The sequence below is a fragment of the Rhinolophus sinicus genome, linkage group LG12, assembly GCF_036562045.2.
Source record: "Rhinolophus sinicus isolate RSC01 linkage group LG12, ASM3656204v1, whole genome shotgun sequence".
NCBI lineage: Eukaryota > Metazoa > Chordata > Mammalia > Chiroptera > Rhinolophidae > Rhinolophus > Rhinolophus sinicus.
Genome location: NC_133761.1, coordinates 11,415,067 through 11,487,155, shown reverse-complemented (window position 1 = coordinate 11,487,155; position 72,089 = coordinate 11,415,067). Strand labels below are relative to the sequence as shown.

The window sequence follows — 72,089 nt, the reverse complement described above, 5'->3', positions numbered from 1 at the left end:
GATGCCATGCAGAGCACACAGTCAGTGCTCACGAAATATTAGCTCCGGGGATCAAACATATGGTGATGGGAAGAGAATTAATTCAGGGTGGTGAACACACGATGTGATATATAGATGATGTATTACAGAGTTGTACACCTGTAACCTATGTAACTGGGCTAACAATTGTCACTCCAATACACTTGAATTAAAAAAAAAAAGTTAGCTCCAAATCACTTCCCCCCATACCCATCCCAATGTGGAACAGGAGGGAGGGTGCTCTTCCTTCTCCCGGCCCTGCCCACCAGTGGAAGAGGCATTTGAGAACCTAAAGGTTTGTTGTACAAATAAGTAGGAATCTAGGGCAAAGAAACACTGCCTAGGCTTAGAGCGACATTATGGTTGAGATCTGATAGTCACTCACAAGCAACCGAGCCTACGTGGTTCCAACCACTTTTGACCACACCGGGCTCTCAGACAACTGTAGCGGCGAGGCGGAAGCTTCCGTTGGAATAGGAGAGGGAAATGTACACGGGCAGCTGCAAAATGTTCTGAGTCACGTCTGTGAAACACAACACCAGCCAAGGCAGGGAAACCCCGCTGCATTTTCATAAGTTACTGAGGTTTTCCCCCACTTTGGTTGCTTACAGTTAAGTGGGCTTGTTTCTTTTCTAGGTTGCAGGCCACGGATGGCAGTTGATGCATTTGGAAGCTACTAGCCAAAAAAGATTCATGGCCTGAAATATCCCTTGGTTTCCAGATAGTGGTTTATGTATTCGTGGGTGTGTTTGGGGATGGGGGGGTCTATTCTCTCTTCCATTATTCATGTCTATAACCCAAGCCCCTAACACTGTGCCTGACATACAGGCGGGGCTTAGTGGATGTTTGAAGTTGAGTGAGGGGAGGAGGAAGTCACTCACTAAATAGGTCAATGCACATAGAGCAAATTCTGACCAATAGTGTTGATAGCCTATTGATAACGGAGAATTTCCAGGCTGTCCAGAGGCTTGCTTTGTCATTTACTGATTTATACTTTGACACTTACTGACTTACCAAGGGGGAACCTATCAGGGCCTCTTGATCCTATTTTACAGTTAGGATAGTGGGTGGTGTTTGCCCACGCAGAATGGCCATATCCCTGCACGCTTGTCTTGTGTGTGTAACTGGTGAGTGTTCAGGGCTAGCCTGTTCAGCTTGGGGAAAGGAGCACAAAGCCACTGCTGCCGAGTCCTTCTGTAAGGTCATAGCATTCAGGTTAGGGATCATGACATTATTCCCTGACTCCCCTGTCACCTCTCATTCAGCAGAACTTCTATCTGCTGGAACACAGTGGAACACAGGCTCAGAGAAGGTTGCATCTGGAAGGGGCAAGTGGAAGTTTATCCACTGGGCCTTCTGACCATGAGCATCCAAATTATCTGGGATGTTGATTCATTTTACACATGAGGAAAATGGACCCAGACAAGTTAAGTGACTTCCCCAAGGTCACACAGCTAGTTTGCAACAGAAGGTGGTACACTGTGGTATCATTAGACCTGTAGTCTGTTTTATATGCTGTCACAGAGCTACTTGGTCTTGTGAGCTACTCTCAACGTGAGAAAATAGAAGTATTTGTTTTCATGTTAGGAGGAAAAGCAGTTTTTATTTATATGTCTGTGTCAGTAACCAGACATGGCCTTCTCAAGAAAGGTACCAATAGCCTATATATTACTTTTGTGCAAATTAGAGAAGCGCCCTTTCTTCCAGAAGGATGTTGGCCTGTCTTATGTGACCAGAGCACAGGTTGGATTTCAGCCCAGACTTTCTCTCTTGGTCAAATGGCCTTAGGGAGTTTCCAACCTGCACAACTGCGCAGGGCAGCCCTGCTCGCAAGGATGAGGAACTTATCTGGTACTTTGGTTTGTGTCTGGCACAGAGCTGGGCTCATAAGTGTTAAAAAATAAAGGGACTGAATTGCATGAGGCTACCTGGTTAGTCAGTAGTAGAGCTGGAACCTCTGATTTGAAGTGTGGCTTCAGGCTGGAGACCACAAACTTTAACCTGGTATGCTGTTCCTACTCCAGCTCTTGGGGAACTGACCAGTATAACTTAGTTCTCCAGAAGTAAAGCATTTTGGGGTGACCCCTGAAAACCAACGTTCAAGGTCAAGGCTGGATTTGTAGTGCCCCCTCCCCAGATATGAGCACTAGGTAGTGTAGTTGGAAATGGTGTGATACCCCCAACTTCTTCAAGAATTCAAATTCCAGCCTCTGTGTTTGGTGTTTGGCAGAAGTTACCTGAGAGCTTTCAGACACAGAGCAAAGCCTCCACCGTCACTCCATTCCTGCCTCCACCACCTTGAAAGGTGTAAAGGTTCCTGAGCGGCCTCACCTGGCCCATAATCATGGTAGTGACACTTTGGCCTCTTAATAAATGTCTGATTCTTAGCCTTTTTAGTACACTGCTCAATACAGAGACGTGCAACACTGTTATTACAGGGAGGCGGCCTGTTGCCCCTCAGGCTGCCCCTGAAGCAGACCTTTCCATTACCCAGGGATGGGGCATTCTCAGCTTCAGCTATAATAGCAGCAGCCAATGTCTAGTGAGCTCCTCTCAGGGGCCAGGCCTTGAGCTTGGGGCTTTGCTGGGTCATCCCATTTCATCCCCACAGTCACCCTGTGAGTAGGTGGCATTATACCCATTTCACAGATGAGGAAACAGAGTCAGAGGAGTTAAGAAACTTGCTCAAGCTCACATAGCTAGTAAGCGGTGAAGCCAGGGCTGAAATTCACACCCCAGGCTGTCTGATTGCCAAGCCCGTGTTACCAACCGTTACATTTACCAACAGTCACAACTGTTACCAACTGCTACATTTCCCTTAGTCTTGCTGAATGGCATGCCGTGGTACTAGATGCTGGGCACAAAGACATGGGCACAACTCTGTCTTCTCTGTGCTTGTGTTTGCTTTGCTCTATTTATTGAGTGCTAAGCAGCTTTTGTGGATTCACATGCATTCTCTTGTATAATTCTCAAAGCAAACCAGTAAGTACCATTGGCACACTTCCCATGTGAGAAGGTCAAGTCACTCACTCAAGAAGAAAGTGGGATTCCAAGTCCAGGCCTACATGACTCCAAAGCTTATTCTCACCCAAAAGCACAGTATTTCTCAAAGTATGGTCCATGGACCTGTCTCATCGGAATCCGGTGGTACATGTAGAAATGCAGATTCCTGGGCCACAGGGTGCTGAAGCAGAACCTCTGACACTGGGGCCAGGAAATTTGTTTTCCTGCCAAGACCCCAAATGAACATTTTCATTTAAAATGCACTTCCATATCTAGTAAGTGCTGGTCGCATGGGCACGTTCACTTTCGGAAATTCATGAAGTGGTACACTTCTGATTTATCACTCTTCTATATGGCTGTTATAATTTAATAAAAAGTTTACTCAAAAAAATCCCTTTGCATATAGGACATAGTGTCTTTACTATGAGCCCTTGGCTTCCTTTGCTAGTCTGTCTCACACACCCTATCACACACCGTCACGCTGTTAAATTTCCAACATTAATTCGCATGGGACCCCACAGTGCACTGGGCCTGAAAAATCAGGCTATGAGGATGTCCCAGAATCACCCCTTCCCTGCCTGATGCTGTCGCGTAAAGGTGAACTACCGGCAGTTCTCATTTTCTTCTCTCCAGATAATTCCTCCAAAATAGATCACCCAAGTGCCTCACTCTGTAAACTTCCATCATGTTCTTTCAACCCTGAAACCCAAATCTGTACAAAACGGTTCCTTGGGGTCCTGCTTTTGGCTAATTATCCAAGTTTCCACCACCAGGTCATGGGGTGGTCCCGGGGACTTCGGTTTTTGGGCTTATTCCGTCAATGAATCACTTTTTGACTAACTCTGTCCACCGTTGGTTTTTTTTCCCCCTTTAACACTTGGTGAGGGTTTTTCTCCTCTTCTGCCTTCCTTTTCTTCTGCAACCTCCATAACGCCCCACATTGGAAATATCCTTACTCTTCAACCTCCATTATGGTTTCATTTTTTCTTTCACTTATTTACAGACATGTATCGAGCGCCCATATGCACCAGGAGCTCCACTAGGGATAAGAATTTAGAAAATAAATAGGACGTGACCCCTTTCTTCCTGGAGTGTAGAGTAGATTTCAAAGTCAATTTTGGCAAATATGTGGCAAAATTCTGGAGCTACTTCCTTTACTAGTCATGTTGGCGGTGGTGAGGATACTAAGAAGAGGAGGAAGAGAAGGAGACGGTGTTTTTGAGCCTTTCTCCATGGCAAGCCCTCTACTGATCATTTTCGATGTCTTACTTAATTCCCTCAGCAACCCCAGGAGGTAGGTACGACTATTATCTTCATTTTACAGATGAGGAAATACAGGCCCAGAGAAGTTGAGTAATTTTCTCAAGGTCACACAGTTTATAAAGACTGAATCCTAGAGGTGCTCTGAAGGCTGACTCCCAGAGACAGGTCTCTTTAATATTCTTCTTGAGTCCTCAAAACTGTCACATGAGAAGCATCAGAAGTGCAAGGAAAATGGACTGAAAGAGATAAGACGAAAGAGAAATGAGCTACAAGGGCCTGCTGAGGACAGAATTTGACTCTGGTTGGCTCCGGAATAAGAGAATCTGAGATGTACGTTGGCTGTCGAAGTGAGGTCCTAGCTTTCCCCCCAAATAATAGAAACACAGAATCTCAGATTTGAGAGGGATACTGAGGTGGTATAACCCACACCTCATTAGATGCCAAATCCTTTGACAACTTTGTCACCAAGTGCTCGTCCAGTCTGTCTGGAATACGTCCAGGGATGGAGACCTCACTACCTTTTGAGATAGCTTATTCCGTTTATTATAAACTGATGTAATGGATATATTGGTTTTGCCTGCCCAGCATCCCTTCCTCCTTCTTTTGGTAACAGCATCTCAAATTTCCTTTGGGCAACTGCGTACACCCATTTCAAGTGATTCTATGAGAGGCTGTCAGTCAGCAAGAGCGTGGGTATATGACCCCAAGTTAGGCCAATCAAACTGTCCTCTCATGGGAATCTGAGTCTGACACAGGACAGGGAACGGATGGAACCAAGTCACAGCAAACAGAGACCACGCATGAAGGCCCCAAGCATCTCTGGATGCCTGGCCCCCTCTACCTTCCCTTCAATTATGCGTGCAATCCTTCTGCTAAATCCTTTTTCTTTGTGTGTTATGTTTATTAGCCTGTTAGATTTTGATGCTTGCAACCAAAATACCTTAGCTGATAAACTCCCCATGTTTTCTTTCCGTTCTGTTGCATTATTAAATGTATTTCTTCATCATAAATGTCATTCTCACACACGGTGGTTTAAAAACATTTTCAAACGGTATACAAGGGTAGTTTCAAGTGGTGCGTCTCCCTGGTTCCACTCCCTGGAGGTAACCTCTGCTGATCGTTTCTTGTGTTCCCTCCCGAAAGCTCTGTTTAATTTATTAACAACGCTGACTGTTAGACATTTCTTCCTTAGACAGAACAGAAATCTGTCAGCCTGTGGCTTTCATTCATTTGTGCAAATTCTGGGTTTTGAGAAACACCAAACAGATTGTACTGACAGCTTATCAAGTAGTCGACAATCCTCATGCCACATGCTCTGAGTCGCCTCTCCTAGAACCAGACACTCTTAGTTTCTTTAGCCACATCCCCCATCGGGCACAGTCAGGAGGCCCCTCACCATCCTGGCCCCTTTCCTTTGATGACACACTAATTTGCTATACTTTTCCAGAATTGGGGCGCCCAGAATTGAGTACGCTATTCCACAGTGATTTGATTCAGTAGAGCAGAACTCTTGGTGTTATTCTCGGCCTTCTGGCTCTCCTGTTAAATGCAGCCCCAGTAACTTCTGTCGGCAGCCTTATTATCCCATTGGCCTTATTGTCCACTAACGCGCGCGCGCGCACACACACACACACACACACACACACACACACACACACACACATCTCATACGCACACGAGTGAAATCACATCTTGTTTCTGAATTTCTACTATTTGTTTTTTGAACCCAAGTGCTGGAACCAATACATCTCCATACTAAATCTCTCTAGTGTGTAGATGCATGTTAAAATTTTAGGCCGTTACTCAATGAAGTATTATCAGGAAGCTCATGTCCCTGAGAGTGTCTCTTCTGAAAGGATATCTCACTTGTGTAAGCTGACCCTCTGCACATGGAAATACAGCACCAATATCAGTCTCAGGCTCAAAAGCCTGAGGTTTTTGCATGCCTTGTGGCTCACCAATTCTACTTCTAGGATATGCTTTGAAACATTGTTCAGAAAATAACCCCAAATTGCAAAGGGCCTAAATATCCCACAAGTAAGGACTTGGTTAAATAAATCAAAGTACAATCATATGATGGAATATCACGTGGTTATGAACAACCAGGCTAGAGAGGAATCATTAATAACATGAGAAGCCATGACGTCGTATTAAGTTTATAAAAAGATGACAAAACACACGTAATACAATCCCACTTTTCTATGTATCTAAATGCATAGTACGAAGATTGATAAAATGTACACAAAATCGTTACAGAGGTTATCTCTGGATAAAGGGGTTCTGACTGATTTTTATTTTCTACTTTTTTGTCTTACCTGTATTTTTAGGGATGTTTCTTTTATGAGCATTACTTTTATAGCAAATGATTTTTAAAAGTAAGGAAGAAATAGGGCATTGACACCTAAAAGAATGATCCAGAGTACAAAATTGGAATAAAAAAAAAAAAATTAGGTTTAAAAATATTATGTTATCTGGAAGCTCTTGTGGGTTTTTAATCTGTTCGTCCATACCCAAGTCAAATTCGTGTGGGTATCAGTTAATTCACAAAATAGGACATGTCATGGACCTCCTGAGTCCTTCAGAAACACTGGAAGTGACAGATGCTTAGATACATAAACCAAGGATGGTCTGCCTCAGAGATCTCAAATGCAAATGCCTCCAGGTTCAGTCAAATTCCATAAATGAGCAAAGCGGGCAGAGGGTAAGAACTGCAGTGAATGAAACAGGACATGCTACTGAGCTCTGGCCAATTAGTGCCATGTGGGAATGCACGTCGCATGTTGCCAGATATTCTAATTTTTCAAGAAAAGTATATATACATATATACTTTTTGGTCTTTTTTAAGTGAAGTTTTTTTAATTAAAAAAAATTTTTTTTTAATTTATTGGGGTGACAATTGTTAGTAAAATTACATAGATTTCAGGTGTACAATTCTGTATTACATCATCTATAAATCCCATTGTGTGTTCACCACCCAGAGTCAGTTCTCCTTCCATCACCATATATTTGATCCCCTTTACCCTCATCTCCCACCCCCACCCCCTTTACCCTCTGGTAAAGTTTTTTTAATTTTTAAAGGTTGAGAACCAATTCAAATTTTAGAACCATGGTGTAGGCCAACCACCATGCTGTGAGCTATATTGGATTCCCGGCTGTTTGGACCAGTTTGTGACCTTGGATCCATGGTATTTGAAGGTTGTTTGGCGGGAAGCCTTGAAAAGGAGGAAAATATGCAGAACTGGACGTGCCTTTGAAGTGGTGAGCAAGAAGCAGAATCGGGATTGACAATTAGGGAATGATCCTGGAAGAAGGAAAGCCAGAGAGAAGGAGGGAGTTGCAAAAGAACCGTGAGTTACGCAGAATGGCTACATGGAGTTGTTCAGTGACTCTGAATTGTGTTCCAAGTTCCCAGAAGAAGACGACGACCACCAAGAAGGACTTTAGATTTCCCCTTTGGATGCCTCTGACAACGTAGCTCATTTGCTGAATACATATACACAGGCATATATGTATATATTCAATGTATAATAATATATCATCACATATATTGTCTATTCAAGTTTATAATGATTAAATACATTTTAAAGCACTATAAAAGGAATGAATAAAGGAATTTTATAGTGGAAAAATAAGTCTTACACTGTTGCGTCCAGCGCAACACGGGCAATGAGAGAACGAGAAGGGGTGGCGAAGGGTTAAGAAAGAAACAGAAATCAAGAAAGTTTTGAAACAGGGGCCAAGGGTCTCCCAGCCTCAAAGGACTGAGAGCCCTGAATCGGGCCACCTTGTGGCTTTTATTGATACACATACAAGGAAGTAGCATTGTTTTTTCTAGGGTCTGTGAGTCTCATACATCATACCAGAAAACTGGTTCAAACCAATCACCCTTGCTTGTCAAAAGTCCCATGATATATAAATAATTGTTTATACCTCCCCAGGGGACAAAACCTTTATGTTGAAAACTTACTGAGATGAAGAACTGATGTTATCACATCAAGAATCACTTCCCAAGCAGGTTGTGGGAAGGAATACAGCCACAGAGGCAGAAGCTCTCCTTAGACGGGGGAAGGTGGGGGGCTGTGCCCACCTCTATCAACCCCGTGAATTCTCCTGGTGGTCCCCACATGACTGTGCCTGTCTTAGGACGTTCCTTTCTTGAGGAATCTTACCCGTCATTGGCTAGCCAGCCATCCTTTGGGGCCAAACAAGGAGATAGCATAAAGGTGAAGCAATGTCCCTGAAAGGAATAGTCTCACAGACTCTTTCTTTTTAGGGGTAGGTATGAGGGACAGACCAGCATGTTGCTGTGTAACAACATTACACTGCAATCGTTTTCTTTGTATACCCCATCTATAGTTTTAATCTAAGCGATGGTCTTATTGTATATGCATTTGCCAATATACATTTACCGATGTTGTTGAAAGGCTGGAGTCTGTTGTCAGCAGGCATACGTTAATATACTCTGCTCTTTCAAGCTGTGTGACCTTGAGAAGGTACTTAACCTTCACGGATCTCTCTTAGTATCTCTCATTTGTAAAATGAGAGCATCTTGAAGATTCTATCAGGAATGAGCAGAGAAAGATCTTGTTAAACCCAAGGCTTTACTACACTCGGGGCTGCAGATGAGGCTGTGGTATACAGTCCAAAGCAATTGTTCTGGTCCCAGCATTTAAGGGCCTGTCCAACAGTTACTCTTACGGATTGGATAATGGCGTTAACATGCTCTAAGAAGGAAGAACACGAGGTAAAGGTGTTGGTTTCCCTCCGAACTTGGTTTTCCTTAGATGGGATTTAGAGACCTGACTTGTCAAACCTTTCTCAGAAATGTCTCTCAAATGCTGCCTCTTCACCTCTTTCACCACAACCTCAGCCTTCTCACTAAGCCTTCTTGCTGGTCTCCCGGCCTTTAGTCTGTGCGCTGTCGGCAGAGCTGTCTCCCTAAAATAACACTGAACATCCCATTGCCCTGATGAAAACCAGTGGACTGCCCGGTGCCTGCAGGGTCAAGGCAAACTCCTTGGCCTGACACTCGCCTGTCCTCTTTCCTTGGACTCTTGCCCCCGACAGACTGTGTCCCAGCCATAGGGAACTTCTCATCACTGGGCCGGCATACCACACCCTTTCATGACATCACACATTTTCAAATGCTGCTACCTCTGCAGAAATGGTTTATTCTCATTTTGGAAACTCCCTAATCCACTGCTTAAGTACTGAGGATTCAATAGTATACATACGAGAGAAGTTTTTTGTTTTTTTTTTCTGTCCACACACAGCCTTCATATGGTATGGTGCCTGACATATGGTAGCAAGAAGGTACTCAGTGAAAAGTGATGGGTGAATGAATAAATGAATGGATAGATGGAATAAGTGAATGAACCAATGAGTGAATAAATGAGTGGATCAATAAATAGATGGTTGGAAGGATGAATGAAGGAGTGCATGAAGAAGTGAATAGATGCATAAATGAATAGATATATGAATGTAGGCCATTAACGCATAGAGGTTTAACAAAGCCAGATTCAGGGAGCAGAGAAGAAAACAGGAGCAGAAGAGGAGCGGCAAGTTAAAGTTAGGGGCGTATTGCTGCCACTCCCTCTGCGGCCCTGCGGCTGCTCTGAGAGGGCTAGTGTCGCCCTCTACTCTTTCTGCCCCCCCTCAACTTTCCTTTTCCCCAGCTGCCTTTGCCCTTGGCAGTTCTGGGGAGAAGCTGACTCTATGCCTGGACACATCCTGCTCTCCCCTCCACCATGTTCTCAGCACAGGCACAGCGGGGAGCAAGGAGGATGCTGGGAAGATGAGTTCTGGGGTCTCACACTGACAAAAAGAAGAAAGGCAATGCATTGGTTTTTTTTTCTGTTCCTATTTTGAAAATCTTGTAACAGTCCCAAGGGAGCAAAGGAAGCTTGGGATGTTATCCAGCTGGGTCCCTGGAAGTGTTTTCTTCCCTGATGGCCAAGTCCTCACCACGGGAGGCTCCAGGCCCGTGTGCATTTCCACACCTCCCTGCGTTTGCTGTTTAAACTTGTCCCCATTCCCTATCGGGCAGTCATATATTATAGTATCTCGTTTCATATTTACAACCTATGCAATAAGGACTCTTCTCATTATATAGGTGGAGCAGCGGTGGTTCAAAGAGGTTAAGGAAGTAGCCAAAGATCTTACAGTGATCTGTACAAAGTGAAGCTGGGATTCACATTCAGTTTTGTTTGGTTCCAAAGTTCATATTCTTAAGCAGTATATTACAGCTATTAAGATTTCTTCAAAGGTGTATCCTAGGATCCCAGCAGGAAACAGATGGCACACTCGATAGCAGTTATTGTGGTGCGTTTGATAAGGGATCAATTCAAGTGCGTGGGCGGAGCTAAGGGAAAACCAAGGAAGCTAGAGAAGCTCTGGAGCCACCAGGGGCAGGGAACTGTTGCCACCTTTGGGTCAGAAGGGCTCAGGGGAAGGAAACTTTCCTGAACTGGAGAGAAGGAGTCACCTGAGTGGGATGGTGCCCCTTGTTAGAGGAACCTAGACTAGGCCAACCCAAGGCCTGAAAGGCTGGGAGCTGGGGAATGAATACCTGAACCTCTGTCTTCTGACCCTTCACCCTTCTCCTGCTGAAGCCGCCCATTGTCCAAATCCCACCTTAGTCCTAGGGCCCGAGGACCTCTTGATGTGACCCAGAAAAGTCAGCCTCCTGGAGCACAGAGCAGAATGGAGAGGGGTGGAGACAAGGTCTTGACGGGAAAATGAGTAATAGCTAGCACAGCAATGAATCCTAATTCCCTGTCTTTAGGAAGCCTTTTTGGATCCTACCCAAGTCAGAATAAAACACTTTGAACTCCCAGAAGAGCTGGTCCTTGCCCCTCTATTCCTTACCAAGTTCCTCGTTTTCTCTTTGAAGTGGCTGTGTGGATGTGTGATGCCTGTCTAGCTCCCTACTAGACCGAGTGCTTTGAAGGCATCGTCACCCTATGTCATCGTCACGCCACACTTCTCCCTCTCCCCATGCTTAACACAGAGCTTGGCACGCTGCAGACCTCCAGAATTATCAGCTGAATTTGTTTGAATGCCAGTATCGCACGGAGGATTTTCTCTGGAGAGCAGAGATTGTTCAGGTCATGTTTGTTGTGCTGTGGTAATAGGTTTGCATTGCATGCTTCCTGCTTTTGCAAATTTTTATAGCATCGCCAGTCAGAGCTTAGAGTCACAAGTACTTAACTAGAAGTTAAATACCAACCCCTTGTAGAATGCTGCGGGGCCTCTATCTCCAAGCTTCCATACTCTTTGTTTACTTACTAAAGTCAGAGAGTTTGGACTGCTTTTCTACTTGGTACCTTGACTCTCCTTCAATAAAACTAGAAACATCAGGGAATAGATTGTGTATAAAGTGATAACGATGGGTGGAGCACTAGACCAGGTGCCAGAACATTCTTCCGCTGCCTACTGTTTGGCAAGTGACCAAACCTCTTTGAAGCTCAGTTTTCTCATCTACAAAATGGATGCAATATAGTAATAATTAAATAAGAATATGCATGCAGGAGTTCTAAAGCGAATGAAAGGGATTATGATCGTTAAAACAGAGCAACATGGTGGATTTCCAGTGACCCTTAAATAATCTTCTAGTGTGATTTTTGGAGATATCACAAGTAAAAGACTATAAAGAAAGGAAGAAGGCTTAGAGATAGGATATCAGATAGCAAGTGTAGCTCGTAATTTTCGTCTAGTGAACATCTAAATAATCCCACTATTTTTTGTTATAAGTAGATTTATCTAATGCCAAACAAATGGAATTTGTATTTGTAAAAGTATTAATAACAAAAAGTTGGCATATCTCAAAAATAAATACTAGACTGGGGTTTTAGAAGTAAAATTCAATCATTGTGTTCTATATCAGGATGGGCAAGCTTTTTCTATAAAGGGCCAGACAGTGAATATTTTACTCTTTATGGACTATACAGTTTCTACTCTATTACTGTATGAAAGTAGCTATACACAATCCATCAGTAAATGGGTATAGCTGTGTTCCAATACAATTTTATTTCCCAAAACAGGTGGCAGTCTAGATTTGACCTGTGGCTGTAGTTTACCAATCCCTGTTCTAGATGAACCCAGTTTTCCTATGCCAATGTGAGCAAGAGAAATACCTACTGTCTCCTCTAGCGTTATGCTAGATTATAAGAGAAGGAATTGATATTTATTAAATACTTACTAGATACCAGGCCCTATAGTAAGCGTATGCACAGATAATCTCATTTAACCCTATGAAGGAAGTACTAGTGTTATCTGCATTTCACGTTTGAGGGAATGTAAGTGATTGCGCTGGGCTCCAAACATAGGCCTGGCTCATTCCAAAACTCTAACTCTGTCCACCTCGTGTTACATTTCAGGGAGGTTGAGCCTTTTAGCATTATGTTTATTCCATTAATATTTAATGTAATTATTGATATGTTTGGAGTGAATTCTACTGGTTAATTCCTGTTTTCCTTAGCCAGACCCAGGGTGATAAAGCTGTATTTCTCCCTTCTAAGCCGGAAGTGTGCTACGTCTGAGTCACCAGAGGCAAGATAGAACATAAACTTCTGCCATTTTTCACCTGAAGTTCTAGTATTTTCTCAAGAATAAACACTACTCAATTTTTCTGCCTTTGGTCAACTTCCAGTGTCCTGAAATGGTTGTTTTTGATAATTTTTAATTTTTAATTTATAAATGCATATTTTTGTAGAGGGGCCTTGCTCTCTTCTTCATTTTGAGATCATTGGAAGTCCTTTCCCTCTTTATCTTCAATAACGCTTTTGCACCTAAGATCTACTTTACACAGCTCCAGATTTCTTTTGGTTAGTGTTCACGCGGTCTGTTTTCTCCAATCCATTTCCTTTTCATCTTTCGGTGTTCTTATATACCTCTCACAGCAGCCTGAAGTAGGGTTTTGTTTTTCTTTTTATCCAATCTGACAATTTTTCAGTTTTGATTGGCATATTTCATCCATTGTCACTTAAAATAGTTACTGAGGTGTTCGTGGTTAAATCTACATGCTATCATTTGTTTTCTGTTTGTCAGATCTGTTTTTAGTTTTTTTTCCTCTCCTTGCTTTTTGTATGACTTTATGTTTTTCTCTCTATACTAGCTTGTTAGTCATCTATGTCTTTACCATTCTTTTAGTGGTTATCCTTGATATTTCATTGTGCATTCTTGACTTATTACTATCAATGTAAAGTACACTTTCGTATATTCTTACCACCTCCCTGAAAATGCTAGGACCTGGGAGCCCTTGAAATCCACTTCCCTCTTCTGTCTTTGTGTTCATGACACATAAGGTTATTACCTCTGGCTGGCAATTGGGGGGATATATTTTTTTATCTGTATATTTGCTGTTTCAACAAGAAGCATATTGTTTTGTCACAACTTTTTTTCCAAGAAGACAAAAGGAAGAAGGACATTTGCCGTGGAGATCCATTAGGCCAAAGCACTTCCTTCCTCCCTGTTCAGCCTCTCTGCACAGACAGACTCATGACTGCCCACTGGCCAACAGGGTGAATCAGAATGTGGGCTGGGCTGTGAGTGAACGGGAAGCTCCTGGGGCCTGTGAGGACTGTGCAGTTAGGCAGGTGAGGAGACAACGCAGCCCAGCTGGGGCTTGCTTATTCGCGTGTCTGTTCCAAGCGTTCATCACTATGGGTCACTTTACTCAGGACAATCAGTAATCTGGTTGTGGACGTGACAGGACATTGTGCAATGATTAGGCAAATCCAGAGCCTTCCTTTCTCAAAGCCATTGGCTGCTGCCAGCAAGGCGAGGCACATATGAAAGAGGGAATGAGGCACAAATCCACAGTGACCTCCTCCACGCTGCCGTCTGAGCCCTTGCGTTGGTCCAAGTCACGGGTTAGTCCAAGCTCAGTGCTCCAGACATTCCCTCCTGGCCCCTGCAGTCCTGAGTCCCGCCCCAACAAAACCCAACTGTCCTGGGGTCTCATTCATGCAAATCTCCACTCCAAACTAGGTGATAAGGTTTGAATAAGTGAAAACATTGCTTTCTATGGCTCTAATGCTTTTGAAGTACTTCCATCCAGACTATCTTTTTTTTTTTTTTTTTTTAAGATTATCTTTTTTGAGTTCCACAAGAGACTATAGAAATTACCAGAAGGGAACACTCTTTTTTTCCTACTATCAACCTTATTAAAGCAACTGCATTTGAACCAATTCTCTATTTTCCTTCTGTTATCATAGAGGAAGAACTATTTCTCTTTTATGAGGCACCTTCTTTCACACGAGCTATGGATTCTCTCTTTGCTTACCTTCTCAAGGAAGGTAAGGCTTACCTTGTCTACTGCATTAATACTCATTCTTCTCTCCTACATCTCCCACCTCCCCTTCCGCTGGGTCCTTTTTCTCAGTGTTCAGATATAGTATAATATCTCTAATGTCTAAAAAACAAGCCTCAGCAAGCCCATCAAAAGTCAGAGATTGTCAGATTGGACTAAAGAAACAAACTAACAAGATGCAACTATATGCTGTCCATAGGAGACAAACTTTAAGTTCAAAGACAAAAATAAGTTGAAGGTAAATGGATGGAAAAAGATGGATCATGCAAATATAACCATAAAAGGGCTGAAATGGTGATCCTAATATCAGACGAAATAGACTTTAAAACGAAAAAGGTTTCTAAAACTAAAGAGGGACACTTCATAATGATAAAAGGATTGGTGCTCAGAAAATATTTATTGAATAAATGAATAGAGGTGATAGGACAGACTTTATAATGCTCCTTTCACAGGCGAGAAAATGGAGGCCCACAGAAGCATGACAGGTATTGAGGCGGGAATGGATCCTTGTTTGATCCAGGTCTTGGACTTGGGTTTTCTATCTTTTCCCTCTCCACCAGGACTGCCTCTTCAGCAACTTCTTAGTGACAGTGGCAATCATTACTGTGCACTAGGCATTATGTGCTTTTCGTATATTAACCCACTTAATCTTCATAGCGCCTGTGACTGTGGACTCTAGAAAGGGACTGAGGATGGAATAAAAATGACAGACATGACTCAAATGCAAGGCAGAATAAACTAAGGTAGAAACTAACATTTCCTGAACCTTCTACTATGTGCCAGGAACAGTGGACACTTTACAAGATCTCATTTAATTTTCTTATTTTTATGGAGAGGACTCAGAGACTCAGCTTTCTTAATAATTTGCCCAAGACGCACATGTAGCAAGTAGGCAAACCAACAGACCAGAGTTTGAATGACTCTTGGCCCTAACTGCTGCCTCCAAAATATAAAGAAGTCCAAAAGAACGAAAAGTCACTAGAGTTTTAGGGGATAAGCAAAAGCATGGTTGAAAAAGAGGTGGCCTTGGGAACCACGATGGAAGGAAGGGACGATGCACAAGGGGGCCAAGCAGAGAGGGCCTTATATTGGAGGGAACACCCAATGTCAGCAGAGGAAAGAGGCGGGACTTGGGTGGTGTGTTTCAAGAATGGCACATAGTCCATTGAATGGAGGATGTGATATGTTCATATGAGGGAAACATGCTTGAGAAGGTGGGTTGGGTTCTACCGAGGAGGACTTTTTCGTGTTGGGTGATGGGGAGATGAAGGTGTGGGTAGGTCCATGATGTAACCAGAGCTGCATTTGGGAAGATGAACTTTCTGAGCTTCAGGCTGACTCATTGCTGATGTCTCTCCTGTTGTTCTGGCCCCCAAGCTGCTTTTTCTCAGCTTCTCCTTCTCCCAAGCAGTGAAAGGAAGAAACCTCCAAGTAGGAAAACCAACACTATTGAATGTGTATCCCCACTGCTCCCTCCATTAAGAGTCTCTGCCTTGAATCTTCCCTTAAAGTCAACAAAGAAACATCCTTCCCCAGGGACAATGGCAAATGATGGTATACAGTTTTTGTTTAGACCCACGAGTAATAGAGAAAACTAAGTAAAATTAAACAAGTCAGCACCAATTCATAATGATTTCAAAAACTGATAATCCTCAGGGCTTGTGAGGATGGGCTGAGGTGGACACGAACACGCAGTGCTTGGAACAGTGTGAATTTATGAATACCGTCCACGACTTCTGCTTGTACGAATTCATGCCAAGGAAATCGTCTAAGATTTATGCCCAGAGAAGCTCACTACAAAATTATTGAGAATAGTTAAAAATTTGAAACAATTCTGATGCCCGATCTTTGAAGAAAGGTTAAGGAAAATAAGGGGCAGCCATATGATATAATATTAAACAATATAATAATGACCATAATAAAATTTAACTCAAAAACAGTTTCGATTATATACGTAATACTTGAAAACCGGAATCTCTTTCTCTTTTCAAATTGAGCATTGCAGGTAAAGCTAACATCCTCTTTTCCTGCATTAGTCTCTGTCTTCTCCCTCTGTCTCTCCCCAGAGATAACCACTATTTTTGAGTTTGAACTGTGTCCATTCAGAGCTTTACAAACGTACTTTCCACACGTGTGTGGAATATACACCTTATTTTGGATTGTGTTTTTTTCTGGTATCAGATTATATGTGTTATTCTGCAACTTGCTTTCCTCCTTTCTGATGTGTTTTTTAATTATGTGGGAAAATATTTGTGGCATACCAAGTGAGAAAAGCAAGAGATGGGATTATACAAACAGCATGATCTCAATATCTCAAATACAAACAACTGATCTCATGCTTAGAAAAGAGACTAAAAGAGAATATGCCAAAAATATTGGCAATCTAGCCTTGGGGGGATTTAGAGAGATTGTGCTTTTCTCCTTTATATTTTTCTGTTTATTTGTGGGTTTTTTTGTTTTTTGTTTTTTTTTGGATTTAGCACATATTAATTTTATAATCAGAATAAAGTTATGTAAATGTGTATAATGGATCAAAAATATCCCTTTACTGGTGAAATACCAGCCTTCCCCTTTCCTCCACCCCCACAGGAGTATTTTTCCACTTTATTTTCAAGAAGAGGAGGGACTCTCTTTTTACCCCCATTTCTCTCCATGTGTCTCAGAAGTGGTGATAGAGATTTGTCAGTATTTTATCTAAAACAGCTTTAGCATCTTTGCTGCAAGAATTTCAAATAACCATGCTCTTCCACACCAGATAGAACATTCCAAACTACAAATCACCACACTGGATGCTACTGTGTCAATAGTGCGTAGAATTGAACCAACCTCCTAAGTAGTTTCCCAAAACAGTTGTCTGGTCTCAAGTCCAGGCAAACAGTCTTGTATTCTGAAGCCCACAGATGCACATGTCTAAATGTCTCCCACCTTCTTTCTGACATTCCTCCATTGGTGATCTCCTCAGGGTCCTAGACCCAGCCGTACTTGCATTCCTCGTGTCCAGGACAGTGTGCAGCTCACAGTAGGCACTCAGGGAATGTTTGTAGACAGCATAAAAAGAGGGAGACAATGAGGAAAGCTGAGAGAAGACAAAGGATGTCACTGCCATTCCCAAGAGGCTCCTAGGAAGAGGTGCATTTTCAGTTTGACGTGCCATTTGTTAAGATGGGCAAAAGCAAGGTGTTGAGGGCACTACCCAGGCCTTCAAAAGGAACAGGGATTCATCCATTCACTCACTCACTCATCACTCAGCAAATATAATAGCTATAAAGTGCCTACTACAGTAGTTCCGCCTTGTTCATGGGGGTACGTTCCAACACCCGCAGTGGATGACTGAAACTGCCGATAGTACCAAATCCTATATAGATTGTGTGTTTTTTCTATACATACATACCTAAGATAAAGTTTAATTTATAAATTAGGCAGAGCAAGAGATTAACAATAACTAAGAGTGAACCAGAACTGCTATATATACTGGAATAAAAGTTATATGAACGTGATCTCTCTCTCAAAATATTTTACTGGACTGAACTCACCCTTACTCTTCTTGTAAATGAGACAACGTCTTCATGAGGAGATGAAATGACGGGAGTGAGACACTATTAAGTAAAATAATGGTGACTTGCAAACAAGCACTGTGATATTGAGACAGTTGATCTGATACCTGAGACAGCTACTCAGTGACTAATGGGCGGGCGGGCAGTGTACAAAGTGTGGAGACGTGGGACAAGGGATGATTCACGTCCCGGGCGAGATGGCGCAAGAGTTCATCGCACAACTCTGAACAGCCCACAACTTAAAACTTACAAGTTGTTTATTTCTTGAATTTTTCATTTAATATTTTTGGACTGCAGTGGACCCGGTTAACTGAAACTGTGGAATATGAAACCGTGGATACGGGGGGAGACTACTGTATGTGTCCCTTGCTGTGCCAGGGCTGGGGTAGAGCTGAGAGGAAGAAGGCAGGCTCCTCTGGGCAGTGGAGGGAAGGGGCAAATTTGGGGAGACAGAAAAGAAGAAAGGAAACAGTAAATGACATAGTAGATAGAAAGATGTGGAGAAAAACCAAACCAGGAGATGTGAGAGAGCTGGGGGTGGGGAGCCAGGAGGGCGGTATAGAAGGGGCGGTCCGCCACTCAGCTTTGTTTTAGAACAAATTAGGAATCCCAATATCCCATTCTGCCTCCATCTGCCTTAGTCAACCTCGATTGTATCGTGTCAAGTTTATTCATTTCTATATTCATTCAGTCACTCCAGAGTTAATTGAATTCTGTCTGTTGCCAGACACTGTGCTTGGCACTGAGGCTACAAGAATGAAAAGGGCTCCTGGGCTAACAGAGAGGCAAGGTGACTCCCTGTGACACAGCAGTATGATCAGAACGATGAAGAACTCAGGCAAAGTGTGACGGACGATGGGGGTGCAGGGTTGGGAGGTGGGAGTAAGTCTGCAGCGAAGGTTTTCATGGGAGGAGATGTGGGCCTTGAAGCAGAAGCATTCACAGTATAACAGGGTGAAAGAAAGAGAGGTCCAGGAATTGCATTCCTTCCTGAAGGAATTAGAAAGAGGTGCAGGGCCCAGAGAGGGGGCAGCCTCCCCTTCATGACTGCCCCCTAGGCTGAGGATGGCTGCCCCTAGGGGCTACTGTCACCCATGAATCTTTCATGATCTCAGACAAGGATCACAGCAAAGTGGAGTGATCACTCGGAACCGCAGCTGGGCCTCAGGCCAAGGGGTCACTACGGGTCAAGCAGGGCTTCTTTGGGAGGGGGTAGAAAGGGTCCTACCCAGTTGCTTTTGGCAAAAGGCAGGGGTCGGTCATGTTGGCGGCATATCAAAAATTAATTAAAATAGTTAAACAGACATGAACATTGACAGCCTTTGGGCAACAAGCCCTTCTTTCTTCCAGCTCTGCTTGGTTCCCAGAACTGGGATGGGTGTCTGTGTGGAGTGGGTTAGGAGGTAGGAGAGGTATATACGCCAGCCCGCCAGCCTGGTTTCTGTAGAAAGTGAGGGATTGGTGGAGGAGCATGGCTTCTTCTCCTGTGGGTTTGGATGGATTCTTGTTCTGCTCGCTGCCTGGGGCATCACTCCCAGTCCCCAGGTTGGTCCTTCAGCTCTTCCCTACAGAAGACTGATTTGTGTCTCCCTGCACTTTGAAGTGACTTCCTGGGCCTGACTCTGCTTTGGAGCAATTTCCTTTGGCATTTGATAAACTCAGCAGAGGAAAATTGTTCTCATGTGTTCAAGGAATTTGGGCTCCCAAGAGGACTTATAACAACCTACTGTCTTTTGGTTGCTTTGTCTTCTCTTTAAACATGCTGTAAAATCATTGCAGTTTTGTTTTTTTATTATAAGGGAGTATATGTTTATTTGTGTTTTAAAATAGAAGAGATAGATAACTGAAATGAAAAAAAAGGAAACACCTGTACAGATAACTAAAATGAAGAAAAAGGAAACACTCAGATCTTGGGTTCTAAATGCCATTATCCACTAAAAGCAAGCAGTTCCCCTCCTTGGAGCAATGGCCGATTTCCAGACAGGGGCAGAGAAGGTACAAGATAAGCCTTGGAACATCTTGCTTTGTCAGAAAAGAAGGCCAGAAAGAAGTGCTTAAACAAACAAAAAGATTATGGAACATGTCAAAAAGGCACAAGAGCCAGCTTTAATGGGCTCTTACTGGCGAAACCTAGGATAATTTTGAGCATCAAGATAAATATGGGCAAGAATGAATAGTAACCCATTCAATAATATGAGATTCTATAGTCCATTTTGATAATAAGTCAATAAGTAAGGGAGAAGCTCTTTCTTACAATTAATAAATGTAGAAGGAATGATTACATTACAAAAAATCACCATTTTATAATTATATAGCAAAAACTGATTCAGGCAAGATTCATCAATGGATTCTAAATGGGAGTTGGGAAGATGTCAGATAAGGAATAGGAAATTTACATAGTCTGGAAGTATCTTTTCACAAATTATTTATTAGTAACAAAAGAAGAAATAGAATCCATACTATGGAAAAGGCACGAATGATAACTAAGTGATAAAAGTTAATATCACCACACACAGACAAACAGACATCATCTGTCTCTAAATATGTCTTGTAAAGGACACAACATCACTCAGGCAATATTCCAGACCAAACTGTATAACTTGAATCAAATTATGACGAAACATCAAACAACCTAAAATGAGGGGCAATCTTTAAAATAACAGGCCTGTATTGTTAAAAACTGTCAATGTCAATGTCATGAAAGACAAAGAAAGGCTGACGAACTGTTCCAGATAAAGAAGACAAAAAAAAATAAAAAAGGTGACAACCAAATGCAATGCACGGCCCTGAACTGGATTCTGGACAAGGAGAAAATAAATTCCTATAATAGACATAATGAGAACAATTGATGAAGTTGACATACGGACAGTGGCTTAGATAAAAGTATTGTATCAATATTACATTTCTGGCATTTGTTAATAGTTCTCTGGCTACGGAAGAAGATATCCTTGTTCTTAAATGCATATCGAAATACTAAACGGTAAGGGACATGATGTATGTAACCTATTTTCAAAGGTTTTATAAAAGATAATTATGTGAACACAAATATAGGTGGATAATGAGCGAGAGAACAAGAGAGAGAGAAATACATAAGAAGGGTAGATGAGAGTTCTTCGTTCTATTTTTGCAACTTTTCTGTAAGTTAGAAATCATTTCAAAACAGTAGTTAAAAAAAAACTGATACCATTGGAATTAACTATTTCAAAGGTAATGAATACTCAGCTGTGAAAAAAGAATAACTGTATTCTTATCAATGTCAGGCAATCCTCGCGTATACCATGGCTGCTATCAATCCAGAATTGTTTTTCAAACAGAAATCAGACTGAAGCCAAGTTTTGTTAGGAAAGCAAACGTGTCACAACGTGGCTTCTCTCCATACACATACTTTATAATTAATCATAATTATTAACAGCATTTATCATTATTTTGTATTATTCTATTGCATAAAAGTGCCTTCATTTATTTAATCAGTAGCTACCAAAGGTAGGTTGCTTTCAGCTTTTCCAATTATGACTACTAACATATCTCATCAAATCAAAAGACACATTGCTTATAAGATACCTCACCATTACTTTATGTACCATAAAAAAAAAAAAAAGAAAAATGCCTCCCAATTTCTGAGAGGTTGGGAAACGTGCATGTAGGATTTGTGAAATACATACATTTTCTTTAGTGCCTAGGAAAGCTGTGGTCTGACAGCTCAGATTCCGGTCAGAAATGGAGGCTGCCCCCAGGCCCTGTGTGATTGGGCAAGTTGTTTAATCTTCCAAGATGATTCATAAAGTTCTTTGGGATTTTTCAGAATCTAAGAGTCATTATTAAAATGAAGACAATAATACCTTTCCTGCCCAACTTGTTTTTCACTTTTACTCACGTTTACTAAACACCAATGTTCTGTGTCAGTGTGTGAGGAGTTTGCAGTTTAATGGGAAGAACAAATAATTGTTCTGCCTGTGGAAATCAGGCACGGCTAAGGGGAGAACCGGGATTGGGGGAGAGGGGAGAGAGGGAGAGGGAGAGAAACTTGATCTTGTGGGATTTATTCATTGGGCAAATACTTATTCATCTTCTACTATGCCTGAGACTGTGCCAGGTGCTGGGGGTGAGTAGGGATTTTTAAGGTGTGCTTGAGGAAGGGGCACACCAGGTAGAGAGAACAGTGGGATGGGTGGGTGATGCAAAAGGATGGAAGCATAAGTGTTTGGTGTATTTGGGAAACAGGGAGTGATCTACAGAATGTGGGGAGTTGTTGAAGATGAGATATTATTGGGATAATATTATGGGATATTATTAACCCCATTTAGTTGATGAGGAAACTGAGGCTCAGAGAGGCTATGCAAAGTTCTAGGGTCGCTCAGCTAAAGTGCTGTGTTGGCTTCCTCTGTGTGAGGATCTGGCACTCCACTCTCTCCTCAGAGATAAGTACTTTAAGAGAAGGAGGCACCATCTTTTATCCTAAGTGCCGAGCACAATGAGGTCCCATCGTGGATTTTCTATAGTGTTTGTTGAGTGAATAAATGAGTGAACCACCCAGAATGAATGACAGATCCTTTCTTGTAGCCCACAGGGATGGGTGAGTCTAGCCTCTCAGAACTGGTCACATCATTTCTGTCCAGAACTAGATGTTTCCTACAGGCCTACACTCCCCAGTCCCCGGTCCTGCCTTGCCTGGGATTATGCAAGGAGGGGCATCACTGGTCTGACCACTCTGAATTAGAACGCCTGCCAGGCCCCTGAAAAGGAAGTCTGAATTGGAAAGATAGGCGGTGCCTCCTAGGACTTCAGGGTAAGCACAGACAGGCCTGTTCTGGGAACCACCCCCTCCTGCTGAGATTTCCCTGGAGCTGTGGCTCTGGGAGCTGGTCTAACCACGTAGGCAAATCTTGTTGCCAAGGAAATCTGCTTAATGGGAAGGATGAGGAAGGGCTTTATGAGCCATAATTGGCTGCAAATGTAATAGGGACTACCATTTGGTATTGCTAGTAACCTTGCAGAAAGAGAGTTCTAACAGGGGATTCAATAATCACATCATCTGTGCCCTGCGTCCATCTCACAGATGAGGACAATGAAGCCCAGAGATGGGAAGTGACTGGCCAAAGTCACCCAGGGTGAGGAGACACAGGAGGAATAGTACACTGGTAAAAAAAGCTTGGGTGCCAGGACAGCCAAAATTGGGGAAAACTCAGCTTCACCAATTACTAGCTGGGAGGAGCTTGGACAATTGAACTAACTTCTCTAAGCTTTCGATTCTTCATCTCTAACATGGGGATAAGGATCATTGTTTTAAGGGTTGTTGTCAGGAAAGAGCCCTACATGTACCTGGAATGTAGAAGATGATGAATACATGTTAGCTCGTATTATGGCATCGTCATTATTATCATTATAATTATTATTACTGCATATTGGTTGAGCAAGGACTAGGACACAGGATCCCCCAACTCCCATTTTATCTTTTACAATCACTGGATTCCTCGAGTTCAGCAAGATATCAGACCATCTAAGCTTACCCTCATTTCATTCATTCATCACCTATTGAATGAACGCCTTTTATATGTTAGTCAAAATGCTAGTTCCAGAGTGGGATAAGCAGGAGGCATAACAATGAACCAAACATAGTCTCTCAGTTACAGTGAGTATGGCCTGGGGGGCTCAGAGGTGGGGGGCCAGGGGAGAACAGAGAGGAACTATTCGTGTATACAAGAAGCAAATAATCTTAGAAGGTGGAATTAATTCTGGAAGTCATTTTTGGAGATCGATGAACTATTTAGAAACCTGGATCTATCTGAGCCAGTCCAGGATCTCCAGGGACCACAAAACGTCTCAACAAGGACAAAACCTTCATACACACTCGTGCACGGACACACACACACACACACACACACACACACCCCAGCTCTAATGGCTGGAAGTCTTGGCCAGCCTGCTTCATCCTCCAACCCAAGGACTGACAGACCCAAATGGTCCTATGTGGGGAATTCAGAGAACCCAAGACCATGCTCTTCCTGGGACTCAGCTCCACACCATCACCAATTCTCCTTTTCCAAACAGAAACATGCTTCATGCTTTACTGTACAGAGTAGCACATGTCCATGGAAGAATCAGATCAAGACAACATCTTGTCTCTGCCCTTGTAAGAAGTGAGATAATGTGTGTGCAAGGACTGGAGGTAAGGTTTTAAACGAGGGCTCTGGGCAGGTGGCCAGCAGCGGCCAGCATCAAAATCAGGCAGTACCAAAGTCAGGGAGATCTCTAAAAATAAACGTGCAGTGTGTTTTCCAACAGCAGCCATGAAAAACGACTTAAAAATCAAGAGAGATGGAGAGAAAAGAGTCGTGGGTGGCTGTCACCCAAGCACGTCCATAGATTCCACGTAATTTCGTCTTTACCACAATCATATTTTACAGCTGAAGACACCTAAACTCAGAAAGGGTAAGAAAACTGCCCCAGATAATTGATGATGGAAGCAACACTTAAATCAATACCTAGAAATCAACGCATGTGAGAAAAGTGAAATGGGTGCCTGGGCGGATTCTTAAGACCCAGCAAACCAGAATAATTAGAAGCCAAAAATGAACTGTCCACAGGAATCCTATTTATTTTTCAGAGTCCAGCTTAGCTAGACCTTCCATCTGCTTGATCCCAACAACCAGAACACCTCTCTATTCCAAACCTTTAACCAAGTTTTTTTTTTTAAATGTTAATTTTACTATGCTTATGGTCCCTACATCCTGAGGAACTGCATGCCTTGTTAACAGTGTTCTCAGAGAGGAGAGGGGCTGCTGCTCAGAAATGGACAGTGTTCCCAAAGGAAAGCAGAAGTGCAGGGCACCGGGTGGAAAAAGCATGGGACCCCAACTCAGAAAAAACTGGATTCCAATCCCAGCTCTACTACCTGCCAGCTGTATGACATTGTGCTTTTACTTAACTCCTGTTGGTTTCCTCATCTTACAACGGAGATATTAATATCCTCCTTACAGGTTTGTTCAGAACAAAAATACATAATTAAAGCCCCTAGCACAGTGCCTCTTACGTGGAACTTCCTTTCCCCTCGCTTTGTGTTTCCATATGGAGGGACATGAATGCATGTAACACTGCTGGCCTCTTTAGGGCCACTCACGCAAGCCTCTCCTGAGCAGCAGGAGAAGTGAATTACCTGGTTGACAAATTAGGGAGTAGTGAATGGGCATGTGTACCTCTGCCCCCTGTTCACTTTTCCTTTGGGACCCAGTTGCCCCTGGAAGCACACATTCTGCCTGGTTCTTCCACACCTTACATTTTTGGGGGGAAGCTCACTACAAGGGGAGGCCAGTGCTTTTTCACCACTAGCCAGGGCCAGGTGTTAAGTCGGCAAAGGGAAGCCTATTGTTGCCATGAAACCTAAGCCAGACTGTCTAATACTGGTTCTGTCATTTGATCTCCACCTGTCAGACCCCTCCATGATTTCAAATGGTTCAAAACTGGGTGGGGAAAAGATGAGGGTGGTGGTGGGTGTCATTCAGAAGACTATTCTAGTCTCAACATGTTCTACATTAGGTGTTCAGTAAATGGAAGCTGTTAATGTGTACCCCCAAAACCAACTTCTCGCACTTCTAGTGCTGACGCTGCCCCCTCTGTTTCCTCTCTTGGGCAGCTCCCATTTACCGCAGACTTTTCCTAGTGAATTGGCCTGGGCACAGCCCTCAAGGGCCTTACCTTGCTGGGGCACTTCCTGAAGCCCTGTCCCACATGAGTGTATTTCCATTGCCAAGAGGCAAGACCTATGTCTCCTTGGCTTGAGGCTTCTTATAGTAAATCCTCAGCTTCCTGTTCTTGACTGTAGGCTCTCTGCTGCATCCATGCAACACTCTGCTTCCTTTCCTGCCAATGTGAAAACGTGGAGGGATAGAAGGGTTAATTTTTCAGAAATCAAGAGGCTCCCCTGCTCCCCACAATCCTGTCTAAAGCAAGACAGGGAGGAAATCCATCCCAACAGCACTGAAAAAACTTACCTGAGAGCCCTTCCTGCGTCTACAAGCTACTCGTGAAGACAGGATATAAAACATGGAACGTGGACCATAACAAATGCAACTCTGAGTGCCGGGAAGGAGCTATTGTTTTTGCTGGTGAGGAGAGAAGAGGAAGGCTGACACATAGAGGAGGAGGAGGACCTCACTGCCAGGCAGAAGGGTTTGGAGTTCATTTTGTAAAGCGACGTGGAAGAATGAAGTCTCTTCCCACACTGGCACGACTTCCAATTGAGCAAGAACAGCGAGGAAGGTGAAGGAAGGCACTTGAGGAAGCTCAGGCTGGGAATCCTGTGTGTCTATCTGCCTGTGTCCCTTTCTGCATCCCTGGTGTTGGCCACAGGCAGGGGGAGCCTTCCTGAAAGAACATGTTTAGGGGATTCTTGAAGGGTAGACAGAGGTCACCAGGTGAACCAGAAAAGAGAATGTAATAACCTGGTCCTGAGCAGATCTAGGCCTCAGTTTCCTCATCTGTACAATGGGGAGCCGCTTCCAATTCATGATGCTGACAAGACACAACTGGCACCGGAAGCCACTTGTTCTCCAGCACCCTCTCCCACACGGCAAAGCCTTCCTGTGCTCTGTAGCCCTGCTGCCTTCGCGCCAGACTCCTCTCTGAGACCTGCTTCCGCTGCACCTGAATCCTGCCTCCCCAGCTGTCCTTCGTTAGCAGTGCAAGATTTCCCCGCCCTCTCTCCGGATGCCTCAAAGCCCTCACTGAAGAAAATCTAGCCTCGACTATTGGTCCAATAAAAGCTTTATTGCTTCTTCTAAGTTGCATGTTTAAGGTTTACTGGAGTCCTCCTGCAGACATGGCTTAAGACTAAGGGGTGACTCTCCTGGTGGGAATGGTGGAGAAGAGCCAGGTAGGGCAGGCTGACCCATAAAGTGCCCCAAATCTGCTTTTGTATCACTGCCTTGATTCCAGCATAAAGGACAACACAGAAACAGAGAGGGGACTCATGTTTATAGAGCTTAGAAGGCTCTCCAAGGCATTATTATCTAATTTGATTCTCCCAACTGCTCTGCCAGGTAGGTCTGGCGGATCTGAGCGGTTAGGTGCAGGCATTGTGACGTAGCAGATAAGAGTGCGGACACTGAAGACAGACAGCTGGGCTGGAATCTTGGCCTTACTCCTCACCAACTATCACTCTTGGGCCAGTTTCTCAAACTCTCTGTGCCTCAGTTATCTCATCTATAAAATGAGAGTGAGGATAATAATAGCATATGCTTCATAGGTTATTGTATTAAATGAGTCAGTACATGTGAAGTGCATTCTAAGAACTAGAAGAGTGAATAATATTATCACTATTATTCTACTTGCCCGAGTGAGCTTCCCAATGGTCCCACTGGCTGGTTCCAGTGAGAAGACTGGAGATACCCTGTGAGGGTCTGCTCAGCCCACCCCCTCTCAGCATTGCTTCCCTTTCTGGGGGGTAGGTGAACCCCCAGGAGCCCAGCTAGACTCGTGGATGGAACCAGAGGCAGCTATGTGGCTCAGGCTGGGCCAATCAGATCCTGTCCCGGGAACCTGCTGTTTTCTGGAACAGTCATTACAGTCAGCCTGGGCAGGTTCTTAAATCAGGGAACTGTGAGGCAGAAATGGGTGCACAAAAGCAGAGAGAGGAAAATAAAGCAAGCAGAGGGAGAAACACCAGGAGGACATCATGTGACAAGCGAGGAGGCAGAAAGGGAGGCACAGAGATGATGGAAATGGCGGCCGCGGTCCTACCCTTTCCGGTGCCTAAGAGGATCTGAGGGGGGTGGGTAAGGGGGTGGGCTCTAGGGCCATGGGCATATAATGTAACCCTCTGTGCCTAGTTTCCTTGCCTTTTGGTTACCATGCCTGCCCCCTATGCCTGACACCTGGGGTGGGTGTGACCGCAGTTCCATGTTTTATCTTTGCAAACATGACTCCACCTTTCACTAACTTTAGGATTTGGGATAGTTATTTTTCAACTTTAAACCTCACCTTTTCATCTATAAAAGGGGAAAAAACAAACAACAGTCTCATAGGGCTGTTGTCAGGATCAAGCTCGGTGGTGAGCTGGTCAATGCTTAACAACCAGCTCTGGGATGGGGTATTGCTGATGGGTAATGTTTGCTAATGCCCGTGACACAAACATTCCCGCCACAGCTGATGTCAAGATACCAATGTATCACCTTTGAACATGGAATTAGAAAGATGTGCACCATTATACAATGTTTCCACCGTACAAGTACTAGAGACATCATTTGAAACTGGATAATAGCTCAGCGTAGTAAAATAATTATAAACTGACGAGTGTTGAGGTTTTATTACCTTTGTTTCTAATGTAGTTTATTAACTGTGAGTTTACATAATTCAATTTTTAATAATTGCTGTGTTTAGGGACCAGCTTGCCAAATTCTTGAAAATTTGACAGTTGGCGCTGGAGAGCCCGTCTGAGCTGGCTGCACATGTTGTTGGTGAAGTGACGCCCATCCTGGGCTTAGGCGAGAGCCCAGCATATACGAAGCGCTCAGTAAATGTGGTAGTTGATGCGACTCCTGTCATTTATGTCATTACACAATTTATGACTGTAGTGGAAAAATCAGGAAAAACACACATTTAAGGCACCTGTTATGAATTTAGGTTCACTTTGTTTGACTGAGAAAACACAGACATGAGGTTTACACAGTGTGATTTGCTCATAAAATTGCTGTGCTTGCCATAAATTCAAAGCTGAGACCAGGAAAAGAACTGAAAAACGTTGGGTGAAAAAGTTCATAAAAATTTGGATTTATTGTGGTGCTGCAGAAAGTTGGAGGTAGTGCCTCACTAGGGAATGAAGGAGTAAGGGGAGGGATGCGGTGTGTGTGTGTGGGGGGGGCAAGGCTGTGCTACCGTTACATACGCAAAAACCTGGCATATTTACTGTAATGGAGACCCTAGAAACAGCGTTCCGTGAAACAAAAAAGAAATGGGATGAGATCTGGAGGACCGTAATAGTCTCTTCATTAAACACACACATACACACATGCGTGCACACAAAGGAACATTCCTCGTTTTACAAAGATACGTATATATTTGTGTCTGTCATGCTGTAGGCAGGAAAAGGATGGGCATACACACATCGCATAGTTGGAGAATTAATAAACGGACTATTCACAAAGGTGTGGGCAGGGTTAGGAAAAGCAGCTCGTGATGGTGAAGTCCCCTTGGAACAGCCATGGGACGTAACAGTGCCCTAGACGTGAAGGGCCAAGTCAGTTGGGAGAATTGCCTGGAGAGGGGCATCTCACAGGAGCTGTTGGGATGCAGCCAACACCTGCCCCCAGCAGAGGACCTCACTCCCTGGCAGTGAGGTAGAGAGGAGGATCCTTCTGTATCTCCTGAGGGTGCTTCTCATTGGTCAAACCCAATCAGAAGCCGTAGGGCAAGCAAGCTGTTTCCTGTTCACCCTACAGAGATGAGCCTCAGGGCACCCAGAGCCGGGTAGAGAGAAATGGAGAGTGGATCTGAAGGTGTGAATGGATGTAGGACATAAATCAAACACATTAGGATGGATGTTAATTGGAGGGCCTGGGGGCAAGGAAGTGGGGCCTTGAAGTGTAAAGGAACAGACTAACACAGAAGGTCTTTGCCTGGATGTTGAGAATAACCCTGTCTTGAGTGGAGGAGTGTAGCTAATTCTCAGCACCTGAGGTCTGAAAGAGAAAGTAAATCTGATGTTTGCTGGAAAAGCAGCAACCACACCAAAGACGTCTTTGGAAACACCCCTTTCGCCTGGTACTGTTTGAATTGTAACCCAGGCCTTCCCTTGTGAATTTAGGGCTGGAGAGAGAATTGACTCCTTGTGTGAAAGCACGGGTTGGTCACAGGAAAGGGCCAGGGCGAGGACGATGCGATGAAAAACAAAAGCAGAGATGTGTGTGGGGGCGGTAGAATGGGTCTCAGGAGTATTTTTTAAAATCTGTGTTTATCCAGAAAGAGGAAGAGAAGACATGTACGCATACAAAAGAAAAATAAAATGAAAAAAACTCTCTGGCAGGCAATACACCAACATGCGAACAGTGGTTGCCTTTGGGTGTGGATTATGAGTAGTTTTTATTTATTGTATTTGTTTTCCTATATTGTCTATGTTGTATAAAGTAATCCTGGAATATTACATAACGGGAAAGGAGTTAAGTAAAAAAGGTATTAATGGCTTTGCCTAATAGTCACAGCTGAGAACCGGGATTGATATGTGAGGTTTGTGCCACATTTCTTCCCTCTGGTCACCTTTCCCCCGTCCTCTGCCTCCAGGTTCTGTACACAACTAACCCGCCTACAGGAGCTGATTGTCAGTCATTTGCAGTGGAAAGTCAGGGAGATGACATGGGCGTGGCTGAAAACAAGAGGGTCATCGAAAAATGATGAACTGTAACCACCCCTTGGTAACATTGTTTACATTCTCTACCAACAAGCTGAGTGGAGATCAAAAAGTAACCCTTCTTGGAATTTGGTACTTACATTAATTTCCTAATGCTGCCATAACAAATTGCCATAAACAAGAAGGCTTAAAACAACAAACACGTATTGTCTCACAGTTTGGGAGGGAAGAAGTCAGAAATCAAGGTGTTGGCGGGGTGGGTTTCTTGTTGAGGCTTTGAAGGAGAGTCTGTTCCAGGCTTTTCTCCCAGCTTCCGGTTGTGGCAGGCCGTCCATGGCACCCTTTGGCTTGTAGCTGCATCACTCTAATTCTCTGCCTCCACGTCACACGGTGCTTTCCTTGTGCATCTGTGTGTCTCCTCCTCCCTCTGCTTATAAGGACACCAGTCATTGGATCTAGGGTCCACCCTAATGCAGTGTGACCTCATTTAACTGGGGACACCAGGAAAGACCATATTTTCAAATGAGGCCACATCTAAAGCACCCAGGGTGAGGACTTCAACATATTTTTTAGGGGGGCACAATTCAGCAATAACACAATTTGCCAAAAGCTGATAATTTGCCTTACCAGAGAAAATGCATACTTAGGAATTTTCCTGATAAAATCATCATGAATATTTTTAAAACTTCGTATTGAAGTATAACATAATACAGGGAAGTACAAACATTTTGTGTTCGGCTCCATGAATTGTCACAAAGTGACACACCCATATAACTAGTACCTAGGCCAAGAAGCAGAACGTGACTGACTTTCCCTGAGTTGAGAACTGAAAGAATGATAAGAATCCAGTCCTGCAAAGATGCGTGGGAGATTATTTGAAGCAGAAGGAGAAAGCAAAGGCCCTGGGGCAGTTTGGCTGGAGGGCACTGAGGGAGCCAGGATGATCAGGTCAAAGAAGAAGGAGGGAGTGAGTTCATGAAAAGCCTGGTAGTCCGTGCTGAGAAGTTTGGATTTCATTGTAAAAGCGATGGTAGCCAGTGGAGGGTTTTAATCAGTACAGTGACATGATCTCGTTTACATCTTTTAAAAGATCTATCTGGCTGCTACATGAGTTATTACTAGGGGATAAAAATAGAGGCATGAGCTAGGAGGCTAGTTCATTGATCTCAGAGAGATAATGATGGCTGAGACCAGGGTGTAGATGTGGGGGTGGAGAAAAGTGAGTGGATTCAAGACGTAATTTGGAGGTGGATGTGGTTTATGAGGACAGAGGACTCAAGCATGACTGACTTCTTATGACCTGAGTTACTGGGTGAATTAGGGTGCCACTCACCTCGATGGGCAAGAATGGAAGAAGAAGTTTAAGGGAGAAAACCAGGACTTTGTTTTAAGTACGCTAACTTTATGATGCACTTTAACATGGCAATTACACAGCCAAGTGGGGAAATCAACAAGCTAAAGTGATATGTGGGCCTTGAACTTGGAGGAGGGATCGGGGCCGGAGATAAGCACTTGGGAGTTATCAGCATACGGATAGCATTTGTAACTGTGGGACCACAAGGGAACCTAGGGGGAGACCACGCACATACACGGCCCGGAGAAAGGAGCCCAACCCAGCCCAGGGTCCTTCCCCATTTACAAATAGATCAAAGGAAAACCAAAGGGAGTGAGGAGGAGCTTGGCTTCCTGAGAAAGAAAAACACATAGGGTTTGTGTTATGAAAACCCAAGAAGAAACTGTTAGAAGAAGAGAGGAGTCAACCGTATCAATTGCTTTTGAGAACTTGAATTCAATGAGAATGAAGACTTGACCCTTGGATTTCACCACCTGCAGTTGTTGATACCTCGATAAGGGTAGGTTTTTTTGGGGGGGTTAAGGGGTGGGGGGAAGGATGTCTTAGGGGACTGGAAGCCTCTTGAATGTGTGTTGAAGAGAGACTGGGAGTAAGGAGTGAGCGATTGACCTCTTGAACGTGTGTATAATGTATGTCACAGTATGGTTTCCACACCTGTCTTCCCTCCGACCCAGGTTGCTCACGGTGCCGCTTCGTCTCTGTATCCCCAGTGCTTAGTACAGTATACCTGACACATACCATGTTTCCCCGAAAATTAGACCGGGTCTTACATTAATTTTTGCTCCAAAAGACGCATTAGGGCTTATGTTCAGGGGATGTCATCCTGAAAAATCATGCAACGGCTTATTTTCTGGTTAGGTCTTATTTTGGGGGGAAACACGGTAGTAGGTACAAAATTATTCAGATAATGTTTTTAAATAAAATCCTAGGTCCAACTTCCAGACCAGCCAGGTGCTGTATATATAGCCCGGGCACGTCACTTGATCTCTTATTGTTTCATCTGGTAAATGGAAAAACTGCAAAATGGGAAGAACAGTATCAGCCTCCCTCACAGGCTTATTGTGAAGATGGAATCAAATACCAAATGTGAAAATATGGTGCTTGGGAAGCTGTGGCTCATCATACAAATGTGAGTTAGGGTTATTATGAGCAGATGTCAGAGAATCCACCAGATTCCAGCTCTCTGAGGCACCTGGCACATTGTCCCCTGAAATTTTACTTGCAAAATCAATTCAAATTGGCTTGAGTACAGACACTTCCTCATGAACTGAAAGTCAGCCAAAAGACACAGAATAAAGAGTCATAGTCATCGTTGCACCTCACACAACAGGGCCGTGTTTACCGAGACGCTAGTTTTAGGATCAACCTTCTCAAAGGAGGTCTTTATGCATCGATGGGGAAGGTCTACCAGGCAGGATTTTAATAGCATTTCCCAGAGCAACGAAATGGAAGGGATTTGCCAATACCCCCTAGAACCAGGAATTTCCAAGTGGACTTAAAGGGCTCAAGTCTGTTCATTTGATTTCCCTTCCAGGGTCTGGGGAGGCTGCATGGTCTGGAGGCTGCCCAGGCGTTAGTGGTTGTGAGGAAGGCAGCAGCCTCTCCCATTTCACCCTCTGAGCGGCGGTCACCTTCATGTTCATCAATGTCATTATCGGAGCAATGTCAATTTGTTGAATCCAGGTACTTCTGGGCTTGATGTTTTATTGACATTGTCTTGTTTGCTCTTCACCACTACCCCATGACCTTGGTCAATGATCACTCCCATCTTACAAAAGAAGAAAATGGGGGCTCAGAAAAGTTAAGTCTTACCCGGTTCTCAAGCTAGGAGGTGGCAGAGTAGGGATTTGTGTTCCAAAGCCTGAGCTCCTTGTCTGTACCAACTCTTAGAGGGAGGTTGTTTGACCCCTTCCAGGTGGTAACGGGTGGATATGTGCAGGCAGGCTTCATTCACGGAAGTTGTTGCAAAGATGGCCATGAACCTGATCTCTTGGCTGACTCTGTTCAGGGAGGTGGTGATTTGGAGTTCTCTCAACACACACACACACACACACACACACACACACACACACACACACCTACACACACACAGACACACACACACACACACACACACACCCCTCATGGTCCAAGACCCAGATGAAGAGCTGGCTTCACATGGCTCAGCCTCATCTGGGCTACAGCTTGAACCTGAGCATCCTTTGCTCTCAAGCACCTAATAGTCCCATTTCCCAAAGAAAGCTTCCAACTGGAGACGTTGTCGCCATCTAGTTTGGAGCATTTGATTGGGCAGAGTATCCCCTTCAAGTTAGAGAACCATGTGCACAAACTCTTGGGGCCATTTGCTGAGAGGAAGTCTGTGGATGAAGCTGGCACTCACAGCTTTATGGATCTTTCTCCAGTCCAGAGTCATGGAACCAAAACATTCAGTGGAACCAGACAGACCTGGGTTCAAATGTTGCCTCTGTCACTCACAACCATCTGATCTTGGGCACTGGTGACAAGACTAAGATAATTAGGTATTTACTACATGCCAGACCCTGTTCAAGTGTTTCCCATGAATGTACTTATGAAATCGCAGATTCTCAGAGATAGATTTTATTGTTATCAACCTCATTTTACAAATGAGGCAACCAAGGCACAAAGAGGTTAAGAGACTTGCCTAAGGTCATATGGCCAATTATGAAGTGGAGGAACCCGAATCCGGGCACAGCCTGTGAGGCCAGAGCCCGCACCCTCAGCGACTGGCCCGTTTGCTTACGCCTGGTTGAGCGCTGGTTTGGGCATCTAGCAATGGAGGTAAGAGCACGTTCTTTGTAGCGGGTGAGTTGCAGAGCTGGTCTGTGAACTCCACGTGAGGGGATCGCTGGTCCTGCTTCAGCCGCCTCACGCTTAATCAAAGCCATCTTTTAAAATGCAAATCTGATGGATTTGTGGGCCCCAGATCATTACACGTTTGTGTAAATGAGTGTGTCTTTATAGTTGTGTTCTTCCTTCACAAAGGGATGGTGGAGAACACCAGGTGAAGAGGGCATATCAGTTTCCTGTAGCTGTCATAACAAAATACCACAAACTGAGTAGCTTCAAACAACAGAAAACGATTCTCTCACAGTTCTGGAGGCTAGAAGTTCAAAATCAAGGTGTTGGCAGGACCGTGCTCTCTCCGAAGGCTCAGGGGAAGAATCCTTCCTGCCTCTTCCAGCTTCTGATGATTGCCATCAATGCCTGGCATGCCTTGGCTTTTGGCACCTAACTGCGCTCTCTGCCTCTGTCTTCACGTGGCTGTCTTCCCCCTGTGCGTTTGTATTTAAAGTTCCCCTTTCTTATAAGGACACCAGTCATTGGATTAGAGCCCACTCGAATCCAGTTTAACTTCTTCTTAAGTTAAGTACATCTGCAAAGATTCTATTTCCAAATAAGGTCACATGAGGTTCTGACATTCCAGGTGAATGTGAATTTGGGGGGGGAGGGCGGGGGACGGGTACATTATTCAATCCAGTACAGAAGGAAAAGGTGACAGCAGAGTGAGGAAGTCGGTCTTGGCAGGAGGGGGAAGGCCCTTCTGTGTCTCTGTGCCTGGTTAACATTCCAGCTCTGTACTCAGTTCACCCCTCGGAGTGTCCATCTTTTTATCCATAAAATGACAGGACTGATCTTTAAGGCCACATCCACCTCGAATGTCTCTCATTTCCTAGGGGAGGAAACAAGCAGGGTTGGGGGCCATGAAAGGCCACGGGGGTGTCTGGAAGACAATGTCCCAACGAAGTCCCATAATAACAGGTCTCCCATTCTCGATGAGTCTGAAATCAACAAACAGCTCCTCATACGCCATGCCAGGACTTTCAGTAACCACATCTGATGGGCAGCGGGTGGGACCTGTTGTTCTTGGTCCAGATGAGACCACAGCTGATGGCCTCCCAGAAACAACCCAGAAAAAATCTTCAAAGGGAATAGTTAGAATCACAAAGAGATTGAGACTTGACCTGAAGTGGAAGGGCAAGAATGAGCCCTGCAAGTGAGCTTGCTTAAGGGGGGGCATGTGGGTACATCTGGAAGATTCCATAGAGGTTGAATGCTGTCCCCACCCAACAAGAGGCTTCAGATGTGTGATGAGCTAGGCCTTAGAAGGTCAGCTTGCTGAGAAAGTGCTAGCCATTGTACTAGGACATTCTATTATCTCATTTAATCTTCAAAGCAAGTTACAAAGTAAGTACTATTCTCCGTACGTATGTATGTATTGAATGTGAATTCTCTGAGGACCAAACAAAACACATTGAGGGGCTTTAAGTATGTGATTTCCAACATTCACACGTATGTGCATGAATGCAAAAAGCTCTGGAAAGAAATATACCAATATTACATAATTATTAGCATCATTTCAACCATTCTATTTTCTTTACACCCTGTTTATTTTCTCGGTTCTCTCCATCTGTTTCTTTCTATAGTCAGAAAACTATGACCTTCTTTCGTATTATTTCTATCTATTTAGTAATGCTTCTAGCTCCCCATTTAGAAGTCGTGAAAACTGAGGTTCCAGAAGGACTTGCTGAAGGGTGCACTTAGTAAATAGCAGAGCCAAGAGTTCACACCCAGGCCAGTCTCACTCCCAGACCTGGTCAGAGTCAGGGTTGGGTGTGATGGTTTGTTTGTCTTTGTTTTGGGCACTGGGCTCCCTTCCCACCCCCAGTGCAGATGTGTCTGTGGGCCTCCAGGCCTCAGGTCTCTGGCCAGTGGGGGCGTCTCATCTTCCTTCCCTCCTCAGTGAGAGGACAGTCAGCTATTTGTCCCAGAGCCAAGGACTGACTGTCAAGGGCTCAGACTCCATTTACTTCTTGAGCAGAGAAGTGGCCTTGGTCTGTGGAAACCATCAAATTGAGGGGGATGAATTTAGCTGCGCTCCCTAGTTGGCAGCAGGGAGGCAGGCAGAGTCCTGTCAGCCTGAGGATGCAGGCCGAGCTCCAAAAGGGCTTTTGTCTGAGGCCGGGCCCCAGGCCAGAGTGACATTCTTCCATGGAGGCTGCCAGGCCACTGCTGCGTGGGGCACCTGCGGGGCTGGGAGGGAGAGCCAGCCAGAGGCCCATCTTTCTTCCAGAGAAGAGAGAAGCGGGAGGGCAGGACCTGCTGTTTGGGGCCCTCGGGTGCCGAGGCCATGCCAGAGGGACTTGGGGCTTGAGAAGAGAAGCCGAGGCCCAGACTCCCGCACTGCCCAGAGATGCGGACTCTTACTTTCCCAGTTTTGTTATGTTTGGTTAAAAGCCCAATAAGAGAAGAAGTCCATTCCTTCTCTGACTGGTTTCCTACAGAAATCCTGAGCTCACAGACCTCTCTGGTGGGAAGAGGGGTCCTGTCTGAGGAGTCTCCCGTGGTAACAACTCCCTACTCGGGCATGCATCCCCCATTGGTAGAGGTGCTGTTGGTGCCCCGTCCTGATCCCTTTCGCAGGGTCGGTGCATCCAGCCCCCAGCTGCTGTGAGTGTCGGCTGCTCATGCTCACAGCTGCCCCCTTTTATGGAGAACTGCCTTCAGCCATGGGAACCATCTTATCTGGGGGAGATCCTTCCCACCCGCTTCCCAGCCCCTTGTCACCCAGGAGGCACCAACAATCAAACCAACTGGTTCTCTTGGGCGCTCACACTCACTCCACTGGCTTCACGTAGTGATATTTATTATGCCATCCCCCTGACGTGGCAACTGCCTCAGATGGAAGCTCAACATAATTGTCAGGCTTGGAAAATTACGTGTGTCCGAGAGTTGGCTTCAACAGGGACCCAGGAAGCAAATTTCCATGTTGTGTCATTATCGGTCATCCTGCAATTACTCACCAGGACCGTTTTACTTCTCCACCTCCTCTGGATCCACATAGCACATGAAGAGAAAAATGGATGGTGACTTGGGCAGCGAACAGCATTCACCTGTCCCCAGGTTCCCCAGGCGGCCTGGGGAATGGGAGTTAGCTGCCACCCAGTTTGCAAACCTGGATATTCAGTGACGTGCAGCCCATTATCCTCTTGCTTATTACCCTTTCAGGTCATTCTTTTGTTTTTTCATTCATCTATTCATTCAACATTTACTCCCTTTGTACCAATCTAGTGCTAAGGCTACACAGGTATGACGCCAGGTTCTCCCAATGACCATGCGCTAGGTGCTCTTACTGGCACGACGGTCACAGCTGAGTGATTAAGGGTGCAAGTCACTTCACAGTTCTCTTGTCTGCTGTCTAAGCAGTCTGCATTCAAAACCCCATGTCTGACTCCCAGACCCGTGTTTTGCACCACGCACAGTGCCGTACTATTCTTGTGATCCTAGAAAAGATCCTGCCAGACATCCCGTAATGCACAGCACAGGGCATAAGAGAAAGAACATTGAATGTGGAGTTAGAAGCCGGGTTGCTGGCTTGCTCTGCCACTAATCAGCATTCTCAGTTTGGGTTCGAGTCTGGTGGTTTCCTTGACACCTACCGTCCATGCTTCAGGCCCCTGGTTCAAGGCTTGTTTTCTTCCCTTGGCATGAGTGTTCGACTGACCTCCAAATAATCAGATTCTTCAGTTTGACCCCAGAATCTTCATCCTTCTCTGGGCAGCCCTCTGAGGTGTGGCTCAGTCCCCTTCTCTGACTCCGGCCCTACAGAGAGAATTTTTGAAAAATGGGAAGATATTTTAAAACCCTAAGGTCTTATTGGTGCCCTGAAGTTAAACCATGACTTCTTGGTTTGGTTGTGTGGCCCAGGCCCATCTGGGTGGACCTGCACAGACCACATTTCTCTCACGGTCTTGTGGGTAAAAGAAAATGTCTCAGGCCATTTCTCCCCAGAAGCAGACCCTCACCCAAGGATTTGAGAGTAACTGATTCATCCAGGAAGAGCTCCCAGGAGAAGCCAGGAAGGGAGTGGAGGAAGCAGATCAGGGAAGGGGGAGAAGGCAGGTAAGGGAGCAGATTCAACTAAAGTCCCAGATTCACCCTGATACCCTGGGAAATTCTGGACCATAAATTACACTTCAGAATTTCTCCCAGCTCAAGTCAAAGGGACTGTCCCCTTGTCCCCTTCACACCTGCCTGTTACTTGAGGGCAGCGCTGTGAGGAAAGTCACAGGTGTGCTCAGTCAACAGATGTGGGCGACAGACAGAGACAGCCGACTGGTCCAAGGAACATGGGAGCTCTGGAGGGGACCCCAACAGCGTTCACCACATCTCAACTCCACTAATCTTCCCTTTTTCCCAGAAGTGATTGCCAAGAAGGCTACAAAAAGTAGGAAAGGAGATAATTTAGTTCAGCAATGTTTCTTTGGTCAAATTCAAATTGTTGACCTTCTGTCTTCCTTCTGAATTTCAGGATCGCACCAACTCAGAGGGCTTCCTGTTTTATTTCAATATCGGCCTAAACAAAACCCAGTGACATTGATCTGTAGCAAAAACAAACCAACACAAAAACACAGCATGCTTCCCCAAGCCAAATAGAAATGATTTTTGCATAATCTGTTTTTTCTTTCTGGATATTGACACATCTGCTTCCCCTGCAAACGTTGGTAAGCAAGTGTTGATTGGCAGGCCCACCAGTGAGGCTTTGTGGGATACTCTGAGAGGTCGTCCTTATTTCCTCCTCAAAAAGATGGCCTCTGTCCACTTACTGTCATCTGATGATGTAGGATGCTACGTGTTTGGATAATAAAGAAGGCACAGTAGTTTCAGCACAGACAATTTTTAGGTTAAAATTTTTTAAATGCCATATAAGTAGCCCACCAGAATTTAATTTAAACGTGGGCGTACAATCTATAATTTGCTCATCAAACATAAAATAACCTAAAAAGTGTCACATTTTATACCCGTGGTTTTCCACTTGGGCAATTTTGCCCCCCAGGGGACATTTGGCAACCCCGGGAGACATTTTTTGTTGCCATAAAGGAGTGGGTAGAGGTCATCTCATAGTACACAGAACAGCCCACACAACAAAGAATTGCCCTGTCCCAAATGTCACCAGTGCTGAGGCTGACGAACCCTGTTCTAGGCTGTTGGATTTTGGGTGAGTTTTGCATAACTCTCTATATCTAGTTCTATTCTCAATAGTTTTGAACTTTCCAACTCCCAGTGTCTAAATATTTTTCCACACCAGTTAAAGGTAAGATGCTATTCCAGGTGCTCTGCTATTGACTTTACTGAATTAGCAAAACAATCATTCACTTAGCAATGTTGGATTCCCTCCATGAGAGTTTTCTGAGTGCCAGCATCAGGGCAGGTGACCAGTGTAGTCACATGGGGACCCTGCACGCAGTAGGAGGTCCCAGGCTTAATGCTCTGCAGTGGCCATCTTTAAATTCTTAATAATTTTATCTTTGAACTTGTGTTTTGATAGCAAAGTCTGATGGGACCATTATCTGAATGCACGCCCCAGGGCTTAGAGCCTCACCTCCTGTTACTGCCCACCTGCCTGGGATGGGTTCTGAATGCCCATTCCTCTGACCCCACTCAGTGACCACTGTTGCCCTTTGGCCCTGGCAGGGCAGAGAGAGGGTGTTGGGTTGGGTGAGGTATATGTGCTTCGCGCACCAAGTCAGGGGGTATGGCTCCAGGCACCCGGGTGGGTCTGCAATGCCCAGAAGTATCCTGAGCCCGAGAGAGTGTGACATTAAACAGCAAAGAAAAACACCATGTGTTATGGACTGAAAGTTCTGTCTCCCCTAAATTCATATGTTGAAGCCCTAATTCCTCAAGGTGATGGTATTTGAAGTGGGGCCTTTGGGAGGTAATTAGGCTTAGATGAGGTCATGAGGGTGGGCCCCCCCGGGATTAGTGTCCTAAGAAGAGGAACAGAGAGCAGAGCTCCCATTTTCTCTCCACATGTGAAGGAGCAGTAAGAGGGTGGCTGTCTGCAAGCCAGGAAGAGGACTCTCACCAGGAACTGAATCCGCCAGCCTCCAAAACTGTGAGGAATTGATCTTGGATTTGCCATCCTCCAAAATTGTGAGGAAATAAATTTCTGTCATTTAAGCCACCCAGTCTACAGTATTTTGTTGCAGCATCCCAAGCTAAGACACTATGACAGGTTGAGAGAGAGTGACAGTGGGAGGAAGGCAAAAGCTTTTCTTCTTGCTTTCTGGACAAGAGGCCTCACGTTGTCATTTTTGCACTGGGCCCCACAAATTACATAGCGGGTCCTGTCTAGGATTGCTGCTTTCATCACTACTTTCTTGCTAAGCAAAACCTTCCTGGCAGAGTTTGAGGCTTCCCTTTCATTCTGGAAACAGGAAGTCTTTCCACAGCAGTGCACAACCAAACCTTTTTTGGAGGAAGCTTCAGACCCGATCATCCAAACATCTAACCTACCATTGAACTACTTAACACCAAAATTATTAAAGAAAAATGAAAAGGTTATATAGTGACAGTTTGGATTTTCTTTCACATAATTGTGTATAAGTAGGTGGGATGTTTACAGTCTACTAGGTTTCTGGCTCTTTCTTTGGTTGCCTTTGGCATCTCTGGACCAGGCTTTACATGCCTTGGAGAGAACTGTCTTGCATGGTGCTTGTGGGAATGTCTAAGGATAGACAACTGGGACGTCACCTAGCTTACAGAAGCAGCTGTATTTTGTGCCTATCTGCTACTTGTGTGTGTCTTTGGCAGAATATCGTCTCCTATTTGCTTTTATTATAACATCCCTCCTGGTGGTGAGGTTGTGGGGGAAAAGACACAGAGTGCTCACCCTCCTGTAGTCACTGGGGACTCCTCATGTTCCCCCAAAGTTCCTGACAGTTGTTGAATGGCTACCTTGACTTTGATCGTGTCTCACTCGTGGGCAATGGTGCCATTCTGTTTTGTGCACTAAGTTCCTGAGCTGTAGGAAGAAGAGAGGAAATTTATTCTTGGTCATGTGACCAAGTGACTAGTAGAGCGAAACCTTGAGCTCAGTCCTGACTGATTCCAGAACATGGATTCTAGCCTCTGCTCCTCCAGTCCTGTCAGTGTTTCCTAGTAGCCTCCAGCGCTCCTGTGCCTGCTACCTGTCCGGGACTTCCAGGGCCAAGGGCCAACCAGCCCTGTTGTCTCAGGTACTCTGAGGCCGCCCAGCCAAGAAGACAAGTGGGGACTAAGTCCCACCCTATCACTGTTCCTCAAGCCTTGGTCTGCCTTCCCCATCGAGAAGAATGGGCTCCTCTGCCCACAAGGGGCATCTTTACTGAATTCACACAAAGGCACGGAATAGACAAGCAGCTGTCCAGGGTGTAGAAGGGTTGTTGGTTGGTTTGTTCTGCCTGTCTTTGACTTCCTATTGGTTATTGTCAACCCCTGGCTGCCCAGACCACTCACACCCAGCAGGATACTCCTGTCAAGAGGCCACACCTCTGACCCTTGGGGCAAAAATAGACCCCCCTGCTTTCCCACAATGTGGCACAAGGACCCACTACGTCAGAATCATCTGGGTGGTTGTTAAAACGCAGATTTCTGGATCCCTTCCAGATTGTCTTACTCAGACTCTCTGAGGGTGGGGCCTGGTAATCTGCATTTTATCAAGTACCCCAGAGTGTTCCTCTGCCCTCTAAGGTTTTTTGCAAGTCTCCTCAGCATGTCCTTCTGACTGCTCTTTCCTGGCTCTGAACCCATCACTGCCCAGTTAGCTCTGTGAGTGACCCTTCTGTGGCCCATCAGTCTTCCACATTTGGTGGATGCCAGTGTCAGAAGCCTGGCTTTCCCTCTGGGACTCTCTAGTCAGCTGGCATCTTCGCAGCTCTGTTCTGCCTCAAATGGCACCTCGTTGTAGTGAGGCCACACCCCAGGCCTTATCCAGCTGCTCTGAGCCCTTGCTCTTGCCTTTCCTGCTAACTCCTCTGGATCTTCATTTCCAAGTCCCCTCCGGCCTGGCCAACGCCCTGGTCACAGAGAGACTCAGTCTTACAGTCCCCATCACTGGAATACCTCAGTGTGCACTTTGGTTCTGAGTGTGGAGCCCAGGGGACGACAGCCAGGGCAGAGAATGCCACACCGTCCGGAGCTCGCTGCCTCTTTCTCAGACGTTTCCTTTGCTGTGTCTGGCCCAGTCTGCCCGCAGCCTGTGGTTGGGGAAACATGTAATGCTCTGGGTTTCTGGTTTATAGATTTTAGGAAATATAGGGAAATAACCTCAATTCTCATATGTGAGTCATTCAGAGTAAATGTTAGGGCTGAAAATGTCTTTTTTTTTTTTTCTTTTTTTTTAAAGCATGTTAAAGAAGCCAACAGTAAAAGATTGAATGTTCATATTTAGTTAAATACGCTGTTTGGTAGCACCCACTAAAGCCTCAGGGTTAAGCTGCTGTTTTCCAGGGAAAATTACTTAATTATAATAATACTAAGTTATCGTGGTAACAACCAACATTGTGTTTTATAGGTTATGTATATTGTATTTTATTTGGCAGTCATAGAACACTAATGGGTAATTGTTACTCTGTGCCAGGCACTGCTCTATGAGTTTTATGTATGTTAATTCCTTACCAACACAGAGAGGTTAAGTAGTTTGTCCAAAGCCACACAGCTTGTGAGTAGCTTAGCCAGGATTGGCACCCATGCAATCCAGCTTCCAAGTCTGTGTTTAAAGATAAAGCTATAACTGACTCATATTAACCCAGGAAGGTAGATTTTAATATTCCTATTTTACATGTGAGGTGCCCAAAGATGAAAAAAAGTGAAGTGGCTTGTCTGGGTGAATCACTACCTCCTTTTCAAGGTAGTGGCTCAGGAGGTATAGTTTTGGTGGCCATGTTCTGAAGGTCTGTGGGGGAAACACCTAAGAGGGCCATGGGAGTGAGTCTGGAAATCCTGATGGTAACTTCTAGGGTCAAGAACATCCCATTATTGGCAAATTTGGCTGGCATTAAATCAGGTAATTATAAGCAATGGCTTACATGCTGTGCGGGAACCATGCCAGGGTGCGATGGGATTACAGATGAGGGGGCCTGAGGGGTCAAGAAAGAAGGGTGGAGTTGGGTGAGTCATATTAAGGTGAGATTTTCTAGTGAAATGGTATCTAAGACTAAAAGGATGAGTTTGCCAGTCAAAAGGGGGTGGAGGCACATCTGCTTTTGTGCACTAGATAGTTATTTATGGTGCACCAATTCTTCCATCAAGAATAACTGGAAAGGCTAGATTACAAATCAAACAATTGATCAAGCAGAAACCGAAACAGCTGTGTGAAAGGATTCAGAACTACCAAGGCAACTAGGGCTTGAGAGAACATTGTCACTATAAGGGAGCAATAGAGAAGTGAGTGATATTTTACACCACTTTCCTCCTTAAAGCGTTTGCAGTTTGTCAGGAAAGTCCTTTAGAAGGTGATAGCGAGAAGTCTAAAAAGCTAAGCAAGATTCTTGTCAGTCTCAAGGTACTGAGGGAATTCAAGTTCTGCCAGAAAGGAAAGGCCCTGGTACGAAGACTGGACTTTTAATGAGACCACTGGAAGTCTGTGTCCTAAGAGTAAGGGCAACTGGGAATAGATTAGGCCTTACAAAAATAATCTTACACTCAAACCATCTCCATTTCTGATTGGGTTAAGGGGAATGGTTCCTATACTAACTGCATTCAAGAAGAAAAGTAAAGCCTCTCTGGAGAAATATAACATCATTTGGATTCTCTATAATTTTTCAAGAAAGTGTCCAGCCTTTAATTTAAAAATTGCCACATATTCCAATAAAAGAGAATCAAAAGATCATAACTCAAAGGAAAAAAAAATCAGACAATAGAAAAAGACCCACAGATGATACAGACTTTGGTTAACAAACCCAGTCTTTAAAATAACTGTAATTAATTTTTTCAAGAGAGTGATGACAAGGTGGCAAATTGGATCTACAGATAAAAATCAAATAGAAAATCTAGAATTGAACAGTCCAATATGGAAATTAAGAACTTAATAGATAGATTTAACAGCAAATTTGATATGATGGAAGAGAGGATTAGTGAACTTGAAGAGAGGATTGTAGTAAATATCAAGACTTAAGCACAGAGGAAAAAAATATGTAAACTACAAAAAAGAGAAAGAGATATATAAAACATGATGAAAAGGTCTAAAATGCAAGCAATTGAAGTCCCTTAAGAAAAAGGGAGAAAAATAGGGCAAAGAAATATTTGAAAATACACAGGCTGAATTATTTTTCAGGATATTAAACTACTTCCAGTAGTCCATTGTTCCATTTGATCTTCACAGCAATTTTGTCAAAAGGTATTATTATATCCATTTACAGATGAAGAAATGGAGTCTTGAAGAGGGTAAGGGCCTTCATTCATTTCTTTAAAATGCAATCATTCATTTATTCAGCAAACATTTGTCAAGTGGCATCATTTGTAAACTTGTTATGCAAAGCAATCAAGAGCTTTAGAAATGATAAATATGTGAGTAAATATAAACAAATTTTTCTTATTTTTAATTTAAAAAGATTATTAGCTGTTTAAGCTAAAAATGTTGACTTTATATTACATATGGAATCATCAGTATGACAAATAAAAGCAGGTTTAATAGCAAATTTGATATGATGGAAGAGAGGATTAGTAAACTTGAAGAGAGGATTGTAGTAAATATCAAGACTTAAGCACAGAGGAAAAAATACGTAAACTACAAAAAAGAAAGAAATAAATATATAAAACATTTCACACACACACAAAACAGAAGGGAGAGAAATGAAAGTATACTCTATTAAGTTCCTTACATTATACATGAAGTTTTATAATACTATTTAGAGACAGAATGTTTTGAGTCAAAGAGGCATAATACAAAACCTAGAGCAAACATTAAAATATACTCAATAATCCAAAAGAAGGCAAAAAGAAAGGAGAAAAGAAACAAAAAACAGATGGGATAAATGGAATACAAATAACAAGATGGTTGACTTAAACCCAAATATATTGGTAATTACATTAAGTATAAATTGTCTCAATACTCCAATTCAAAGACCAATATTGTCAGCCGTAGTTTTAAAAATTCAGCAAAATGGGTAAAATTTTAAAAACTGATGATCCCGAGTATAGACAAACATTTGGAACAACTAGAACTCTCAGATATTGCTAGTGGGAGTGTAAAGTAGTACAACCACTTTGGAAAACTGGTTGGCAATATCTATTAATGTCAAATATATGTATATCATACAATCCAGCAATTCTACCCAGCAGAAATGTGTATATATGTTCACCAAAAAAATGTAAAAGAATGTTTACAGCAGCACTTTTGTAATAGCTAGAACCTAGAAACCACTCATATTCCCATCAACATTAAACTGAATGAGTAAATTGTGGTATGTTTACACAATGGAATATTATAAGGCAATAAAAAAGAACATACTACTGCCATATGCAGCAACATGGGAGAATCTCACAAAATAATATTAAATGAAAGGAACCAGATTTTTAAAAAAGCATATACTGTATGATTCCGTTTAACTAAAGTTCAAAATCAGGCAAAATGAATCAATTTGGAATGAAGTCAGAATACTGGCTACCTTTCAGGGGGTGGTGTCTGGGAGAGCACTGGAGGGAGGCTTCTAGAGTGCTGATGATATGCTAGTCCTTGATTTGTATAATCGTTGGGTGTGTCACGTCTGTAAAAATGCATCCAGCTCTAAATTTAGAACTTGTCCACTTTGCTATATTCATGTAATACGTCAGTAAAATATTACCTACTCAAAAATAGGGACGAAATGACATTCTAGGCAAGGAAGATGGAATAAACAAAGGTATGGGGGGAATAAATAACATAATGTATGGAAAACTACAGGTAGCTCAATGTTGCTAGAGCGTAAAGCGTGAGGTAGATTATGTAAGCAAGGCTGAGGGAAGACGTTACTGTGTTCATGAAGGGCCTGTGTGCCCCACGAAAGAATGTGGAGTGTATTCTGAGGTCAGTTAAACACTGTAAGATTCTGAGCAAGAGGTGACATCATGAGATTCGAAATAAAAATAAATCCTAATGTCCACTGGTGAAGAGGGACAAAAATAGTGTCAGAGAAACTGGTTAAGATGCTCTTGCAGAGCTCCAGGATGAGAGATGATGAAGGAGTGAATCAGGGCAGTGATTGTGGGGATATGAAGAGAGTAGAATTTCCGTACTCTTTAGAAGACAGTATTAGTAAGACTTTATTGGACGTAGGAGAGGACGAAAGCCAGAGTTGGGGATGATTCCTAAATTTGTAACACAGCTGACTGCATGGCTGGTGGTTCCACCAAACGGGGTAGAAAACATTGAGGAGTAAGGGGCAGAAGCCAGCTTTAGACAGTTTGGACAGGTTTACCAGATAAGACAGCACTCCAGTGGAGGGGGATTCTTTGGGAGTTATTTTGGGGCCCCCTGCTTCCTAGAATTGATGACCAGTTTAAATGTCAGGTCTCTGATGCTCTCTACAATTACTGTTTGGATTTCTTGCCTTTTCTGGTCATAGTGCACATTCAAGACACAAAGCCCTGGTTGTCAGCAGCAGAGCTAGCAGCAAGGGTGCCCTGGGGTCTGAAAGACTTCATCTCGCTTTCCTCCGCTGCTCCAGACAAAAGCTGTCTTATGCACCATCTATTTCAGTCATTTTTATGAGTGCCGTGGAATATCTTCAAGCTATCCCTTTTAAGCATTATCTCTTGGCAGTTAAGAAAATAGATCCATTGCAAGCACTGAAGTTTCTGAAAGGGGGTTTAAAAATAGCTCAGGGCGCTAGACAGCTGCAGCTACTGGGAAATTGAGCCCTTCGCTTGCGCTTTTGCTGGTTTCCATTTTAACTCTGCAGCTGGAAATCAGTAGCTCTTTCTCTGCTAGGAACAGATGCAAAAGGAGGAAGGAACGAGCCAGGGCCCTCTCTTGACTTGGGGTCACACTTGGCAATCTGTGAACGCTCAGAAGCACTGGAATGATGGAGAGTGGGCATATTAAACTCGTGGGTTTGAAAAAGCCTATTCAATATTATGATATACGCCTATCTTTATATTTGGAAATGAAAAATATAAGCCTATTGGTATTGTCATGCAAATTATAGGAAGCAAATAGGATAAATTCCTCTTGGCTAATAGGGATAGGGAGAAAACACATTAAGTGATGAGAGTGCTGTGCTGCCATTCTCTCATGGACATTTATGGATAGCGCTAATGGAGGCTCTTGTCCCATTCCCGTCTTCAGGTGTGAAAACTAGGCTGCGAGGATATCCCTCAAGGGGGCAAATTTGGCATGATGACAAGAGCTGGGCTCCAGATTTAGTTAATAAATCCTGACTTCCACCTTATTTTGTAAAATAGGGGCTATCCTTTGTTCTCACAGCACTACTGTCGTGATTCTAGGTGAAGTTTTATGGCTGTCGAAGGCCCTCAAAGGGTTCAGGAGCGAAAGCTCTGGAAAACATTAAGGTGACTCATTACCACTTAACGTGAGCCTTTCTCTAGACGAATGATCTCCCGTTTTTCACTTCTACATATCTCTTCTGTAGAAACATTGGCTCATGGCCCAGAGATCTACGTACAAGGAAGTTCAGCTGTGACGGCAAGAGAAAAAGATGGGAAACAACCTAAATGTCCAAAGACAGAGAAACGGCTAAATATATATTGAGATCGTTCATACAATGGAATACTATGGAGCCATTGACAAAACGCCAAGGTTCTCGACGGACCAACATAGAAAGAGACCCAAGATGCAGGGGTAAGTGAACAGGGGAAGTCTCAAAACAGTATACTTTGGTCTTATATTTATCAATGAAGTGCGATACAAAATTGCTTTTTAAGATATACGCCCATAGGTACAATATGTTATATAAGTATATATTTAAAAACCCGATCACATATTGGAAATGTATTCCTATCTGTATTGAAAAGACCTGGGAGGATTTCACACCCATTAGTTAACATTGGACACCCCTGGGGAATGGACCGCCATTGGAGAAACGGCAAGGAGGTGCAAAAGATAACTTTTAAAGACTTCATAAATGTAGCTGGTCTTTAAAATTTTTTTTACAACAAAAATGGATTCATTTACTACTGGTATCCATAAATAAGACTATCCAATAGGATAAAAAATAAATAAATTCCTAATGATGAAATTTCAGGCTTGTGAATACATTGTGTCTGTTTTCAGCAGGACCCTCTGGGTTCCATTGGCTCTATTGCTGCCTCTGACACCCGCTGTGTGGTTTTGGACAAGTCACTTTGTCTCTTTAGGCCTCAGTTTCCTTTTGCAATGAGGAGGCTGTACTAGGGTACCAATTGATGAGCATTTTTATTATTAACTTTCAAATACCTGACCTCTCTTTACAAATGCATTTATGTGTGTGGAAGCTCAATACATGAAGTAGAAGAAAGTGTGTCAACGATGCAGCCATGTGTGCCCTGGATCCATTTCAGTGCTAACGTTTTCTGACTTTAGTTGAATGCAATGAACCCCATCCATCAGTCAGAGCCGCACTGCCTCTCAAATGAGTGGAAAATAACTAGGTGATTATAAGTGACCCACAAAAGCTCACGTATATTGCTCTTGCAAAGTGTTTCCCTGAGCATTAAGCTCAGATGCTAACAGCTGTCTGATAGCTCAGGGACTATTTGGGCTCCAAGGAGACTATTGCTATTTCTAGAGAGTTCTGTGAGGACCCCAGGTCTTTGGAAGAACATCCATGGGTGGTTTTCAAGGGAATCAGATTCCAGGAACTGCGCCCAGACTCCTCCAGCCCTACCTCCAGTCCCTGACCGAGAGCTGCGACTCTGGGATAACAGTAGAAAGGCAAGGCCACCTGGGGAAAGGGTGGGGGCAAGAGGAGAGGTCAGGTGCAACGCACAACACACGGTGAAATGTGAGGAAGGCTCATCAGTGTCTGTTCCCTGCTCTGCAAAGCACCATCGGGCATTCTGTGGAATTCACCCCAGCTTCCTCTGGCTATAACGAAGTGATTAGGTTGGTGCAACGGTAATTGCGGTTTTGCAATTATTTTGAGCCTTTTAAACTGCAATTGTTTTTGCACCACCCTAATATTTAGGATCATTTTGTCTCTTTAGGGACAGGGTTAGCTGCCCCATGAGTCTCTGCCTCATCAGAGCCCATGTACTTTAATGTCCCTGTCTCGAGTTTTAATGAGCAGCACATCACCCAGAATAAAGCCTGGTTCTGGGCCATTTGCATCTGGCCCAGACCGGCAAGATTCTACCTCAGAGGAAGGGAGAACACAGAGGAAATGTAGTCCCCAAGGAGAGAAGGATAGATATGCAGGGCCGTTCAGAAGGATTCCTTCCTGGCCCAAGTCTTCTCCATGGGCAGAAACAGAAGGTTGGCAGCCAACATTTCACACCTCCCTGACTTTTCCTGTGGATGGAGAGCTAGAGACCTGGGTTAATGACCAGTTGCAGCCCAAGTCTCCACTCCCACCACGGCACACCAGTCTAGGGTCAGGAGACCAGGGTTCAAGCCGCCCAGTTGAGCCACTTTGTCATTGCAAGACTAGTCACATGCCTTCCCTGTTTCAGTTTCGTTTATGAAAGGATATTGGATTAGATTCTTTGCAAGGTCCCTGCCAGGCCTACCATTAAGTCTAGAACTAGATTCTAAGAGCCTAAGACAGGGTCCCACCTCCTAGTAAGTGGAAGGGAGTGAGCTCTCCTGGTTAAGTGTATGGAGCCTGGGATCAAACTTCTGGGTTTAAATTCCGACTGTCCTTTCCTTGCTGGGACTTTGGAGCAAGGTTTTTGATCTCTCTGAGCCTGTTTCTAAATTGGCAAAATGAAGATAAGAGTTGCAGTGATTCTGTAACGTCAAGAGGAATGCAAGAGATAATCTTGCATGAAGCTCAGGACCTGACACAATAAGTGTTCAATAACCCTGAGCTTATTATTTTGCGTTTTTCCAGTTCATTATGGTGCTGAGATCACAGCAAGTACTGGCTGAAATTGTTCCTTGATGAAACATCACACCTTACCATAGATTCAATTATACTACAGGCCAAATCCTGAGCCCTATAAAGCTCATTCATTCATTCACTCATTCATTCATTCATTCATTCATTCATTCATTCAATACTAATCAATCAATATTCATTGACTGCCTTAGGTGTGGCCTCCAGGACTGAGGACGCAAAGACGCTCAGACCTACTCTAGAACTTCTTCTAACACAGTTCTGACATCGAGCGCACCTCGTTCAGTAAGACGTGTTTGTGAAGCGTTTATGGAATTCAGAGAACTGCTCTGATGTCATTGGGAGTCGATATGATGACCCATTTCCTGCCCACAAAGAGTTTAGAATGTCAAAGGGGAGGAAAACGACACACTTGTGAAGCAAAATAGGATCTTTGTACGTGATCAAGTTACGTTAAAGTGACTGTCAGGGCCCTCTGCGATGACCCCCCCCCCCCCGGGGTGACTTTGTGACATCTGCTGAGCACTTATGTGTCAGGGACCAGGTCTAGAGGTGTCCACGTGGGATCCACTCAACTTCATGAGGTAGTCACTAGTGTTAACCCCATTTCACAGCTAAAGGAAATAGTCTCAGTGAGAGTAAGTAACTATCAAGGGTCACTTAGCTGGCAAAAGACAGAGGTCTGCCCTCTCTCATCTCACTGTACCCCATGGTATCAGTTTGCTAGGGCTGCCATAACAAAGTGTCACAAAAGGGTAACTGAAAACAGAAATTTGTTGTCTCCCAGTTCTGGAGGCTGGAAGTCCAAGACCCAGGTGTCAGCAGGGCTGGTTCCTTCTGAGGACTAGAAGGGAGTCTGTTCTGTGCCTCTCTCCCAGTTTGGTGGTTGCCGGCACTCCTTGGCTTGCAGATGCCTCACCCCGATCTCTGCCTCCATCTTCACATGACGTTCTGCCTGTGTGTGTCTGCCTCTGCGTCTAACTTTCCCCTTTTTATAAGGACACTAGTCATATTGGAGTAGAGCCCACCCTAATGACTTCATCTTAACTTGATCACATACAAAGATCCTATTTGCAAATAAGGTCATGTTCACAAGTCCTGGGGTTAGGACTCAACATCTTTTGGGGGACACAGTTCAACCCAGAACGCTTACCTTCGAGGCTTTGGCATCCTGCACGCTCAGCTGTCCTTCTACTTCCTTTCAGAGACAGGCTCGGTTAGCCTGGAGTTTGAGCTCCTCCGTGACGTCCTAAGTGGCCCGTGCCCATCTGGACTGTCAAGGGTCCTTGGCTTGTTGAGGCAGGGCCCATGGTGCCAGCCACTCTCCCCACTGGAATGGACCAGCTGGCATGATGAGAGGCCAAGTAGAGGAGGCAGGTCACCTTCTGCATATCAAAGTGTCACTACAACAAGAACAGGATGACAATGACGGCTTAGTGATCACTTATTATCCACCAGGCACTGAGTTAAGTATTTTCCATGCATAATCTATTTCTTCTGCACAGCAACCCTAAGAGTTAGGCATTGCCGTACCATTTCATAAATGAAAAAAAAGAAAAGGTTAATAGAGGTTAGGTTCTTTTCCAAAACTACTGACTGCAAGACAACCAACACAGTGTCTGGCCTACAACAATTATGAAACATTAGCAAATATTTCTTACTATGTTGCCTCCTTTCCCATGGAGCTTTTGGGTTACAAGACACTCTTTTCCCTCCTCTCTCTTCTGGTTCACTGGGAACCCTGCCTAAGCCTTATTAGTTCATACCCTGGGGCTGTGGATGAAGCCAGTGAGTTACAAGGGCAGTAGCCACAGGCAGTGTGACCTTGTAACAAAGCTGGGCAAGGACTGAAGCCTGTCCCCAAGGGTCCACCCTGTATAGTTTTCCTAGAGCTCTGGGAACTTCCCATACCCTGCTCCCTCATGCAGGGCGTGAAGTAAGCCCAACGCTTATTCTGGGAGTTGCTCTTGATGTTGCTGTATAAAACCCCATTATTTTAATTGTTCCAGAAGGTGCACTGGGGTGCTTTCCCAGGGCCTGAGTTCTTGGGCGGAGACGGAGCAGAGGTCAGGAGCAGCAGAAGCAGGGCCAGGGTGGAGGGATCCTGGCCAGCTGCCTCCTGCGACCTCTTGGGCTCTCCAAATGCTTTTCTGATTATAAAAGTGATCAGTGATTACTTTTCAAAAACGATGAAAGTGAGTGAAGTTAAAAGCAACAGTCCTTCTCACAATCCTAGCCTTTGGTGTATAGGCTTCCATAATTAATTCTTCTGTTTACAAATAAATATATGCACACACATGTCAATAAAACGATACCATTATTCATCTGCTTTTGCCGCTTTATGATATAGGAGCATCATGTCTGTCTATACAGAATGATATTCTATTTAATGATTGCACAAGGTTTGATTGTTTTGTTCTGTAAATGAAGCATAATTTATTTAACTAGACTGTTAGAGTTTTATATTGTTTCCTAGTTTTGTTCTTATGAACAATAGTGAAATAAAAATTCCCATGCATAAGATTTAGTCTTCTTTGCCCAATTATTTCTTTAGAATTAACTCTTAAAGGTGAGTTGCTGGGTCAAAGGGTAAACCTATTTAAAAGGTAAAAATAAATTTTTATGTGCATTTCCAGATTGCCCCCCCATCAATGTTAGATATGGTAACATTCTCACCAATAGTATTTGAGACTGTTTTCTCTTCTCTGCCCACTGAGCATTACACATTTAACAGGAAAAAATTCTCTCATTTTAAATTACGTTTGTTTTTTTTTAATCATGAGTGAAGTTGACCACATTTTCATATTTTTTTGGCTATTTGCATTTCCTTCTGCAGTTGCTATTGCTGCTGTTTCTCTGCTGGGGTATACTCATGGGATGCCAAGGAAATTATATCCGTAGCTTGTATCTGGACTTTCAATACCAAGATGGGGATCTTTGCTTTGTTGGCTTTCAATTGTCTGGGGAAAAGGGGGCCAGTGACCATGAGACTCAGAGGTCAGTTATAATCTTTTGTGAATTCAGGGCAATTCATTCATTTACTCTTTCATCCACTTGGAAATTATTCTTGTAGTAATCCTTTGCTCTGATTTACTCATTAATCATTTTTTCAAGTAGTTATTGAGCATCTGCTGCCTATGAAATGCCAAGTCCCCTGGGGGACTTGGAGGGAAATCTACCATGTTCGTGACTACTCTCCTTGCCTAAGAGGGACATCAGTCCCATAAATGGTGCCCTAGGATTTCTGAGCCAGCCCAGTGGGTGGGAGGAACGATGACGGGAGAGGCTGTGATCTGGGAAGTCTTTCCTGAGGTGGTGTTAGAGGATCGGTGCAATTTGGGTAGGAGGATTTGGACAAAGGGTCCCAGTGGGGAAGCAGAGAGAGAGAACAGACACTTGATAGTTGGAGAAAAAGTATAAACAAACGCACTAGGAGACTCAGGCTGGCGTGAGGGTGGCTGGAGCAAAGGCTCTTCTTAAAGGTAATTCGTGCGATTGGGACAGTGGCGTGTGCCTGCCGTGCTAATGCACGTGGACCTACCTCTAACCACCAGGAAGCTAGAGTAAAGCAGAGCCGTGTTTGAGGAACATTATTCTGGCAGCAGTGTGAACAGATGGGAGAGGAGGAGACCGAAGCAGAGACTTCAGTTAAGGCAGCTGCAATAGCAAAGCAAAGGTGAGGGACGAGGAAAGCCTGAGTTATGAAGGAGAGGGCTGGGCTAGCAGTCGGGAGACCTGGGTTCCACTCCTCCCTCTGTCTCTAGCTTGTCGATAAAGGAAGCTGCTGTCAGAACGGTCAGAGGACTGTCTCTCAAACGGCACGGACCCAGCTCTGTGTCATTCCACGAATCACCAGTGCTCTCTAGGTGTGCCGGCAAATAGAGTGAAAACCATGATCAAAGGCTATGAGAAAGGCAGCCAGGGGTGAAGGCGGGGCTGCCCATGAAACCCGTGGAGGAAAAGAAATGTGCTGTTGAGATGTTCTTTTTCTCCCCTTCATTCTTTTTGACAGCTGCCAAGCAATTCCATCTTATGGAGGCTCCATAATTTCCCTATTTCTTGATGGAGGAAAATCTTCAAAATTTTTGTTATGAACACTATTGCCATGGAACCCTTTACGCAGTGAGTTCTGAGCACAGGTGAGTATTTCTGTAGGGCAGTTTCTTGGTAGTGGGAGAGTGTGTGTTCTTTACATTTTGATGGCTTTTGCTGAATTACCCTCCCCAAAGGATCCTCTTTATTATTCCGGTGACTAAATGAAGGTTCAGGGAAGCTGTGTCACTTGCCTCGAGCCATATCAATGATATGATTTATCAGAATTTGAGGCCAGGTGGGTCTGTCTTCAACCCTCTATTCTCTTCATTGCTCTATGCTATGAATGCTTGTAACTCTTCCCACAGTAACTCTCCAATGTTTATTTTTTTCTCCCTCCAGCACAGCAACCAGCAAGAAAAACCACACAATGAAAGGGCCTTGGGTAACTATTTGGGAGACAGCAAAGAAATGGGGGAGAAGGGTTAGAGATCCACTCCAGGGTTGGCCCTAGGAGGGGGACAGGGCACTCCCCAAGACTGGACTCTATGGTGGCAGCTCAAAGGTGGTGAAGAAAGCAGGCTGAGTCTCTGGGAAGTGAGGAAGACAGCCCAGCCTAAGAGGGTGCCCTGGGGGCTTCCTGGGAGAAAAAACTGGAAAGAGCCCAAACAGCTTGCAGCTTAATCCAGAAAAATATTTGATAAAGAGCAGTCAGCTCCACATTCTTCCTATAAGCTAAATTCCTTGGGTCCTTGTGACATTTCTGCCCCAAAAGGTGGCAATGAGAAAATGTGTGTGCTGGTGTCAAAAGCATTTTTTTGTGTGTGTGGGGGGGCTCCCTAGGATTCAGTTACAATTCCTGGCTTCTGTCTCCTTCTGCTCTGCTCTTCCCCTCAGCTTCCACACACCATCCTAATGAAAACTTGAAGTGACAATTCATGAAGTTGGGAGTTTCCCACAGTGCAATTCAGCCTCTGTTGTTGCCTGCTTCACACTGTGCAGTGTCAGACAGTGGTTGGAGTCAGACAGCCAGGGCTCAAATCCTGGACCTTTGTCTTTGGAACCTGAGGTAAGTGATTCAACGTCTCATCATCCGTAAAATTAAGATACTAATATGCCTAGTCATAGAGTTGTTGGGTTAAGTGAAATCATCATGTTTTGTTTTTTTTTTTCACTTTCCAGACTCCTCAGTTTACTGAGGTAATGGCTTCTGACATTTGGCACAGAGGTGAATGAGGATAAAAACAATGACAGCATAGAAGGAGTGCTGACCACATGCTAGGCAAGTGTTCTCAGTCTTTATACATATTGTATTAGTGATCTGTCGCTCCATAATAAATTCCCCCCAAATGTAAGCAACAAATATTAAACATTATTTTATATCTCTCACAGTTTTTGTGGATCAGATGTCTGGGAGCAGCGTCGCTGGCTGGTTCTGGCTCAGGGTCTCTCATGAGGACGCAGCCAAGATGTCAGCTGGGCTGTGCCACCTGAAGGCTTGATCGGAGCTGGAGGATCCGTTTCTAAGATGGCTCCCTCACATGCCTGGATGTTTGTGCTGGTTGTTGGCAGGAGGCTTCAGTTCTTCTCCATGTAGACCTCTCCAGAGTGCTGCTGAAGTACCGTGGCAGCTGGCTTCTCCTAGAGCGAATGCTCCAAGATAGCTGGAAGTGACAATGTCTTCTATGACCCGGTCTTGAACGTCATGCTCCATCATTTCTGCAGGTTGCACAGGACAGGCCTATCCAGCATGAGAGGGGACTATGAAAGGACCAGAATACCAGGAGGTGAGGTTCCCTGGAGCCCTCTGGGAGGCTGGCTAGGCATGTGTTCACTCCTTTAACCCTCGAGATGTGCCCGGGAGGCTCAGTTAGAAGAGACTGGGGTGAAGAAGGAGGTTCCGAGTGTAGGCGGTCCAGATTTCAGAGGTTCTAGAGACAGCGCTCCATGTCAGCGTCTGCTGTGTGAGTGTGGAGCTGCTGGTTCAGTGGAAGCAATGTCGCCGGAGGAAGAGCTTGGTCAGGGGTGATTAGTGACTTGTTCTTGGCTGTGTCCCTTCTGAGCAGGATTCTTCAGCCCTGCTGGAGATTCTGTGAGCTACCAAATATAATATGCTTGACTGCTTAAACGAGTTGAAAATGGTCTTATTGTCTGCCGTGAAGACCTGCAATGACTGTTACAAACAGTTCGGGGCACAGGGACATTATGAGGGACCCACCACATACTGTTATGGCCCAAGGGCTACATCCTCTTGGGTCTTATTAGCATAAACGTGGCTCCTACAAGAAAGGAGGTGAGAGTACATGCCTATTCTGCACAGGAATATTGGGCCTGGAGGTTATTTTTGTTTTCAAGAGGGATAAGTGACAAGTAGGAACATGCCCAGAGGGGAGAGGCCATGATGGTAGGGGAACACAAAACCATATCCCTTGAGGCCGAGGGGTTGTTTTCCTGGGAAAGAGAAGACTCTGAGGGAACCATGCGAGCTTTTGTCACATGTGTGAAGCATTCTCTTGTGGTATCACGGCACAGAGTGTGGGACAGACTCAGGTTCACCTCCTGGTTACTCTTCTGTGTGGCCCTGGACAAGGCCCCTGGTCTCTCTGAGTCATTTATGGTAACACCTGGCATGTAGTATATGCTCAATAAACACAGGCCCCTTTCTTCTTTACCCGCAACATCAATGAGGGTGTAAGAGGCAAATCTGCCCGTGGTTTGACTATAAAACGCAAGCAGTTGATTGCCTTGTCCTTGAAGGAATCCAAGTACAGACTGGAAGATCCACTGGACTATCTTTCCTCACTGAGCCCATCTGGACGACTATGTTCCAAGCTAAGCATGTAACGTGCATTTTCTCACGTATTCTTACTGGCAATCTTACAAAGTGGGCATTATTATGTCCTTTTTACAGACGGGAAAACTGAGGCTTAGAGGTGTGAAACAGCTTGCCATTCTAAGTGGCAACGTCAGAATTTGAACCCAGCTTTCTCTGGCCCCGGAGATGTTCTTGTAACCATTATAGTTTGCTGAATGTGGAGGAATGGGGGTGGAGGGTAAGAGCAGGGGAGGGCAAGTGTTAAGAGGTGCTGGCAGAGAGGCCCTCCAAGACGTTTTCTCATTTAGAGCTTCAGATCCTTTGGTTTCCTTGGGGCTGTGCATCAAAGTCCCCGGTTCAGGCTGGGCCCCAGCCCTGACTCCCAGCCCCTGCACAATGTCTGGCATTCCCACTCCAGCTTCCCGCTTCTGCACGCCTGGAAGGAAGCAGGCTGTGAAGGGCACTGATGCTGCCTGAATGCCATGGCAGGCCCTCACAGTGGGGCCCCGGGCAGCCGGCATTGTGCAAGCAGGAGAAGCAGGCCCTGGAATCCTTTCTTTTCTGGAGAATTTATGTGCAGGACAAAAGGAACCATTATTCCCAGGGCTGCCACGGCTGCTGCCCAGGCCTGTGGCCCAGGTGTCACATGCTGTCTCCATCTCTCAGCCGGCTTTCTCCCTTTGTCTGCGGGAACAGAGACTCTTGGTCCCTGATCCCTTCTCTGACACCTTCCCAACCCCCTTTGGCTTTGGTCCCTGGCCACCGCTTTTCTGAAATAAACTCAAATCCTCAGTAGACTTGAAGAGTCCGCTGGGCAGGAGATGGAGCGGGCTGGCCTTTGGGATGCGGCTGCCGCTGGTTCTCCAGTTCAGCACTGTGCCCACATCTGGACCTCAGCCCTGTGGGCAGGGCCCTGGCACACTGCAGAGCCATCACCAGGCTCCTTTGGGGATTCCACTAACCGGCAAAATTCATCCTGAGCATCCTGGCTGAGACTGCCAGGCTTTCTTGCACTGAACTCTGTTTCCCTCGCTTTCATGTCTCTCCCCACTCACTCCACGTTCCCGTGCTACAGAAACAGGAAACCGGCTTTGGGTAGCTTCCTGTCAGCCAGCATGCCTTTCTCACCTTGGTGCCTTCACTCATGCTTTCCTCTTTGCTTAGAAAACCCTTCCCACCTTTCTTGGCTGATTTTCTAAGACTTCCTCATCCTTCAAAGCCAAGCTCAGGTGTCACTTCCAAGAAGGCCTCGGCCCCACTCCACTGTGTTCCTTTAGCATTGAGTTGACTCACCTCAGGTGTTTTACCCCATAGGTGATGTGGTGGGATGGGTGCAAGAGGGGTCTCTGGGGTCAGACTGCCAGGGTTCAAGTCCCAATTGTGCCATTTACCAGCCATGTGAATTTGTGCAAGTCGTTTAATCTCCCTGGGCCTCACCTTACTTGCCTAGGAAATGGGGGTGGTTGGGCTGCTATCAGGATTATGTGAAATCACACCTGTGGTCCGTGCAGCCCCTGACATGTAGTGAGCACTCATCGAGGTGGCCTATTACCATCACTCAGCAAAACATTTATTAAATGCCCTCTGTGCATTGGTATCTAGACTAGGCTGCGGAGACTCAAAAAAGAAGATAGATGCAGTCTGGCTGCTCAGGGAAACGTGCAAACAAACACCCAGGAGACCTCACATCCCCTAGAATACAGGTGTGGAAAGGATCAGTTGAGGTACTACAGACTCAAACCTGGAGAGGGAAGTGGCCCGAGACGCGTCTCGTGTGTCCACGTTGATGGGAGAGCTCCTACGTTCCATGAAAGCTTGGGTTGGGGTGTCAATCTTCTGTTGTCCTTCACTTCAGCTCCTGGCTGCAGAGCTCAGGGGTGGACGGGGCACACAACTTCTGGTGTGAATCCAGTCTCTTCTGCCTTCATCGCATTTTTGTTTCTCTCTGGGATCATTCTTATCAGCGTGCAAGCATGTGGTAATATCTCCCATCTTCAAAAACAAGAACAGAAACTCTCCCTTGAGGCCACGTTCATTTCTACCCCATTTCTCATCTTCCTTTCCTAGCTTATTCCCTCCAAAGATTGGCCTGTCCCCAGACTTTACTCCTCCCCTCCCACAGTCTCCTCGGTCCTCTTAAATCTCCTTTCCTCCCCACTGAGCTAATCTGATCAAGGTCCCGTGACTGCCATGTGCCCACACCACCGGAAAATGTTCATCCTTATTTTACTAAAGCTTGGTCTGGGATTTGACCAGCTGATCACGTCCGTGTCGTGTTAGTTTTCTGTAACTGCTGTAGCAAATCACCACGCATTTAGTGGCTTAAGGCAGATTTACTATTCGCCAGCTCTGTAGGTTAGAAGTCAGGGGTGAGGGGGTCTCACTAGGCTAAAATGCAGGTAGGGCTGCACTCCTTTCTGGAAGCTCTAGGAGAGAATCTGTTTCCTTGCCTTTTTCAGATTCTAGAGGCTTCTAGAGGCCGCTCACATTCCTTGGTTCAGGGCCCCCTTCTTCCATCTCCCAAACCAGAAACACTAAATGTGTCTGATCATTCTTCTGGAGTCATGGCTCCCTCTGACCTCGGCCAAGAAAGGGTCTCTGCTTTTAAGGCCCACCTGGATAATACAGCACAATCTACCCTCCTGGAGGTGCACGACCTTAATCACATATGTGATATCTCTTTGCCAGGTTAGGTAACGTATTCCAGGTTAGGGGGCATTATCCTGCCTGCTATAATGATTCTTTCAAAATGTTCTTCACTTAGCTTCCGGAACTCCACTCTTTCCTTGTTTTCCTCCTATGGAGCTTAGTTTCAGCCTCTTTACTGGATCTTCCTCTTCATCTCAACGTTCAAATGCCAGAGAGACCTACAGCTCAGTCCTTGGACCGCTATGCTCACTCTCTAGAAATCTCATTCAGGCCATTGGCCTTGTACACGACCAAAGCGTCTTGTCTCCAGGCTCAATCTCTCTCCCGAGTTCCAGATTCAAAGACTACCAACACCTGCTCGACGTCTCCTCTTTCCTGGATGACAGACACCTCCAACTGAACATGTCCCAAGCTGAACTCGGAATTTGAGCTAAACATCTCCCTCTTTAACTTCGTCATCTCAGGAAAAGACACCACCATTTAGCTCTGGTCCAAAGTCTAGTTGTCATGCTTGGGACAGTTCACTTTCTTACATGCCTCTATTTAGCAGCAAGCCCTGATGGCTATTCCTTCAAAACGTGTCTGGGGTCCACCCATTTGTCTTGACTGACGCCACCATCACGCTGGTCCAAGCCAACTCGTGTCACCTGGGTCACTGCAGCAAACTTCTAAGAGCTGGTGTCCCCCGCCCCACCCCCACCACCAAGTCTCCGCACGGCGGCACCCAGAGTGAAACTTTCAAAATGGAGTCAGAGCATTCCCTTCTCCTGCTCGAATCCCCCAGGGACAACAGCTTCCCATCCTTTCAAATAAAATGCAATATCTTTGCCATGTCCTCCTAGGCTCTACGGTATGTGACCCCTGATATCAATCCAATTCTTTCACCCATGGCCCCCTCATTTCCTGCTGCCCAACCCTCCTGCTGCCTTGCTTTTCCTCAATTACACTATCTCGTGTGTTATTGGTGCAAGGTCTTCACACGGGCTGTTCCTTTGTTTAGAAGCCTCTGCCCAGGTACCCAAGGCTGCTCCCTCATTACAGTCAGGCCTCTGCTTAAACATCACCTCCTACCAGAGGCCAGTTCTGCACTACTTTCTTTGTATCGTATATATTTATTTGTTTATTATGTCTCTTCCCCACTAGCACACAATTTCCATGTGAGCAGGGACTCTCTCCATTGCTTTGTTCAATTCCATGTTTGCAGCGCCTACAACAGGACCTGGCATGTATGTAGTAGGCATCTGTTTGTTATCTGAATAAACAAATAAGTGAATGAAGAATGAAAAGGGAGGCTTCCTTTGGGGAGGAGTAGGTCAGCCTGGGGCAAGGGCTCCCTGTTAAGGGAGTCAGAGATGGGAGGCAAGGCCTCTGAGGCAGGCCGTGTCCATGGCAACAGTGGCCCGAGGCCCAGTGGCTTCTTTTGGGGGAAGTTCAGAGGGGGCAGGCGAGCTGATGGAGCCTGGGAGACCAGGGGGAACAGAAAGTCAGTGCCCAGGATGGCATCCAGTTCAGACCGGGACTTCTTCCCGGTTTCCACCTCATTGCTCTGGCCTTGGCAGACCCAGCAGATGGGCTCCCAGCAGGTACCTGGGTCTCAGCAGGCACAGGCTCTGCTCATTCAGGACAACTGCCCAGCGTCCCACTCTCTAGCTGACAGAGGCACCCAGAACCATGAAATCTGGATCATAAAGCTCAAAGGAACCCCACCAGGTAGCAGGGTGGGGCGCAATGACTGTGCTGCCTAGAGGGGTAGTAAGAATAGTAAAATCAGAGCGGCCAGCCTGCTTCTCACTGGCTGTGGGGAGCATCACTCAGCTTACCCCACCCAATCCTCACAGCATCTCTGTGAGAAGGAGGCTACTTATCCTCATTTTAAGAAATGTGCCCTGAAGGCCGGAGAGATGAAGGGGCTTGTCCACAGTCCCCGAGTCCAGAAATGCTGCACCGGGGACTCAAGAGCCCCTTCTCCTTCTGTTCTGCTTTTGCATCTAGGACATGACTCCCTTCTGGGTAATCAGGCATGGGCCCCACCTGCACCTCCTCCTGAGGTGGCCTAGCCTAGAAACCTTTATTCCCCATGCAGGGCGTTACAATGCGTGTCTTGTCCTTTGTGTGGCGTTGATTCCAGGCCATTTTGGAATCATATTTTATCCTGCTATTTTGGAAATGAATACACATCATTAATTCTTTTGACAACTGTCCACTGAGGCCCTGCTCTGTGCCAGGTGGACAGAGATGAATGATGACCAGTCTAATGGTTACTGAGGAGCATGGCCTCTGTGCCAGGCTCTGCTCTGTGTGTTCTGCATGTATAGACCCTTTCAGCCCTCATAGCTAGGAAGGTAATGTGCCCATTTTTCAGATGGGGAGATTGAGATACACCAGGTTAGTGAGTGGCAGAGCTAATGCAGAAACGAAACCCATCTGACTCCAATTCTTAATCCCAGGTCTATATCACGCGATAAGGGGGGGGGGGTGGACACGGTGCTATGGCATGCAGAGGAGTGACACATTTGGTTGGCTTCCCATGCGAGTGGACAATGAAGGATGTAAGGATGTAAGGTAGAGGAGCCAAGGACAGTCAAGACAGAGAGACAAAGGTGCAGACAAAAGCACGGAGGTCTTAAAGTACTGAGTGAGTTCACACACACGATGGTTTCTATGCTCCTTGAAGGCAAGAAGTAAATCTTATTTACTTTTGAGTTTGTCTACTCAATAAATGTTTGTTGAATTTAAGCACTTAAATAAAGGTTTCATGTGTCTTGGCTCCCAGCTTTTGGACAAGAATGGAAGAAATGTGCATTTGCCGAATGTCTACGAAGCGCCAGGCCCTGTCTGGTATGTACGTCAAGAGAGTCTCAGGACAAGCCTGTGTGACAGCATCGTTGCCACTTTGCAGACTAGGAGGCGAAGGTGCAAGGAAGTGCAGCCTCCCACTTACTTCCGTCCACTTCGGAGTCCATTTCCTCCTCCCTTTCCCACAGTAAGGCCACTGTTTCCAACTTTTGAGGTAACAACTGTGAAGCCAGTGAAAGGGTGTCCTGTGACATCATTTCCTCTCTGCCCTGTGCATTTCCTCTCTGTCTCCCTCCCGTTGTCTCCTATCACCCACCCGCTGCTCTCCTCCTGGGACCTAACAGTTTCCTCCCTTTCAGGGTCATGTCAGTGATAGGACGTTCAAGGAAATGAGCATTCTTTTTGTTTTCCAAAACTAAAAATGTACTTTATTATTCCTTTTTCTATTATAGAGCACTCTGTGTTCATTGTTGACAAAAAAGATTCAGAAAAGCCACATGCCCACTGTGTGACAGGGGGCAAACTTCACAGGCAGTGGGCCTAAGTTTCTAAAAAATGGCAAAGGGGAATCAACATTATGTATCCTGAGTGCATACAGAGCTTTATGTAGAGATCTATCTGCTCATCGCAGCATTGTCTACGCCCTTGAGAAACTAGAAACTAACCACAAGTCCATTGATAGGGGATTGGTCAAATAAATTTGGTATATCCATGCCAAGTCCACTAAAAAGTATGACGTCAATCTATAATCACTGAGTTAGAAACTTCTTGGCTTACCATGGAATGATAAGAGCAGTAGTGTAGTGGATGTAATGGATATTTGCTGCCTGCCTCTCCTATTTACCCTGTCCTTCTCCACCCTTCTCTGTCCCCTGTGGTATTGGCCTTTTATGGACTGCTGTCCATGGGCTTCTATGCCTTCTAATTCTGGCTGGGTTGGCCAATGGGAAGCACCAGCAGCTGGCGGGTGCGAGGAGAATGAGGTCAGTGTACTTTTTCCTCTGGCTTCATCTCTGTCGGTTTTCTGGGGTTGGCTGTGTCTCTATTGAAGGCTACAGTTCCTGACAGGCAGCCCTCTCCATACAGCTTCGGTTTGCAGTAACCACTCCCTCCCGTTGGCCTCTAGACCTAGGGGTGATATTGGTTCTCCCCTGTCGCTAGCCCTGGTGTATTGCATTTTTCCTTGCTGGTGTTCCTAACTGCTGCTCAGACTAATGTAAATGGTCCCTTTATTAAACTCTCTTCAATTACTCACTTGAGTGTTACATCTATTTCTACCAACAGCTCAACACAGTAATATAGTCCCATCTAGGTAAAATCATATCCATCTATAATCCAGGAAGGGAGGTCTGGAAGAATGTCCATCAAAACATTGTTGCCTCGGTGGGGTGGGATTCGGGTGAGAGCCTTTCTTCTTTATACTTTTCTGAAATTTTAAAACTTTTCTACGACAAGCAGGCATTAGCTTTGATTCCAGAAAAACAAATAAGCAAATAAAACTGTTGTAAAGGTCAGACGGGAGCAGAACCTAGGAAGTGCTTCGTATATTGGGAGCTGCTGTTCGACTTAAGGTCCTGGTGAGTGAGCCACATGCTGCAAGGATTTCTAGGATATTTGCACTGAGACCTGATTTCCTCAAGATAGTGACTGATATCCCTCTGGAGAGAAGGCCTCAGATGTAAATAGACCAGCCCTGCATCCCTAGCGTTTTCCTTCTGGAGCATCTCAGCAAGCGGTCAAATTCAGAGCCTCTTCTCTGCTCCTCTGCCCTCATGTCAGGCAGCAACCCACCAGCCTCTCCCCAGCCCCCACTGCACGCAAGGGCAGAGAGAACCAGATGAAACCCAGGGTAATGAACTCACAGCAAAACTGCCCCTCTGGTCTCATGGGTCAGCCTATCTCTGCCAAAATGAATGAGAGGACTTCCAAACGAATGCCTCCTTTTTTTCATAGAACTTGGCAATGAATTAATCATTGTTTATCGGGGCTGTGTGACCCTTGGTCCCAGTGATGGTGCTAAGACATAAATCACAGCTCTTTGCGGGTGGGGTTTAGGAGGGGGCCCAGGATAGCTGTGAAGAGCTGTTCTTCTAACACAGGAAAAAAATATCCTTGTTTTCAAGGGGCTGGGAGTGCATTCTGGGCTATTTATAATCTGCTGCCGAGCTAAGGCATTTCTGCAGCTGGGCCTGGGAGATAATCAGCACAGTTTTCTTCTCAAGCCAGGTCTGCAAAAAAGACCCTTCTCCTCTGTAGCCCACCCCTTCAACCACCCCATCTGCCCCAGGGCTCCCAAGCCAGTCTTCCTTACTTGGTTTCAGCTTCCAAAAAAGCAAAGGGTGCATTTAAAAGCAGAAAGGCCAAAATACCTCAGCGCAGAGATGAAGGCAAGGATTGTGACCCGCTGGCAGATGGATTTGTCTACAACAGGCCTGTGGAATGTCCATGAACTTGGCACAAAGAGCCTTTCAGAGCTATGGGGAAGGGGCACATGCCACAGGCTCTGTTTCGTTCTCCCAGAAGTTACTCCAGATAGAAACACAGGGTCCCAAGGAGGGCAGATTCCAAAATACGTCTTGGCAGGAGAGCAAATATCCAGGCAAAACTTCTGGAATGGGGCTCTAAAGACCCGCCTCTGCCATGACTGCCTGGTGACCAGGGCAAACCCCTTGATGTCTCTGGACCTCGGTTTCTTCATCTATAAAGTGGGGAGCTAGGCTCAGTGTTGTTCACACTTTTAAAACTCACTTAAAGCTCTTTTATTAAAACCATACTGCATAGAAGCAGTGTTCGTAAAACAGAGACAAGCAGGGAAACTGGTTGAAGTGGAGGGGTTGAGACTGGACGCCTACCCATTTGGCCTCTTTCTCAGCCTGACCTGATGGCTGAAGGCTGTCCAGGAGCCCAGGGCTCCGTGACAGCTTGATCACTGCATTCTTAATGGTCTCTGATATTCATTCCCCCATTTATCCTCCACAAATATTTACTGAGCTCCTACCGTGTATCAGGCTGGACCTGGTTTGGGGGATAAAAAGACAAATAAGAAATCTATTGTCCTTCCTCATGAAGTTTGTAATCTAGCTGGGGAGACAGATATTGATTAAATAAACTATTTAATACAGATACGGATTAAATATATTTTTAAAATTATACATGTAAAATAAATATATATTTGGGTTGAGTAGAGTTCTCTCCTGAAAATTCCTATCCCTCCCAGAACCTCCGAATGTGATCTTATTTGCAACTAGAGTCTTTGCAGATGGAATTAGTTAAGATAAAGTCATATTGAAGTAGGCTGAGTCTTAGATCCAATATGACTGGTGACTTTACAAGAGGAGGAGGAGAGACACAGAGACTGAGACACATGGGAGCACCCGTTTGATGACTTAGGCAGAGATGATGCTGGCAACCAGGAAAGCCAAGGATTGTCAGCAAACCACCAAAACTGGAAGAGGCAAAGGAAGGATTCTTCCCAAGAGCCTTTGGAGGAAGTGTGGACCTGCTGACACCTAGATTTTGGACTTCTAGAACTGAAAGAGAACAAAAATCTGTTGTTTTAAGCTACCCAGTTTGTGGGATTTGTTACGGCAGCCCTAAGAAACTAGTAAAAATTCAGTTGATTCTTATTATTGATGGTAGTTATGCTTTATGAAGTCACCACAAGCACTGAGCGAGTGAATACTGAGTCATTGCTTCTAGGGAAAATACCGGGTTGGGTTCCTATAAGGCTCTGGTCACAACATTTTCATCAGCCAACCCATACATAATCTGTTTTATGAGTGCTTCTGTTTAAAGACATCTTATTTAGCATATATTGTTGAGTCATTAACACTGAACTCATGGCCAACAGCAATTCAACTCATGCCTGAGTGAATCTTGTCTAACACACACCTTTTCACCGTAAGGCACATCCCAGCTTTCTTAAGCCTGGGAACACATGACAGCACTTCAGCGCTATGTTTGGGGACCATTTCGAACAGCAAAACCACCAACCCAAAGCCCCAAGCCGTGAAAAACCTGGCACAAAACTTGACTGAAAAGGACGCTTATGTAGAGTTTGAGAGCTGAAACAAGAAGCAGAGTGTCACCTTCTTGGAGTTCAGTTGGGAACATTCGCGTTGGTGACTCTGCTCTGTGCATGACCACAGATGACCTCGAAAGCACTACGAGTATTGATTTGTGGGTTACAAATAAATTTTAGGGAGTAGGCAAATTCACAAACACAGAATCTGCAAATAACGAGGGTTGACTGTACACACACACACACACACACACACACTCACACACACATACACATTCGAATTGTAAGAAAGGCTATGACTGAAAAGAACAGCGTTTGAAAGACAAGAGGGAACGTTTAGCTACCACAGTCGGGGGACACTTAGGTGGTATCCTTTCAAGCCAAGGCCTGAAGAATAGAGTGGAGGAGTGGAGGGGGAGGGTCTGCCAGCAGCAGAGATGGCTTGTAGGAATTCTGGGAGCAGGGGAAAACTCGGTGCATTTGCCTGAGGTGGGAGTCCAATCAGCCAGATGATGAATGGCATGGGTAAGGGTTCTATTTAAAGTACAGTGAGAAGCTGTCGGAACATTCTGAGCAGAAAAATGAAATGTCCAAGGCAGAGAGCTCACGTTCTCTGTAGCTACTCCACAGATTTGCCGGAACAAGATCGGGTTGCCTCAGCTGGCTGATCTGAGAAATACATCTGTGATGCTCTCACATTCTTCCTTGGATTTATGCGGGGATATAAATAAATGCCAAGCAAAGTGACATGGCATGGTCATAGCTCAGTTTGTTCTGCACAGAACGCTACTTAATTTTTCGGTCCGATCTACCAGGAATAGAATCCCTCAAGCCAAGGGAGTCAGTCTTCCGCGTGACCATCTCAGATTCCACAGCAGGAAAGGGGGGGGCGAGGGAGATATTTTTAGCAGGGAGACCTCTCAGTGCCCCTAAGCCAGGCTGGAGGCGCTGCCCTGTCCCAGCCCTCGGCCGGCCTTGCCTGTCAGCTTTCATCCTAGACAAGACGTGGGAAGGCCCAGGTGCCCCATGCTGCCAGGAATGCCTGCTCTTGGGTGTGTTCCGGAGCTGCCTCCCCTTCACTTGACCCGAGCATGGCTGGCTTCCTGGCCTTGTGAAATCTTCCAGAAGCAGGAAGGGGCCTGAGCTCGGTGTGAGCTTGACTTTCATGGCTTTGCCACACACTCTCCAACAAAGCACCAAACCTCAGTTCATCCATCTCACGTTGACGACCATCCCGCCTCGACCACCACCAAACCCTACCAAGAAGAAACAGTATGAAGGGACAGAAACACTTTGAACTCATTGGCAAATTGTGCGCTGTCAGGAGAATCACAGCGGCAGACATTTTCCCTCCTTCCCTGAGGAGAAAGTCCCTTGTTAATCATGGAGACAGTCTGCACGAACTTGTTCCTTGGCATTTGATGAGTAAGGAAGCCCCTCGTGCTACCTCATCATATTTTCTTCCTCTTCTCCGTGGCTTTCCAACACTCCCTTCTGTAGGACACGCTGAGGAGTTACTATGAGTCAAAAGGAAGAATGACGAATCAGTGATTTTTCTGGTCTGGTATTTAGAGGGCAAATTCAGTCCAAAAGTTAGGTTTTCCAACTCTTGTCAAAGGTGTAGAGGTTCCTGGGCAAACACACTTGGTATTTTAATATGAAAGCTGCCTGCCTGCCCCCCAGAGAACCTGCCTTTGTTCCTTGATTTACTGTAACAACTCAGTCTTTTCAGTCAGCAGAGGGTTGTCGTTGTCGGATAGGCCCTGGCCAAAAATTGTGTGCTTTTGTCCTGGTTCTGACACTTTCCACTGGGACCTTGGGGCCTCCCTGTCTGCAAAGGGTGTGTACAGACAGCCAAGGCAGCCTGCTAAGCTGCCGCCGGCTCCACTTCCACGGAGCAGGTATTTTATTGCATTCTTTTGTGCTTAAGGACTCCAGAATTACATCCCCAATATGCCTGAAACATTTACTCCACAGGAGTTCAAACCAAGTAATGAAAACCATCAAAAACAACTAGGCAGCCCTTGTCCTGAAGTCACCTCTTTCTGGGAGGTCCAGGAGCCTTCCCTCTACTTACCCTGAGTTTGACTTCCCTTCCCTCCCCACAGGGCAATGCCCGCTGGTCAACAGAGCTAGTGTTTGCTTGGGGGTAGGGTGGATAGTACACACTGAACTGTGTGAAACTGCACCCAGGAGAGCGTTGCACTTTATAAGCAGGACTGTACGTCTTGCCGCTGTCCTCAGAAGGAGGTCTTCTGGCTAAAATTATAGGAAGGGTTGATTCAAGTCTCCCAAACTCAGCTGAGGTCAGCAATCATTGACGAAGCTACCTCTGGGTGCAAGGGCTGGGCTGGGTGCTGGAATGTGGACATAAGGAAGCCAGAGTCTCTGCCTGAGGAATCCAGTCAGGGGAGGGAGAGAGGGGCCTGAAGAAGTTACCCAGCCCCGGGAGACAAGTGTTGTGATGGAATAAACATGAAGTGCTAAGAGAAGACAGACGTAACGCTCGGCTCTCTAAGAAATATGCCAACAACACCTTGACCAATCATTGCTCGACTCTTTTTTTAAGTGGTTTATGAAGCATTTTCACACACGAGAGCCCAAGAGCTCATTCGTTCCTCACACGCACTCAGTGAAGAGGATGAGAGAGCAGTGACTCCCCCCCACCCCACAGCCCACGAGACTAACGGCCCAAAGGCCTAAGTACAGCAGTTACCAACAATAAGAACAGTAAGCGTCACCTCCGTTGATTAAGAACTTCCTCTGTGCCAGACCTGTGCTGAGCCCTTGACAAGCATGCCCTCTAATCTCCCAACTCTTCAAAGCGGGCATTATCATTTTTTCTTTTTTTAAAAAAACATTGCGTTGAAATAGACATAATGTACAATTCACCATTTTCACCGTTTGTGAGTGAGTGTCCAGTTCAGTGGTATTCAGTACACTCACATTGTTGTGCTACCATCACCACATCCATCCACAGAACTCTTTTTATCTTCTTTTTATCTTTTTATCGTGTTGTGAAAGGTTTGAGTTGCGCAGTCAGACTGTCTGGGTCCAAACCCTGGGACTGCTGCCTCCACGCCGTGTAACCTTGAGCCCAGGGCTTGTTACCTCTCCAGCCTTTGGTTTTCTCGTTACTAAGATAATCACAGCTTGAGTCATGAGGCTGCTGTGAGGATTAGGTGAGATAACATGCCTGGCATAATTAAGTGCTCAATAAATATAGGCTGTTCGTATTTCTCTGATTATCGGAATGAATATTTGTTGACTTCTTGACCTCTAGATGAGAGACCAAGAGCAGTGAAAAGGGGTTTGGTGGAGCCAAGGGTTACTCAGGGGTGAATCTCGGGTGCCTCTCTGACCATAGGAATTGACATGAAGCTGCAGGAAAAGGTTGTGGTGGGGACGACACGAGATCACGAATAGTATAATGTGCCTGCATAGTGCTTGGCACAGAGTGAGGGCTTAATACATGGATATTAGTAGTAGAATTATTCCTATTTTAAAGTTTTAGAACTCTGTTGCTTCTCCTCCATTGTTGAACAGAGTGTAAATTGGTATAACTCGTATGACGGGCAATTTGGCAACAGCTGTTAAACCAAGTCCATCTGCCCCCGACGCAACTGCACTCCAATTACAGACAGCAGTTGGGAAATGAGTTACGTCCAAGGTTATCTGTTGAAACATTGGTTATAAATGTCCACCAGTTTGGAGCAGATTAAAATAAGTTACGGATTAGAAACCTATGCAACTGACTATGAAGGAAATGATAGACGAAGCCCTTCATGTTCTGATATGGAACAATCCCCAAGACACATTAATTGAGAAAATTACGGAGCAGAACATTATGTATTACCACGTAAGGTTTATCATTTGTATAAAGAGGAGTGGGGTATACAATCATATTAGCATGCTAAATGCTCGTGTACGCATTTGAAAAAAATCTCTGGATGGAAACACAGCAGGCACTGAGTTCCTAAGAGGTGAAGGGAGGGAGACTGTTTACTGTATCTTTTTATAATAATTTTTCATAATGTCTAGAACGTATTACCTATTCAAAAATTAACGAGAGTAAAATGTTATTAAGGGGAGAAGAGAGGAAGGCAGGAAAGCAGGAAGGAAGAGAGGCAGGGAAGGAAAGGGTGGGGGAAGGGAGCGATCTGTTCCCAGCGTTCCTGGGTGGAGTCAGGGCAATCAGGTAGGGCTGGAGAAGAGCAGGTCTGTCCGAGCTGAAGAGCAGAGGACGTGCAGAGCATCACTGCACCTGGGGCTGGCGGAGCTTGACTGTGATAAGGAAGAGGCGCTGGGTTCCCAGGGAGAAGCTGACATGAGGAGCAGTCGGTGGTTCTGCCGGCAGGCTGGGTGTGGCAGCCAGCTTGGAGCTTTGGCTCTTCCTTATTTTTCAGCAGCTGCTCCCACACTCGTGACCCCCTCCTGGGGTGCCTCCCGACACCCAGAAAGGAGGACATGGGTTTAGCCTGTTGGCACTCTCTCTGTCCCCCGAGAATAGAGCATCAATATAAAAGGAAGGGCCTAGTGCATTTTTTCCCTTCCACTGTCTGGTTTCTTAAACTAATTTCATGGCAAATGTAAGAGCCGAGGGTATAAAATCTTCTGGAAACCAGAAAGCCTTAGACACAGAAAGGGCAGAGGTGGGGATATCCAAACTTCTGGTGAACACCCCCCTCTGCCTTCTTGGACAAATAATTTAGAGTTGACTGTGATTTTCAGCCTAGCAGTTAAAATCGTTTCTTGTCATTGAGGGTATGAACGTAGGGAGCAGTACACAGTTTTGTACACTCATGAATATTTCTGATTGCTTTCTCAACATCGGACTTTATGCAAATCTCTTTGCCCAGGCTTTGGCACACATTACTATTATAATAATATTATTAATACATATATTACATACGTAATACAATACAAAATAATGCAATAGAACATGTCAGTTTGTATATAATGCAGAAATATAGTCCCAGAAATTATTATTGTAATAGTAATTATTATTGTAATAGTAGTTTACAGTTCGTTTTCATATCCATTATTTCATTTGATCTTCAAACACGTCTATAAGGGGGGTATTTATTCAACAAACATTTACTGAGCACCCATCATGTCCA

The 72,089-nt window shown here is 45.0% G+C and overlaps 1 long non-coding RNA gene across 3 annotated transcripts; it reads left to right on the top strand.

Moving 5' to 3' along the window:
- The first annotated feature begins 32,206 nt into the window (after window positions 1–32,206).
- LOC109442505 (uncharacterized) lies at window positions 32,207–66,050 on the top strand. Of its 3 annotated transcripts, XR_012490793.1 has the most exons (7): window positions 32,236–32,340; window positions 33,376–33,524; window positions 48,254–48,462; window positions 54,669–54,795; window positions 55,586–55,757; window positions 55,871–56,475; window positions 62,926–65,224. It is a non-coding gene; the product is annotated as an uncharacterized LOC109442505 (long non-coding RNA). The 3 variants fall into 3 exon arrangements; XR_012490792.1 differs by having other exon boundaries at window positions 54,669–55,757; window positions 62,926–66,050; XR_002136637.2 differs by lacking the exon at window positions 33,376–33,524 and having other exon boundaries at window positions 32,207–32,340; window positions 54,669–55,757; window positions 62,926–65,232.
- Window positions 66,051–72,089: the final 6,039 nt, after the last annotated feature.